The 72089-nt window shown below is 37.6% G+C and overlaps 3 protein-coding genes across 4 annotated transcripts; all 3 read left to right on the forward strand.

The window, feature by feature from the left end:
• Nucleotides 1-2933: 2933 nt before the first annotated feature.
• On the forward strand, nt 2934-5458 carry LOC310738435 (ubiquitin carboxyl-terminal hydrolase 29-like; the record flags this gene model as incomplete). The annotated part of the gene is made up of 8 exons (XM_083563419.1): nt 2934-2987; nt 3200-3331; nt 3641-3773; nt 3905-4047; nt 4133-4229; nt 4324-4406; nt 4673-4803; nt 5307-5458. The coding sequence occupies exons 3-8, from the start codon at nt 3663-3665 to the stop codon at nt 5456-5458; spliced, it is 717 nt and encodes a 238-aa protein (XP_083419545.1). The 5' UTR covers nt 2934-2987; nt 3200-3331; nt 3641-3662.
• A 4843-nt stretch (nt 5459-10301) lies between these two features.
• cfap61 (cilia and flagella associated protein 61) lies at nt 10302-48309 on the forward strand. Of its 2 annotated transcripts, none has more exons than XM_083562451.1 (25): nt 10302-10384; nt 15810-15958; nt 17234-17384; nt 17960-18036; nt 18379-18446; nt 18635-18752; nt 19578-19707; nt 20787-20990; nt 22412-22524; nt 23837-23876; nt 24389-24522; nt 24775-24886; nt 24989-25057; nt 25660-25866; nt 26244-26372; nt 31879-32006; nt 38508-38600; nt 39046-39214; nt 39555-39729; nt 41476-41768; nt 42338-42665; nt 44413-44501; nt 45017-45222; nt 46378-46465; nt 48084-48309. In XM_083562451.1, the coding sequence occupies exons 1-25, from the start codon at nt 10340-10342 to the stop codon at nt 48198-48200; spliced, it is 3432 nt and encodes a 1143-aa protein (XP_083418577.1). In that variant the 5' UTR covers nt 10302-10339; the 3' UTR covers nt 48201-48309. The 2 variants fall into 2 exon arrangements, with proteins under 2 accessions (XP_083418577.1, XP_083418578.1); XM_083562452.1 differs by lacking the exon at nt 10302-10384 and adding an exon at nt 13014-13171.
• A 262-nt stretch (nt 48310-48571) lies between these two features.
• On the forward strand, nt 48572-52542 carry insm1a (insulinoma-associated 1a). Its single transcript, XM_083562533.1, has one exon. The coding sequence runs from the start codon at nt 49458-49460 to the stop codon at nt 50745-50747; it is 1290 nt and encodes a 429-aa protein (XP_083418659.1). The 5' UTR covers nt 48572-49457; the 3' UTR covers nt 50748-52542.
• The last annotated feature ends 19547 nt before the right edge of the window (nt 52543-72089 follow it).

Raw genomic sequence — 72089 nt, forward strand, 5'->3', positions numbered from 1 at the left:
AGCCAACTTGTGGAGCATAGGCACTGATGACATTTATCATCATCCCTTCAACTTCCACCTTCACGATCATCACCCTATCAGAAACTCTCTTCACCTCCACTACACTCTTACTGTACGCTTCCTTCAGAATCACCCCTACACCATTTCTCTTCCCATCCACACCATGATAAAACAGTTTAAACCCACCTCCAATGTTCCTGGCCTTACTCCCTTTCCACTTGGTCTCCTGAACACACAACACATCTACCTTTCTCCTCTCCATCATATCAGCTATCTCTCTTCCTTTACCCGTCATAGTACCAACATTTAAAGTACCAACCCGAACCTCTACTCTCCTACACTGCTCCTTTTCCTGCCGTCTCTGTAGAGGCCTTCCTCCTCTCCTTCTCCTCCTTCGGCCAAAACATTTTTATTGCTTATTTTACATTATTCGTAGTCTCCATGCTACAATAATAATGATAAAAGCAAAATCTTTCACTGTGGGGACACTGTATCTTTATAAGTACAATTTGACTATATTATTTGTGTCCTCTTCAAAAAATTGCTCATGAGAAATTTTATATTTATTGTCCCCCCTACTGTTAAATAAAATTTACGCCCATGCCTATAACAGACATGAGCATGTTGAAAAATTGACATCATACTCGAACAAAACCTTAGATGTAATGGGCAGTGAGTTCAAACAGAGATTGTGTAGGTCCTAAAATGTACATTATATTGTCAAAGGTATTGAGTCACCTGGCCATAAGTATGGTATGTGATTTTTGAGCATTGCCTTCCACATTTAGTCCCAAATTGCTTTTATAATTCCCTCCACACTTCTGGAAAGCTGTTCCACTAGATTCTGGAGTGTGCTTATGAATATTTGTGTTCATCAGCCACAAGGCTATTACGTTAGTACTGAAGTAGGTGAGGAGACCTGGGGTGCAGTCAGAGTTTCAATTCATCCCAAAGGTGTTTATGGGTATGTAGGGATGAGATCAGAGCTCTATAGCAGGCTACTCAAGATCTTCCTCACCAAAGCATCTAAATCATATCTTCAAGGAGCTCACTTTGTGCATGGGGCATTGCCATGCTGGAACAGGTTTGGGTTTCCAAGTTTAAGTAAATGCCAAATTTTATTATAACGCATCTAAAGACGTTTTGTTCAATTGAGTGCCTCCAGGTTTTTGGTAACAGTTTGGAAAAGTACCACATATAGCAGGAAAGGTGACCCAAAACTTTTGGGAGTATAGCGTATGACAAATTCTTATAATAATATAATATATAATAATTCAACACTAAAATTTGACAGTGATCGTGAAGACCAACAAAGAAAAATACTATAGAATTTAAATGAATTCTTTTGTAAAGATTACCAACAAACTGTTTATTCCCTATGCAGCTGGAATTTAAATGAAAGTCGGCAAAGAGTCCCTTTAAAGGTATATTGTGCAAATCTTGGAGAAGGCCTCAACTAGCATCATGCAAAAGCATAGGGAACAGGACAGTGTGAAGCCATGCCCAAATCCACCACAGACAAATTGTAGTAAGATTAAAAATGAGAAAACAAATGATTTTGAACAATTAACAGTGACCAATACAACTCGTGGGAAAGAAAAGAAGCCTGCATCTAGGGAAAGGATGACTGGTTTTATAAAAAAAGAAGTAGGTCAGGTTTACATAAGGCCGACCTCAGCACTCACAAGCACAAAACAGGGCGAGGTCAAAAAGACTCACAATAGAACATATTTACTATGGTCAGCACGGCAAACCCCAATAATCAAGGAAGGGGAAGAAAAGAAGGAGGTGACTCTGCATGGCCAAGAAAGCAAGGTAATGACCTCAACTGGCCTGGTGAACCAAAATGTCAAGCTGAGCAACCACCAGAGGAAGGCGATTATTGTATCACCTGATCTGACTTTATCTAAAAAATCCCAAAAGAGTTTGGTTTCAACTCCATTTGAGAAAACGACGCAGAGTTTATCTCCAACTCAATCTGGGAAAGCTAAAAGGAATTTGACTCTAATTACATCTGGAAAAATGAAACAGAGTTTGACTTCAATTCCATTAAAGGAAATGAAAAAGAGTTTGACTCCATTTCCATTTAAGGAAATTAAACTGAGTTTGGCTCCAAATCATTCTGGAAAAGACAAAAGGAGTTTGACTCCAGTTCCATTTAACAAAACGAGGCAGAGTCTGGCTCCAACTCAAGCTGGGAAAGCTAAAAGCAGTTTGACACCAATTACATCTGGAAAAATGAAACAGAGTTTGACTCCAATTCCATTTAAGGAAATGAAAAAGAGTTTGACTCCAGTTCCATCTGAGAAAATGAAACTAAGTTTGGCTCTAACTCAATCTGGGAAAGACAAAAGGAGTTTGACTCCTGTTCCATTTGAGAAAACAAAGCAAAGTCTGGCTCCAACTCAAGCTGGGAAAGCTAAAAGGAGTTTGACATCAATTACATCTGGAAAAATAAAACAGAGTTTGAATCCAATCACATTTAAGGAAATGAAAAATAGTTTGACTCCAATTCCACCTGAGAAAATAAAACAGAGTTTAACTTCAGTTCCATCTCAGGAATCAAAACAGAGTTTGACTCCAATTCCTTTTAAGGAAACAAAATCCGATTTGATTTCAATTCCATCTGAGGAAACTAAAATATGTTTGAATCCAATCACATCTGAGGAATCAAAACAGAGTTTGACTCCATTTCCATTTAAGGAAATGGAACCGAGTTTGGCTTCAATTCTATCGGAGAAAACTAAAAAACTTTTGGCTTCAGTTCCATCTGAGAAATCGGAACAGCGTTTGACTCCAGTTCCATCTGAGGAAACTAAAAAATGTTTGAATCCAATCCCATCTGAGGAATCAAAACAGAGTTTGACTCCATTTCCATTCAAGGAAACTAAAATTTTTTTGACCCCAATTCCATCTGAGGAATCTGAGGAAACCCAGAAGCATCCAATTTTCTCATGGGTCACAAACCAGCAAACGTTCCAGTGCGGGTATGATGCTTTAATTTGTTTTTGCTTTATTTTAACAAAAAAAATATTTAGTTAAATAATTAGTTTCTGCTTACTGATCATTTGAGTGGAATGCTTCAGAATATAAATGACCCTATATATTTATACAGAAACAGGGAACATTAACAGTAGTTCTGCACTACAGTATTTGTATGGGTTACTTGCCACTAGTGTAACAGGTGAATCTGTTGCAGGTTGCCTAATTTTCAAAACAACTGCTACGTAAATGCGAGTCTGCAGTGTCTGTTTACAGCCGGGACTTTCTGTAGAGATCTCGCCAGTCTGCTGGAAAATTCTAGCCCCAACTTAGGGGACACATTTCTCAGGTACTGAGACTTTACAGAACTATATGTTCTTTTTATTTAAATAGTACAATATGTTTATACTGCATTTTTTAAAGATGTAAACGTACCAATTATAATGTCTAAGTTTCTGATAATAATTAGGAAAAAAGCAGTAGGAAAGAATATAATAGTGTTTTCAAACTTGGTCAAGTATCCGAGGCAATGGATTGTAATTGCAATAATTTATTAAGAAAATGTATATTGAATATATAGTAGGTACAGTATAAGAATTAACTTTGATAATAGGGAATAGAACTACAAATATCTTACATTTTTCTTGCTCCTTTGCAGATGTTTTTTAGAATTGTCAAAGATGAGATGCAGCTCTGAAGTTCAACATGACATTGACACAAATTCTCTCCTCATGACCCTGATTGCATCAGCTGCAAAGGTCAACCAAGAATTCACCATCGGCCAACAGAATGTAAGCTTACAAAATACAGACACACATTAAAACATGCTAAAAGGAAACAGTGTCTGGGTATGATTTCATGATTTCTGCTGTGTGTGTGTGTGTGTGTGTGTGTGTGTGTGTGTGTGTGTGTGTGTGTGTAGGATGCCCATGAATTCCTCTGTTACTGTCTTACCCAACTAGAGCAATCCGTGAAAAAACTGGGTTGCCAGAAGTTTGTGGGACGTAAATGCCCAGTGAAGTCCAATTTCAAGTTCAAGATGAGGAATGTCATAACATGCTCTAGGTATGATGCATAACAAAAAGAGATTTCAGTTTATTCATGATGCAGATGAATCTTAGATGTTTGATGCATGTTGTATGTTTTGCAGCTGTGGATCCCGGCAGAACAAAGTGGAGATGTTTAACCATATCTCTGTCCCCCTGACACATGACAATGTGGCCCAGTGCCTCAACCACATATTTAATGTGAACATTTCTCAGAATAATTTTCTTTTTTGCTTTATATCTATGATGTCATTGTATCTGACCTCCTTGTGTATCAATACTGGGTATATTGCAGAATGTGACAATGTTGAACAGAAAGTGTACGGAATGTGGAGGAAAATCTGCCAGCTCCTTGTGGAGGATCCTCAGGCTGCCCAGGTATGGATGCTAAATACAGACACGCATATACTTCTGGGTTCAACACTAGGAGTAATATTATTGTGTTGTTTTTTTTTTTTTTTTGACATTTATATTACATTTGGTGCATTTTCTTTCTTGGTGCAGTCACGGTAATCATGCTTGCTGACCGAGAAAATGATTTAACTTTGATTGAGGGATTTTTTTATTTATTTCTCCATCTGTCTGTTGTGCATCAGTCAGCTGACATCAGGTTGAACATCACTTTTAATGTATTTTCTTTCCAGGTTTCTGTTTCTGCAACTAAACAGATTTGAAGTGGAGAACCATTACAAAATCATCAAGATAACTACTCAAGTGGACATCAATCCTGAGCTGCAAATAAAAAATTTTCCTCAGCAAAACATGCCCAGAATAGGTATGTTGCAAGCTAGTGAACAGTCTGTTTCTTAAAATCCAAGAGTCCAAGAAAGACATGTTAATAGCAAGTACAAAGCATGTCCGGATTAAGATCAAGACAGGCTAATCTTTTTTCTTTCTCCCTCATATAGAGAACAACAATGCTAAGGCCAACATGACAGACAAAAATAAACAGAGGAGAAACAGTCAGGTAGACACTATAAATGATAAAGTGAGAATGATAGGAATAGGAGTTAGGCAGGAGGTTTAAAAACTGCCTGTACTGTGTGCACTATAGTTTTGTATTTATTTGTTAAATGCATTTTGGTATGTGTGCTGTTTTTAGTGTAGCTCATCCTATCGGCTGATCAGCTGCCTGAGCCATTGTGGGGTATCACCATTTTCTGGTGAGATAAACACACTGAAAATGCACAAATAGACTATATTTTAATTTATAACTTTGGAAAACACTTTTTGTATTGTGATCTACAGTTCCCATTGCTGTGCATATCTCTTTCCCAGGACATTATGTGGCTGATTGTTCCACTCAAAATCCCCATCAATGGATGACCTGTAATGATAGCTTCGTCTCACTGAGCGAAAAGATGGACTTATTAAAGAAGAGGTCGACTAATGCGTACGTGCTCCTCTACGAGAGAGTGGACACATGCTAAAGGTCCCACTCTTCTCTAGCAGGATGTCAATTGCAGCTTGGGGTGTGCCAAATGATGAGCCAAGCAGCATCGAGAATGACGAAGATGGAAAGCAGGGGTTGATGCAGATAAGAATAAAACACTCCAGAGCATTTTAAAGAAAGGAAAGGTGCTTTCTGCTTGTCACATGTACTTTACAATACCGTAAAATTCTTTCTTCGCATATCTCACCTTCTAATCATTAACCCAGAGCCTTAAACACTGAGCTAACACTTTTCAACACATTTTGCTACATCTGTGGTGTGATGATCATAGATCAGCAAAATAAAAATAAATATATATGAAATACAGCTCTTGAAATACACACATAAATATAGTTGTATTTCATATATATTTATTTTTATTTTTAGATTTATTTTGAGTGTGCTTTCATTTTAACCTTATTAAAATACTTGCGCATTTCTGCTGTCAGACTTTAGAGTAGGCATATCACATAGGTACTGATGGTATACTGCACACAATCTCATAAGCCTGCTTTAATAAATCATGGTTACATCTGTAACTAGCATTAGCTTTCATCAAGGTTAAAGCTCTACTATATCACACATAAGACAAAATAACTATACACTTATAGGTCACCTAACTAGGATCACATTCACACCAATTCAGCACAGTGTAGAAACTTCAGTAGATACAGCCCATAAGTGTTAACTAATATTCACACCAGGTTAGGTAATGTGTACATTAATAATGGTCTTGTTTGGGTATCTGAGAAATACCTAAGGTCCTGGGATATTCATGTACAACAGTCTCTAGAGTTTACACAAAAGGTGCAAAAAAAAAAAAAAAAGTTATGTGAGAAAAATCAGATGAGAATGACCTAATGGATCCACTGGTCTTTTTATTTCTTTCCAGGGGAAAATATTCATCTCTATTACAGAACGGAGAGAAAGATGAAAAAAGCACTGCAGAGAGTCAAGTCCAGTCAAGTCCAGTCAAGTCCAGTCAAGTCAAGTCAAGTCAAGTCAAGTCAAGTCAAGTCAAGTCAAGTCAAGTCAAGTCAATTTCTATAGCGCTTTTCACAACAGACATTGTCTCAAAGCAGCTTTACAGAATTTAACAGTCAAGGTGAACGGTGTGCATTTATCCCTGATGAGCAGCTATGGTGACTGTGGCAAGGAGAAACTCCCTTAGATGTAATGAGGAAGAAACCTTGAGAGGAACCAGACTCAAAAGGGGAACCCTTCCTCATTTGGGTGACATCAAGAGTTTGATCATAAATCTTTCAACAATACAGAACACTGGAGAGTGAGAACTAACATGAGTACTGGAGTGTTAGATTATAAGTAATGTTCTTTTTATGCAGTCTTTATGGTTATAAAACTAGGAGCTACTGAGCTCAACATTTGTGATCATCACAGATCCAGCATCAGCTTCTCCATACCAGAGCCTTTAAACACTCCAGGAGGTCCAATGTCAAAACTCCACACATGAAGTGGGATCCAATTGGCACTGGTACGTCTCTAGATGGTTGGGGATGTTAGCGAGTTCGGCATCTACTTCTCTATAACCTTCATGAGGTGGGACGTGACTGGAGCTGGCCAAACCTCAGGATGCCTCGGGATGGGGAGAGAAAGAGAAGCAGTGGAGAGGAATTAGCTTAACTGCTGTTCATGATATTAACAGCACAAGTTGATAATGTGCATGTAATCAGATGTTCTGGAGCACAAGGTTATGATATGTGATGTATGTCATGTGTAGGCTTTGCTAAAAAGATATGTTTTTAATCTACACTTAAACTGGGAGAGTGTGTCTGAGCCCCGAACACTGTCAGGAAGACAGTGTGAGAATGATCTACCGCCTTTAGTGAACTTTGCTATTGTAAGAACTACTAGAAGCCCAGAGTTTTGAGATCTCAGGGAGCGTGACTGATTTTAGTGTGCTAAAAGACTGGAGAGATACAAGGGAGCCAAACCATTTAGTGCTTTATAAGTAAGCAGTATTAGTTTGAAGTCTATTCGAACCTTAACAGGAAGCCAGTGTAGGGACAATAAGATTGGGGTTATATGATCATATTTTCTTGACCTTGTAAGAACTCTTGCTGCCGCATTCTGAACTAACTGAAGCTTGTTTATTAATGATGCAGGACATCCACCTAGTGATGCATTACAATAGTCTATTCTGGAGGTCATGAACGCATGGACGAGCTTCTCTGCATCAGATATAGATAACATGTTTCTTAACTTAAAAATATTTGGTGAAAGAAGGCTGTTTTTGTAACTTGGTTGATATGATTATTAAAAGACAAGTTGCTGTCTAAAATAACTTCCAGGTCTTTTACCGTTGAACTAGTGGTTACAGAACATCCGTCTAAATGCAGGTTGAGATGCTGGAGCTTCTGTATACTGGTTTTTGGGCCGATGAGTAAAATCTCCGTCTTATCAGAATTTAGTAGTAGAAAGTTATGGGTCATCCAATCTCATATTTCTTTAACACACTCAGTTATCTGAGCTAATTGAGCTGTATCCCCTGGTTTTGATGAGATATATAGCTGGGTATCATCAGCATAACAGAGAGCTGCAGAAAGAAATGGAGCTGGCTTTGTGCATGGGGCACTGTCATGTTGGAACAGTTTGTGTCTAATAGTTCCAGTGAAGTTTAATCTAGGGCCTAGATTCTAGGCTAATTCTAGTGTAATGTGAAGCACAGCCAGCAGATGTCGCCGTCTACATATGAAGGATTCCACAGAACTCACCATTTCAGCATTTGTGCTCTAACTGGAAAATAATTTTTTACTTAAAAAGGGGGTAATTAATACGTCAAAAAAATTTCTTTATTAAACACACTTCATATGCAGCAATTCTCATGAACATTTGACCATACATTTGTATGAATTTAACAAATCTACACAGAAGGATCTTTTATAAATGTATATATGTGTATATAATGTGTGTGTGTGTATGTATGTATGTATGTATGTATGTATGTATGTATGTATGTATGTATGTATGTATGTATATATATATATATATATATATATATATATATATATATATATATATATATATATATATATATATATATATATATATATATATTTATTACATGCTGTACATGTGCTACATATTTATCTGCACTATTTGCACGATTGCTACTTTTTGCACTTCTGGTAGATGACAAACTGCATTTCATTGCTGTGTCCTGTACTATACAATGACAATAAGCAACACCCAGGATCTAGTATTGGACCTCTCTCTCCATTGTCACTCATTTCTTCAAAATTTTTTGCACTATTATGACACCTTATCTCTGGACTTTCACAGCACAGTGTCACTTTATATCACACTTTTATCACTATTTTTTAAATCACTTTAATTTGTACTTCTAATATCTGCCATACTCATTCATGTATATACATATATTTTCATATATCTTCTATAGTTTATACTTTTTATTTATCTACTTTATTTTTGATCCTTAAATTCTATTCCCTTTTATTCTTAAATTCTGGACAGTCATACAAAGCATTTCACTGCATGTCGTACTCTGTATGTATGTGTATGTGACAAATAAAATTTGATTTGATTTGATGGTCATATTGCAATCCATAAAATTTATATTTAATAAAGTGTAATTACACAGGAGAAGCAATACACCAAAGCAATGTGGCAGCTGACTTCAGTTCTACTGTACCTCTTTGTACCTCACAGTACAGTGCAATTTAAAGTCAGATGGATTAGGGCATGTTGTTATATTAGGAAAAGGCTTAGCTGCCTCTGAAGGCAAGTATGCAAACATCTAATGATGGGTAAAGGCAAAGAGCTTCCTCAAAACCTTCACAACTAGATGGTTGCACTACATAACACACTGAAACCGAGGGATCTTAAAACTCCTAAGTGCTCCTCTAAGCACCGTAGTGGCCATTATCTGCAGGTGGAAGCAACATCACTCCCTCATCAACCGGCCTTGCACAGGATCTTTATGCAAGGTTTCTGATCAGGGAGTCAGAAAATTAGTCAAGTTAGTATTTCGAAGTAAAGCTGACTGATGGCCATCTTGAATAAGGCCCCATGCTCTTTCTAAGTCTCCCAGGATCTTATACTTTTGCAAACTTGATCCAGGTAGCTTGAGTTTTTGTTCCTTCGCTTCTCAGAGCAGCTGCTCAGCTGTGATCTTCACCTCAACCAGGGCTTTATTCTTCACCTGGTACAGGAAAAAAACATGCTTGTTAACCATCACAGCTATTGATACAACCTTTTTTTTATTTTATTTTTTTTAACAATTACATATACACCAATGTACAAGAGGATGCATGTCAGGATCACCTGTGTGACCTTAAAACTTACAGGGTCTCCAAAACCTTTTGAACCAGAAAGTCAATAAATATATTCCTACATTGCTTTCCTGTGCGTCTATTTAAATATAGTAAAGGGTAAAACGGACCAAAGCTAATTCACAAATGTAAGAATAAATATAAATGTACTATTTAAAATGTTTTTATTACAATAGAATGGTCTAAAATACTGAAGCTGTGCAATAATTTTCACAATTCACTTATTTGTGTTCATTTTTGCCTTTTGTTAGGTCTGGTAATTAATTAAATCAAACACTGCTAATAGTTTGTTCAGCCATGATACAGCGCCCCTGGAGAAAAAGGTTAAGGACCTTGGTGGACCTTCAAAATCAATAACTCAGAGAATTAACTGCTGAGTTACCATTTCCTAATGGTAATATGGACAAGTGCCTGTGTAACAGGAATTAGTGACGCCTATAGGTGATGCGAGAAAAGAAAAAAACGTAAGATGTATCAGCCATTTTCTCGTCAGTTCCGGTGTTGTGCCTCATTCCGACCCCTCTTGCAGAAGTGTACCCCCCCTTCGCGTGACGTCGTGTTTCCTGTAGATGCTATGCTATGGGAGTAACTTCACCAATACAATAAGTATACATGTAATTCGTTTGAATAAAACTATTCTATTTTATTTGATCATAATAAAAAAAAAATATTAGTTTTATTGTAATCACACATTTGTCTTCCACTGTTTCAGTAAACCTTTGTTGTGCAGCACAGTTTGTTTTACACAAAAGGGAAGATTATATTTGTTTGATTGCATTGTTAATGCTTTATGCCTTCATTCAATTTCCAGTGATTCTGATAATAAATTCGAATTAAATCATAAATCTTTATTTATTTATATAGCAAATTTAACAATTGCAGCTTAGCAGATTTAAATAGGTTATAACGTTGGAATGTATAAGTTAAAGTGCCTATAAGTTTGTTCCTTAAATTTATTCATAATGAGTAAGTAAATGGTGACTGTGGTAAGGAAAAAATCTCCCTGTGATGGAAGGAACATTGAGACGAACCAGACTCAAAAGGGAGCTCATCATCATCTGGGTGGCACTGAATATCTATTCATTACAGTCAATCATTGTTGAGGTGTGCTGTTCATTGATAGGTGCTTAAATGTGGAACTGTTAATGCAAACAGCAGGCTGTTCATTTTAATTACAGTCCAAGTCCGGCCTCAAAATAAAGATGAAGGTGCTTTTTACTTGTCACGTGTACATTACAGTACAATGTGATGTTAGTAAGTTGAGGTCAGAGCATGGGGTCAGCCATGATACAGTATATCATGTTGAGTTATCACCAGTGTTGAGTCTTGGAAGTGTTTTGGATCCTTAGTTAAAGTATTCTTTCTGCTTCCTTTGTGTCTTCTCTAGCAATTGCTGTACTGCAGTGGTCACTGTTTAAGGTTTTAACAACTGAGATGTAATCGTAAGTCTAGTTCTCACTCGTCGACCCATCAGCAGTTGAGCTGGTGATGCTCCTATGTCCTCTATGGGGGTGCTTCTCAAATTCAGTAAACAGAGATATGGATCTTTCCTTTCATATTTAGCTTTCTTGAGCATGAGCTCGACAGTCTGTACAGATCTTAGAGCCATTCTATTTGACTGTGCGTGGTGTAGGCTTGAAGTTTTGTGACTAAACTCCCATTTTGTATTTTTTTTGAAAGCTTGAAATTCATTAGAGCTGAACTGCGGAAATTAATAATTTCAGGAATTTCGTGTCTGGCAAATTGGGACTTCAAATGGGTAATGACTTTAGTACTTCTTGTATCTGACCTTAGCCACTCTTCTTCAATGAACTTGGAATAATAATCCACTAAAAGTAAGTACTCCTGCTGGTCAAAAGTGAATGTCAACACCTATCTTCTGCCAGGGGCTTTCAGGAACACTGTGGTTGTAATGGCTTTTTGGTTTGCTGTTTTTGGTATGTGCTGTACACCTTACAGTTGTTTACCATCTCCGTTATACTCTGAGACATCCCAGACCAGAAGAGCACATCTCTTGCTCTCCATCTATAGACTCTCTAATCCTGAGTGACTTTTATGAATTCTCTTTAGCCTTTCTGCTCTAATGGTTGCTGGAACAATGTCGTTCTCCTTTAAAGACAATTCCATCAATGACTGTAATTTCTTCTCTAAAGTTCCAATACATTTGTAATGCTTCCGCAGCTTGTCTCCTCCAATCCAGCCGTCCATTCAATGCTGTCTCTGCAAGTGTTTTCAGCGTTACATCCTTTTAAGTTTCCTTTTAGAATTCCTGTAATTTTGCATTTGACAAACGCAGGTTTGACATCAACATGTGCAGATGGGCTTCTGTTTCTTTATCAAGTAAGCTAGTCTCTGGTAAGTACGCTCTGGATAACGCATCTGCAACAAGCAGTTCTGTACCTGGTTTGTAATGCACTATAACCTGATACTTCTGTAGTCTCATTAACAGTCTCTTTATTTTAGCTGGAGCACTGCTTAAGGGCTTTTTCATAATTGCTTCTAGTGGTTTATGGTCAGACTAGAGTAAGGGTGTTAAGATTAACCAGGCAGATTTGAAGTGAAGAAAAGGACAGTTATAACCCCTGGTATAACCAGTATATAACGTTTGTACAGTTATACATACCTTAACCTTTATATTTATTTTCCGTACATACATGTGTACATTAATATATAATTAATAATATATATTTTTTTTCTTTTATTAATATTATCCATCCATCCATCCATCCATCCATCCAACCAACTAACCCCTGGTATAACTGCATACTATTTCTGTCAAAGAAAATGCATAACTAATACACCATACAGTAACATGTACCTTCATACAAATTACAGTGCAATAAAGCAGGTAACTGCATCAGAGGAAGTATATAATAACTATAACAATAACAATTATAGTTGTATTTATACATAAAATACCTACACATACGCTTAGTTCTCGTGCACGCGCCTGTGCACGCGTCTGTCCACCCTCCCTACGTCACTTTCTGTATTCTCTTCTTTCCCGCCGCGATGGAAGCAATGACTCCAGAATATTATCTTCCCAACAGAAATTACTAGAAAACTAACAGTTGAAAAAAATAAATACATACAAAAATAAACAACGCTTTTCTATGAAAAAAAAAAATCGCCATATTTCTCCCTGGGACATTTCTCCCAACCGTATTGCGTCCACCACATGGCTTTGATTGGATGCTCACAGAAGGTCGTCCAATAGGAATCTCCCGGTATGAAAGTTTAACCAATAATTCAGAGAAAAGCAGAACACGTTACCCGGAAGTTTATGAATACGGGTGGGGAAAAGTATTCAACTGCTGTTGGCGGTTAATAACCATGGCAACGAGACGCTGGGATCTGCTACAGATCAGCAGAGGGGATTGAACACGACAGTTGCAGAAATGGTAGTAATCTGTTTAAATGTATAAATATGATTTTATAAATGTGATTAATCGGGCGATTAATCAATTCATCTGAAATTTGTTATGTTTTGCTTCTTATAACTATATAAAACTTTAATTCATGGTATTTATGTATAAAGTAGTACTTAAAGAGTTAATTATATTTAAAGTTTAACGATCTTTAATTTAGACATTTTAAAGCTTATAGTCGCTGCTTGTTGAGAAGTGCATCCCTTTGAACAAATTCACTCGTGCTTGGTTGTTTCATTAAGCAAGGTGAAGCAATTTGTTTAAATCAACACAGCTATTAGTGTTGCACAAGCCAGTGCACTCTTAGTGCCGGTCCCAAGCCAGGATAACCGGGAAGGGTTGCGTTAGGAAGGGCATCCAGCGTAAAACATGTGCCAAATCTAATATGCGAATTCCAGGCCCAGGTTACCAACGACCGCCACAGGTATTGTTAGCCAACAGGGTGGAAATGGTGGTCTGTAGGATGTCTTTGTAGTTGAAAAAGAAGAGGAGGGTGAGGACTGAAAGAATAAGATGGTGGAAACTGAAGGAGGAAGACTCAGGGAAGAGGTCAGACAGGGGCTCGGTGGCGGTGAAGAGGTGCTGGATGATTGGGCAACTACTGCAGAAGTGATCAGGGAGGCAGCTAGATAGGTACTTGATGTGATATCTGGAAATAGAAAGGAAGACAAAGAGAGGTGGTGGTGGAATGAGGAAGTGCAGAAAAGCATAAGGAGAAAGAGTTTGGCGAAACTGGATTGGGATCGACAGAGATGAGAAAAGTAGGCAGGAGTACAAGGAGATGCTGCAGCAGGTGAAGAGTGATGTGACAATAGCAAGGAAAAGTCATATGAGGAGCTGTATGAGAAGTTGGACACTAAGAAAAACGATAAGGATTTGTACCGATTGGCCAGGCAGAGGGACCGAGCTGGGAAGGATGTGCTACAAGTTAAAGCAATAAAGGATGGAGATGAAAATGTGTTGACTAGTGAGGAGAGTGTGTTGAGAAGATAAAGGGAGAATTTTGAGCAGCTGATGAATGAGGAAAGTGAGAGAGAGAGAAGGTTGGATGATGGTGAAGCAGGACGTGGATAGGATTAGTAAGGAGATTAAGTTTAAGAGATCTTTTAGCAAGATTGTTTAACAAGAATTTGGAAGGCGAGAGGATGCCTGAGGAATGGAGAAGGAGTGTGCTGGTACTGGGTTTTTAAGAATAAGGGAGACCTGCAGTAAGTACAGGGGAATGAAGTTGATCAGTCACACCATGAAGTTATGGGAAAGAGTAGTGGAAGCCAGACTAAAAGAATAGGTGACCATCTGTGAGCAGCAGGATGGTTTCATGTCGAGGAAAAGCATCACAGACGCATTATTTGCTTTGAGAATGTTGATAGAGAAGTATAGAGAAGGTCAGAAGGAGTCGCATTGTGTGTTTGAGGATTTAGAGAAAGCGTACGACAGGGTGCTGAGAGAGGAGTTGTGGTATTGTATGAGGAAGTCAGCAGTGCAAAGTAATTGAGAGTGTGTTAAAGAAGTGAAGAAAAGAGGGTGGAGTGGGTGGAGAAGAGTGGCAGGAGTGATTTGTGATAGAAGAGTATCTGCAAGAGTGAAAGGGAAGGTTTATAGGACTGTGGTGAGACCTGCTGTATGGTTTAGAGACAGTGGCATTGATTAAAAGACAGGAGGTGGAGCTGGAGATAGCAGAGCTGAAGATGCTGAGATTTTCATTGGGAGTGACCACGATGGACAGGATTAGAAATGAGTTTATTAGAGGTCCCGTGCATGTAGGACGTTTTGGAGACAAGGTGAGAGAGGTGTGATTGAGATGGTTTGGACATGTACAGAGGAGAGACATGGGGTATATCGGTAGAAGAATGCTTAGGATGGAGCCAACAGGAAGGAAGATCAAGGAGGAGGTTTATGGATGTGGTGAGGGAAGACATGCAGGTAGTTGGTTTAAAAGAAGCAGATGTAGAGGACAGAGTTGTATGGAGACGGATGATCCGCTGTGGCGACCCCTGATGGGAGCAGCTGGAAGAAGAAGAAGAAGAAGAAGAAGAAGAAGAAGATTTGTATTGTATTTTGCAGATGGACAACCATGCTTAAAAAAACCCTATATAAAATATAATACAACAATGTTTTAAAAAAAAACAAACAAACAAAAAACCCCCTCATATTTTGTTAATTTGTGAAGACATAAGCATCAGTCGTAGCAGACAAATGCTAAAAAAAGAGTAAGGAACGGGGAAATGCAGCAAGCTAACAAGCTTGATAAAAAGAATAGTAAAAATATGCATTGTCAAATTGCTGAAACCACAAAAGTGACTAAAAATATAATTGTTTACTGCTGCTATTATTTGCTGCTTTTAGATTTAGTGTTTGTTCGCACCGGTTTAACTGAATCCATCACGATGTTGTGAGCAAGCAGATTGCGCAACCTGATGCTCACGAGTAACGACAGAACAGATCCAGTGAGACTGTCTCGAAAATTTCATTATCGTTTATTATCAATTTGATCAATTAGTTGTTGCAGCTCAAAATATGATAAAAATAACTTTATCAAAATATTCCGTGATGTTAAACAGTGTAATGAATGATAATGCTGTTTATAAGGTATATGTCTTTCTTTCTCCAGGAGAACCTGACCACCATTACTTCATCCAGTGGGGAAAAAAAACCTGTAACTGTGAGAAGGACGGATTCCTGGGATGCTGAGAAGATCACTGAGCTGATCAGTCCGGCTACTGAAGCAGTGTTCGGCAAAGTGAATGTGATCTTCCTGCTGTGAGTGCATATGTTAACTCATTCATGCAGGGACTGGTTCTGGTGCAGACTATACTACACAACAATCACATATCAGAATGATTTTTCTCTTCAGTATGGATTACAGTACATTACAAATCAACATACATTAATGTACATTAATCAATTAATAACACTACCTAAATGTTGCAATAAGACCTAAAAACAAAACAAATAAAGAAACCTACATTGCCCAAGATTGGGCCTGATTTGTCAATTCAAAATAATTTGACAGTCTCAAGTGCATAAGTGATTGCACTGCGGCTGAAAAAAATAAAAAAAATGTAGGTTATTTTGACCGATAAAATATATTCAATTATTTAGAATAATAATCATACTAAGTTAATGCAAAATCCTCAGTCAGGCATTTGTTTATGGATCATGACCATGTACAGACAGACTGGTATTTATATGGTGCCACTTTTTTGTGTAATCAGACTATTAAGAACGATGAATGTTTCTTTGTTAATGCCTATAATATAAAATGGCTTTTTTTTAAAATATTCAATTCAATTCAAGTTTATTTCTATAGCACTTCTCACAATGGACATTGTCTCAAAGCAACTTTACAGAATGTAAGAATTATAAAAGTATGTGCATTTATCCCTGATGAGCAAACCTAAGCCGACTGTGGCAAGGAAAAACTCTCTTAGATAGTATGAGGAAGAAATCTTGAGAGGAACCACACTCAAAAGTGGAACCCATCCGCTCTTGGGTGACACCAAGAGTATGATTATAAATAATTTAAAACATTACAAACACCTACAAAATATCCGCAGTGACAGTCCCTTATTAAACTGACATAAGTTTCACACTCTGGAGAATGGTGTCTTCTTATTGCTACAAATTTTATAAAATAATGTAATTTAACCTGGACACCATTCCAGATCTGTTTTCTCAGTTAGTCTTTCTACACACTCAAGAGAAATAAGGTAAAAAGGTATGGGATTTTTTATTACAGGGACAAAAGTACAGTTATAAAAAAACATCTTATTAATTTTTATCACCACACTATCATGGTAAAGCTGCTTTCAGACAATGGTGATTGTTAAAAAAAGGATATTTACAAGTATTTGTACACATTTTAGTACAAATTCTTATCGGAATGGTTTGTTAATACAGGCTGTGACAGTTCTCTCAAGTTCAGCGACATCAATGTGATTTGCATCGTATTAGTACATTATTCAGTTAGTTGGAATTATTCCCGCACTTATATTTTCTTTTGTTTTTTTCTTTTTCTTTTTGCTTTATTCGTAGAGAAAAGGCGAATCTGGCATTTACTATAAGCACAGCAACAAATGAAGTCCTGGCCCATGCTGCATTTATGGACTATCCCATTGGTGACCTGGTGGATCAGGCTTCATGGGAGCAGCTACTTCAAACCCATTTTAATGCCACACAGCTCACAGTACGGAACACAATGTACACTATATAAACAAATGTTTGTGGACACCAGACCATTAGATTTATTTGTGCTTTTTGAACATTGCATTCGCAGTTGGTCCTTATTTACTGTTATAATAACCTCCAATCTTCTGGGAAGATATTCCACGAGATTTTAGAGTGTGGTTATGGAGATGGTATTAGAGGTTAGAGTTGGTATTAGAGGTTAGAGTTGAAAAGCTTGAGTGGCCTACTATAGAGCTCAACCATTTTGACACCTTTAAGATGAGCTCTATAGTAGGCCACTCAAGATCTATATATGTTCATGGAGCTGGCTTTATGCACAAGAGCATTGCCATGCTATGACAGGTTTGGATCTCCTAGTTCAAGTGAAGGGAAAATTTCATGCTACTGCATCCAAAGATATCCTATACAGTTGTCTGCCTCAAGGTTTGTGGTAACAGTTTGGGGAACAACCACACAATGTCCGGTGTCCCAATACGTTTTCCGTGTACATAATCTTGTATGATTTACTATGAAAAATAGCTTTTTTTCCGTAATCTGAATCAGAGGTTTGTGTATTTTTATTTATCTCCTCAGCCTTTAAACACAATTTTCCTGCATCTATTTGTGGCCCAGCTTGACTTTTCCATTTCCAGCGCTAAAGAGATTATCAGGTAAAAAAAAAAAAAAGAAAATGTAATACATAATAATATTTTAGACTTTTACGTTTCTGAAAAAGCCACAGCATTATTTTGATTTGTTTTGCATGTCATGCTTTTATGTATTTAGACTTGAATAAGCCAGACTTCTCTATAGTCATCCAGTTAAGGCTGGTCGAAATCTTGTTTGGGGCAGCGAAAATTACATTTCCACCATGGCAATGTCTTCCTGTTTCCTTTGCATTGAATTCTGCAATCAGATAAAGTTAGATTTTACATCATGAGCTTGAAATGGTTTAAACAAAAAATGAAGGCAGACACAATGCGTGCTGTTTCTGTCTTCTTTATCACAAACAGAACTGTGTTCAATGCCATCACAGAGCTGGAATACATCTGCATCCTCACCCCATACAGCAGCAGCCTTGGTATGAAAACTACTCAACTTCAAGACATTCTCTACATTACATTACTTTTATCTCTAAATGTTTGCATAGACCAGATTTGGCCAGATGTGATCAAAAGTGCTTACACAGTTGACTAAACCAAACCAACAATTTGATAGAACACTTAGCTGCACTGTTTATTTATTTATTTGTTTGTCTGTTTGTTTTAGAGCCTGGTCTGATGGACATTTTTGAGCACATGCCCTGCATTACAAACGAAGTCCAGTGTGGTGTGTTTGTGTGCAGCAGACACAACTATTTTCCAAGACTGTATGTGCGGAGAGCCAGGTGCTTACACCTTTTTTTTCTCTCTCTCACACACACACACACACACACACACACGCACACACACACACACACACACACACACACACACACACACACACACACACACACACACACACACACAAACCTTCAAACCTAACAGATTTTCTCCTGTTAGAAAACTTAGCTATAGTGCAGTTTTCAGAGGTTGCTAAAGTGGGAAAATGTATCAGTATTCACAAACAACTACATAGAGAGCAATGCAGCAGGTGGTTGGACACACATACATGGCCATTTCTAATGATCTACACTGGCACATCTCACACTTGTTAGTGTTGGTCAAGCTTCACGTCCTAAAGACTTCCTGCAGCAGTAAAAAAAATTCGCTCAATAAGGTAAAATAAAATGTCTACTCTGTATGCAACTGTGGCTTCATTTTACTATGACTGTAATGGTTATAAAGCAGCACATTGATTTTGAACTCATCAGCACTTGCTGTGCGTTTAACAGTTTGAACACACCTTCCAGACCATGGTATAATTAAGCAATGTCACACAAACAGCACTGTTGGAGAACGTTACTGAACGTCAATCATATCTATGGTTCAGCTGTAGTCATGTTGCCAGAGGCATTCTAGCCCATTCAACACTGCATAATTGGTTTCACGTGTCTTATATCATTAACACGTTGATGCAATGTTATATTTTCTTTTTTTCCTGTCTATACAATAAGCTCTTTTTTTTAACCTGAACATACTTCTAAACTTTACCGTTTGTGTTTGAAAGCACCCGAGCTGATTTCCAATGCTAGTTTACTAGATAGTGTGTGATGTGATGTAATGTGATACAGGGTAGAAGATCTTCTTGACCTCACATATGTAGAGGAGATGACAACTCTGAGCGATTCCTGGCCTGAAACGGAAACCCTGGCTAAGATAATCGAGGCTGAAGATGAAATGAACCATGTGGCAGTATTTGAGGTTAGTCTTGCTAATATCCACAATATATAATCATTCATTGAGCTACTGTCTGAGCTGGGTTTTTTTTTGTTTTGTTTTTTTTACTTGTGAAAACAGTGCTAAAGCAAAAACTATTACTTAATGAACTTTTCAATTATTACTTAAACAATGTAATCAGATGGCCTTTGTAGAAATGGAATTATAACGCTTGTGGGAGTATAACTGGCACAGCAATAGGTGCACTCGAAGCTTCAGATGCTTCTGCTTGAAATGTAGATAAATGTGTGTGTGTTTGTGCGTGGGTGTGTATGGCGGTGGATATGGGGGCAGTTCTAGTGTTCTGGGGTGCTCTCTTCCCTCAGGGACACAACAATGCCCCCCTCCTTTCACACTGACATGTGTTCATAGCAGCATATGGCAGATGAGAGCGAACGGCCAGCCAAGACATGCTCGCACTCAGCACGTTTAGGCCAGACATCTGTAGCATTTCTGTAGTTTTGTGTTTGCGTGTCGTTGCTCTCTCTCTCTCTCTCTCTCTCTCTCTCTCTCTCTCTCTCTCTCTCTCTCTCTCTCTCTCTCTCTCTCTCTCTTTCTCTCTTTCTATCTCTTTATCTCTCTGCACACACCAATCTGCTCCACGTCGCCTAGCACGGTTATGAAAGTGACACTCCAGAGAATGTCATAAATTATTCACAGGGCTTTTTGTTCTTTTTCCTCACTAAGGCATTTTAAATATTTTATTTCATACCATCTGCACCGAACATATTGTTCCTTTTTTTTTTTTAAACGAGAGGATCAGTATGAAAAGTATAAAGGAACTTTAATGTTTTTTAACAAATCTACTGTGTGTGAACATATTAAGAAAAAAGGGAAAATAGTGGTCCACATAAATTTGTGACGTGAACAAACAAAGAAATAAATATTGAAATAAATTATGGAATGAAAGAAGGAATAAAGAAAGAAATGAATGAATGAATGAAGAAAGGAGGTGTAAAGCTTAACAGACAGAATGTGAAAAACATGTCAGAACAAAGTGTTAGAACAAACTCAAGGAGGGATATAAACTAAAGGAAATCTTCTTGTGTGTTTGTGTTATTCAGAATAAAGGCCGTGCCATTGGCTTCATCATTGTCTCTGGTACATTTAACCTGCCGCTACTGAACAGTGAATTCGAGCTTGGGCCCTTTAATGGATTGAAGAAAGCAGAGAAGCAAAGTGAGGATTCAGACCAATCACAGCAGATTGAGTCCACAGATGACATCACTGGTCCTCAAAAGCCAAATACAGAGTGTGAGGTCAAGGAGGTGAGTCACGCTGGAGTCCCAGTTCAACTCAGATTCTTAATGGCTTTATTCAGAGCTTAGAATTCAGTTAGTGATTTATTATTGAATTACATTATCCAGTTCATTTCATCACTAACCATCTTAGAGTACCCTAACATAGATTATAGTACACTTCTTAACGTGGCCATGACAGAGGTTAATATTTACATTTATATTTTATCCACAGTCACGTTTAGCTCAGCAGCTAATCCATGGCCCTTTAGCGATTTTAATTCACAACCTGTCAATCCTTACCCCACAAGCATCTATTCACTAACCTTCACTGTGTAACCTTCGAAAAATATATTCTAGAATCTTTTATTTTTCTTTTGCTTTGACTGATTAAAGATTTTCATTGATCTCAGTGTTCCCAACCAACACACATACCTATTAAACCTGTATTTAAAATCATTCCAACATGGCATATCTGTACAGAACCACTTTATAATGAATCCACCCACCTGGAAACAAAGCTACTTATGCCAGATGTAGCAAGAACAAAAAATGAAATCATGAATGTTTAGGTTAATTTCATGTTTTCTAGCTTACATATTTTAAACCCCCTCCTTGAACTAGGAGGCCTAAAATATCATGATTGGCCTGTTATAGAGCTCTGACCTCAAGCCTATTGAACACCTTTGGGATGAATTGGACTGATGACTGCACCCCAGGCCTCCTCACCTTAACTACATCAGTACCTGACTTTACTTACATCTTTGTAGCTGAATAAGCGAAAATCTCTACAAGCACACTCCAAAATCTAGTCTACCATCTTCCCAGAATAGTGGAGGATATTATAATATTAAATAGGGCCTCTATGTGGAATGGGATGTTCAAAAAGCACATGTAAATCTTATAATCAGGTGTTCACAAGCCTTTATTTATATAGTGTATTATTTTCTCCCTTTTTACTTTTAGAGGAAATCAGAGATTTAACTTTTAAACATTTCCCCTTGTGAAGGGCTGCAATGCTAATAATATTGGTGTAACAACCATAAAAAAGCAAAACAAATTAGATTTTATGCTACAAAACCCTATTATAGAGTGGAATTGTTTTAATTATTATTATAATAAGCTAAAACCTGTACAGTGTTAAAACACATGTCTATTTTCACCTCGGACAAAAATCAATCCTGACCTGAAAGGCATGAATTCAGGATAATTGGCCGTCTTATAACCTGGCTCTGTGACAGGAAGTTTCCCTGGATAGGAAGTACAGTATATGAAAAAAATTAACTGAACACAAGATCATTCTAAATCACTCTAAATGATTATGGGGCATAGAAGAGTGTCCTTCATGTGTTAGAAGAAGTATCATGTAAAGTTGTCAGTTTCTATGCAGCCATACATATGCGAGTAAGGCTTATATTTTAATGTACTGCCATTTTGTGTTGTTAAATCAGACCGAGCCCATTAAAGCTCATATAACAGAGAGCAGAGAAGGCGGCATGGCCACAGAAGCAGAAGATAATGCTTTCTTGATCCGAATCCAAATTGATAAGAGGTTTGAAACAAGGTAAGTTCGACTGCACATTACTTCTCTCTCTCTACCAAGCTAAACTTTAAGTTGTTGGAGTTTTTGCCTTGTGTCAGGTTGTGATTGTTTTTTAACACAATGCCACATTCTGTTTAAGTAAACCTTTTGGATTCATTTTAAACAAAGACATTTTCTACAAATTCTGCATATGAAACATTAATTTTTATCACTGCATTGGTGAATTTGTTACAGTATAACAATTGGTGAGAAAATATTGGCACGGTCCTGAATGGAATGCATTGGTTCAAATCTGTCATTTTCTATAGTAACACCAAATATACAGGGACTCGTATAACAGACAATTAAACTGATCTAAACATAATAAGAATGAGATTAACAAGAAAACTGCTTGTTAATATGTTGATTTTTTTTTTTTTACTTTGCTGTAACATGACAAGCTGCATGTTTTCTCCTTAATAAGTGGGGTTGGGTGATTGAGTGGTCAAGAAATACTTGTTATTATACGGTCCTGATATCAAGACCTTAGACTTCCACTCGAGTGTTCTGCTATAGAATAGGGATTAAAAAACATTGTGATGAGCTGTATGGAAACACAGTTCACACTGGGCCTCATTGCACCACTTGTCTTTAAATGTTATTTTCCCATAAGCATGTTTAATGTTTTATTCATTACTTCATACCATTATAAAGTATTTACCCCTATTTTCTTAGTAGCATCAACAATTTTAATAAAAACTGAAGGACCCTGGCACACAATTGTTCGATCTTATAACCATGAGGGTCAATATGACCTGAACATCATGAACAAAATAAGCATGCAAAGCATGTAAAAGTTAATGCTGGCCAAAAAAATTATTTTAGTATTATTATAAAATAAAGTAGGTCAGTGTGACCTCAACAGAAGGAAGCAGAAGGGTTGGTGAGTGTTTCCCCTGATGATGTAGTGTATATGGATGGAAACTTTGCTCCCTTTGGCTCCACTCCAGTGGCTTTTGCTTAAGATCTGTTGTGGTGTAAATGGGGAGAGTCTGATTGCTCGTTGGCTCCCGCTGGGCACAGCTTTCTGCCGCTTTACTCCCCAGCTGTTGCAGAATATGGAGTCCGCTTGCTCCCCACTGAGAGTGAGCATGTAATTAATGAGCCGAATGCTTAAAGTGACAGCGAGACGAGAGGAGTGGGGTTGAGCGCACAGATTGGCTGGCCACGGACGCCGTACTTAGCGTCCAACATGGCAACTTTTCACCCTGCACTCCACAAAGAGATGCTGTGAATACAAGTTTACAGCTCTTTTCCTTTCCCCCTAATGCTTTTATTATTCATCCCTTCACAGGGCTGTGGATTGCTTGCCTTATGCTTTTCAACTTTTCCCGGTGAGTACAAAATAACATGCAGTAAAACAGGTTCCTACTTAATGTAAAAGACAGATATGGAGCAGCCAGGATTTATTTTTGTAGAAAAACATACAAAAGCAGCATCAATATTCATGATTGGAGACTAGGGATGATTTCTTTTAACCCATACTACAGATTCATGCAACATATCAATGACAGTCCTGTCAGGTGATTACACAGACTGAAGCCTCCTCCCCCAGATTTGTTCACTGTCTAACACATGATAATATCTAAATGATATGATTGACATGAAACACTGTCAGGAACGTAACAAACCACATACACACACAAATTGAACTAAGTCAGCATAATTAGTTTAAATTGCTTTTCTACTATTGTATAAATGCTGTTGTTGAAAACCGTAACCTTGAATAATTTTCCTTAAGTCACTTAAGTTTCACGTACCTTAAATATTTATTTAATTATATGTGTAGTTATGAATAATTATATAGCTGCTTAAAAGAATGTTTTTGTTTGGTCTGGGGATTTAGGAGCGGGAATTCTGCATTTTATTGGTGCATACGGTGGATCCGGATTCCCCTCTATTCCATACCTTTAACAGAGCTGTGCCACGTGACTGCAGACAGCACGAGCTTTACATCTTCCACCGTGAAGGCCTTCTAAAGTAAACACCCACAATTAGTCTTTTGAATTTTATTGTTAATTTCATGCTCTTATGGACAATTAATGTGCGTGTAATGTGCAAAGAAATTCACACTAGCACTTTGTTCTAACTTGCTGTCTATGATGTAATGCTTGTGATCAGAATAGCACCATTAGTCACAAAACTTTTTGATACCCCCTTGTATACATTTACATACTAAACACACCTCTAATCAAATGCAAATTCAAAACTAACAAAATGTGGATTTGCTAGGACAATAGAGGTGCGTGTTGCTGTTCCTGAAGATAAACCTGCAATTCAGAGACTGGTTCCTCAGCACCAAGCCCTGATGGAGGATTTGGATCTATTCTTCCACCTAGACCCAGTCAGTCTAGACACACATTTCTGTGCATGTTATGAAAAAAATGTGATGTACTATATATTGCAAAAACAACATTAATGATATATTTCTTTTTTACTTTCACAGGATGTTCAGGCATTTGTAGCACAGGTCGAAGGACAAATAATTGGTGTGCTGGTCATTAAAAATGAGCAGGTAATTATAGTTACAATGGAAAATGTACTTCATAGGCAGTTTGTTGTACTGATCAGTTATTGGGATTACTGTTCAATGTTTAATGGGAATGAGTCTATAGCTCATTATAGCCTCTCTGGTGAAGCATTAAAAGTCTGCTTCTTGTCTTGTTTAATTTAGCGATTATTCAGCATAGAGTTTGAACTTATCTGGGAATTAATACATGATACTTTTAGGCTCCCAAGTGGCACATCTAAAAGTTTTCAGGAGGATTAAATTACCAATATTGCCACATTTAACTGCAGTCTTTAGTCAATCACACTAATATTAACCAATCGTGGGTGTACTTCTTAGCCTTTACTTTCCCAATTCGGCAGTAATCATTTGATGGAGAGGAAGAAATGCTGGTTGGTGCGAACTAACAAATTACCAAATGGGGTAAAAAATGTTAAAACAACTGTTGCATTATAAATATATGTAAAATGGTATATTAACCCTCTCTCTAATATGAAGAAACTTAAAAAATAAACAGACTTTCAGAAAATGTCACATTTCTTTCTGACTTTGGTCAAGGTGCCCTGTAAAGGCATTCACCATCTTCTCCCTTTTTCTCTTTCCTACAGGACATCAAGTACATCCGAGCCAATTATGACATTGAGAAGTTTGTGTACTTCATTCATCATCAGGATGAGGAACACGGTCGACTGTGCCACTTTGTCCTGAACCCCATTTTCCAGCATTATGCCAAGCACTTGTTCAAGGAGGCACTGCGTCTTGCTCACAAGTCATGCCTGTACTACCGTGTTTATCCGTCATACCCCAGTGACAAGGTTGGTGCAGTGCTGTTTTCCTTAAGCAGCTGTTGCTCTCCATATCTCTGTCTTATTTCACTTACCAACTTGCTGATCAAAAATCAGGTGTTGATGGTGCTCTCCTCCTATGCAATACTTAGTTCCAGAAGTCTTCACTCTCACTTCTTTTTCATAATTAGTCCAGACACACAAGCCAGATGGATGATGAGGTGTAAATAGAATTATATTAAACTATTGGAAAAAGGGAGAAAGTGAAAAGGGATGAAGAGTGCCAGGTCCAGGTGATACTGGATTTAACTGGGCATGAATAAATTCCAACACTGTTCCACTACAGTATGCTTAAACTACTGTTTCACTGACAGCAGGGTACCTTTTTCTTTTTTTTGTGTTTGCAGAGTGTCAGTGCCCACTCCCTGAAAGCAGTGCTGAGCAGTATGGTGCCAGTGCATCCACGACGCCAGGTCATCTATCCATTGGAGGAGTTGGGCATCAATGCACCGTCCACTCTCATCACCAGGGAACAGGTCAGATACAGCTGCAGCACAGTTAGAAGATAGATATCATAACAGTGATGCCTGGTGGAGGTCAGGCAGGAAGAGTTTACATAGAGGACTGTGCTTTTCACAGCCTAGTTTAGGGTTTGACAAACAGACAGACAGACAGACAGACAGACAGACAGACAGACAGACAGACAGACAGACAGATAGATAGATAGATAGATAGATAGATAGATAGATAGATAGATAGATAGATAGATAGATAGATAGATAGATAGATAGATAATTTATAATTTGAGGTATGACACAATTCAAAACAAGTGATTTTAGCTTTTCCTTGACAGCAGAGGGCGCTGTGGAGCAACCTGATGTTTGATAGTGTTTGGACAGTTTCTCAAATAACACACCACTTAGATAGGAAAGCCCATGTGTTTATTTCCTATATGTCTGACAAGTTGGTCAGTTTCCACTTTAATTTGCTTATTGGACTTTGGTTAGATGCTAATAGTTAAAACCTGAGTATTTATGAGTAATAACTGAATAATTGCAAACCCCATGTTGTCACTGTTGCAATCACACCTAATTTGTAAATTAGTAATTAATTAATTTGTAAACAGATACCATGGTCATTCAGGGCTGCACAAATTTGATCCTGTTATAATTAACATTTTACCAGAAATAATTAAGTACGATTGACTTTAATGCGAATTCAAAACATGTGTTCTTCATTCAAATATGATCAGGGACAGCAAAGTGTGGAGTTAATGGTTACCACAATGACAAGAAATAGGTTGATGGGCTGAAAACGGTGCGCAGTGAGAAGCAAAAATATTGATCATGTCACCAAATAGATTCAATCTAAAGTACCTTGTTTTGAAAATGTAAGAAGTAGAAAGTACAGATATTTGTGTAAAAATGTAAAGTGAAAGTAAAATCTGTTGGAAAAATAAATAGTGAAGTAAAGTACTGATACCAGAAAAATCTACTTAAGAACAGTAACAAAGTATTTGTACAAATACACAAAGTGTTTGTTACTGCTGCTAAGGAAAACTAATCAACCTCTTTTTAAAGCGATCAGTGCTTTAACTGTCTGACCAATCACAGCACACACTGACCGCTTACTATTATCTGCTTCACACATGAATTTCTTCTATTAATATACTTACAGCAAAGACTTATATTTAAGAACAAACTATTCCGATATTAAACAAATGTATTTATTTATAAAGCGTTTTATAGCGTTCTGTTTTTTTACTTTCTTTTTTTTACAAATACAATTCAATTCAGATATAAACAATATAGAAAAGTGTGGAAACAAGTGTTTTGTATTATTAAGACATAATCTGACTAAAAATTTACAGTTAGATTAAATTTGATATTTTTTGTTTCTTCATTTAAAAAAGTGAGCAGTTAATGAACAGTAATTAGTAACTGTAATAATATAGTTAATATATGGTACATTGCATAGCTTTGATGATAAAAGAAAAAGTCAAAAATCTATTTATAATAAGATACACATAAATATATTACAAAACTGAAATATCATTTCTACATAAGTATTCAGACCATTTACTCAGTGCTAAGTTGAAGCACTTTTAGCCACAATTACAGCCTTGAGTCTTTTTAAGTATGGCAAAACAAGCTTTACACACCTGGATTTGGGGATTTCAATAGCTATTAATTTACTGAAAACTGTAATTGTAATGTCATACTTGAAAAAACACTAAAAACAGGAATGTTGTTGTACAGTTATTATGCTATGAAATATTCATACTGTTTCATGCGTGCTTATAACTGTAATCAAGAAGCCGTTTTGCCAGGGGTTATTTAATGGCACAGGTTAATGGAGCAGATGGCTGCAGTGACAGATGGAAGCGGTAAATGTTTACTGCTGGTGTTTAACAGGTAAAGCAGTGTTCTTATCCATGCTGCATCAGTTGCCCCACCTGCGCATGTTTACCTGCCTGACCCAACTGCAATCTGCCATGCATATATATATATATATATATATATATATATATATATATATATATATATATATATATATATATATATAAAACATAAATATAAATACACATATATACATGTAAATATATAAAAATATAAATACACATATATACATGTAAATAAATAAATAAATAAATATATATATATATATATATATATATATATATATATATATATATATATATATATATATATATATATATAAAATGGATATAAAAACAAATCTACAAAGCCCTGTTAAAATAAAACCAAGATAAATCATGTCAGAATATTGTTCACTCTTTATTTAAAATTACAACATCACAAATTGAAAAAACATTCCAAAAATTTGAAAAAAGTATAAGAACAATTACAGTAGCCTAGTTTTAATTCTGCATCCACTTGGTTAAATCTGCACTTATAAAGCCATTGCACACAAAAAGCTTACAAAGCAAACATAGTATTTAAATTTTTGTATCAATTAGAAAAAGGGTATAAAAGCAAAACATTAGATGTTCCATGGAACTATAAAATGCCATCAGTAACAATTAGAGAAAATGGAGCACTACAGTGACATCAGCCTAAACAGGACATCACTCCAAAATTTATAAAAGGAGAGGAAAAAAAAACTTACAAGGGAGGCGGCCAACAACAATAAAGGTCTGCAGGAATATTTGATAAGTACTGATTATTCTCTGCATGAGACCGCAATCTCTCATATTCTCACATGACTGTTCTGTGGGGCAGTGTGGCAGAACACAAGCCTTTTTTATTTACATTCAAGCTTAAGCACCCTTAACCATGTTTTAAAATTTGTTGTATGATGTGCCAAAAAGAACTGAGTGATGTAATAAAATGTTTATGTCGCTAACATTAGTTTAGGGTGTACATATTAACACTAGTAGTTTTTAATTTTCCTTTTCTCCCTAAATATACGATTGATTTGAACTTAATTATTAGACATTTTAGAGTAAAAAAAACTATTGTCATTATCTTTGGTCATTATCTTGGTAATTATTTTATTTTTTATGTCAAAAAGCTGCTTTTTAATGGGTGTGTCCATCAGTCAGGACAAGTTTGTCTTGTTTAGTTATGCATGAGTTACAGGACTAGAGTTGCTAGCAAGAAAAAAAGTTTGTAGCCATCAGCTGAGTTTGGTTTTACTCTGCAGTTCTCAGGTGGAATGGCACATTAGCGAGAATGTTCTCTGTTTCTTTTTTGTTTTTTTTGGAACGAAATGTTTTTATAGAGGGCAGTTTTTCCAACATGTGCATAAATTCCAAAGTACAGTTATATAAGAGCTCAGAGACAGGTTATGACCAGGTGTGATCTCCCTGCTTGTATGTTTGTGTGTGTGTGTGCAATGGCACGGTGCATTAGCAGCTCCAAACAAGCTGCCGCTGCTCTTCCACACTCTATCTCCATTAGAAAGCTCCATTTGGTAGCGCAGCAACCGTGGTGTCCAGGCAGCGGCCGAGATAAGAGCACGCCTGCTGGCTTAGCGTTCGGTAAAGCCCTGCATCCCGCACGCACGCGGATTAATCAGGTTTAAAACACCTGTTCACTTTCTTTGTCAACAGCAGATCGTGTTACGGTTTGCCATTATGCCTCAGGCTGCTCCTGCATGTCCATGAGGGGACGAAGGGCAGACTGCTGCACCTGCTTCTCACTGTACCTGTAGAACACGTACAGTTTGATGTCATTTGGGTTAACTTCAGATGAATGACCTTTAAGGGATTTTGAAATCGAAATCATTATAATTGTAAGCAGTAAATAATCCAACAGTAGATTCTGAAAGAATGAGAAAAGGCAGATTTCTATTGCATTACAGCCATAACCACAGATGTGATATGGTTGATAATGATTTTTATAGGCCTGCATGTAGATTTTTTTTTTTTTATGCCACAATGATTTTCAATTGATAAAGGTTTTTTTTTCATGTACTAATGACATATACTGTTTTAACCATTTTAAAGATATTATAAGTAGTTGTTTCTTCACCGACTGCTTCTCTCGTAGATCTTCTCAGAGATTCTTTTTGAAATTTATTGAACAAAACATTTTTGAAAAAGTTTTTAGTATTACATGCAAGTTTAAAAGTAACTTCTTCACTTCACAGAACTTTTACTATCCAAAAAAAGAAGAGCTACTTGCACACAAGCTGCTTGCACCCATCTTGTAAATTGACTTCAAGAGCACATTTTATTTCAGTTCTTTAGTTGGGGTGGGCTTCCTTTTAACACTGGTATAGGTTACTCCAGGCAAGTATTTTTACTTTTGCTATAATGCAAATGAACCAGTGCACCGTTCTTCATTGTGTAATGACATATATGTTCAAATAAGCCAGTTATGCGCAGATGCTGTGCTATTAGGCTGCAGTGGTTGAGTATTTGCACTAGATCTGCATAGGTTTGGCTTTCATGACCTTTCCCAGCAAAGTGAGTGAATGACCCAGATTACACATGTACGTATGTGTTCACATATGAACACATATGGTTCAATGTATTCAACCTGAAAATATTATTAGCATGATACAATATAATAGCAGGCCCTTTACTGGATATAAGGCTAAATATAATGACCATTTTCTCAATAAAAAAAAAAATTATAAATAAACAAAAAACACAAAAATGCCAAAGGTGAAATGTTTGCAGGAGAAAATATATTGATGTACTGTATATAACGTGGACAATGAGTCTGTCTGCAACCTTCAGATTTCTAGCAGATGATAAGGAAGTTGTCTCTAAAGCAAAACTAACCTTGTGGGTTTTTTTTTTTTTCAGTTCTCTTTCAGGCTTTTAGGCTCCACAAGTAACTTCAATTAGGCCATTCTAAAAGCCCTCGAAACCCAGCCATTGATTAGGGGATTTTTCTCAGGAATAAGAGGGTCAAATACTGACGAGTGCACAATCAGTTACGTTGCCTTATGTTGTGATGATAAATTGCGTTGCCTCTTTTAGTTCTCTTCTCGCTTTTCTCTGCACCCTTGCTCAATCAGACAAGGTGTACTGCAGGAGCCCTCCACCAAATTATCCTTTCTTAAGGACCAATTAGAGATAAGGGATGGAAATGATTGGGAGGATTTGATGGTTTTGAACGGATTCAAATGCCACGTGCATACTCTACATGTTAAACCTTTACAAATGTTACAAGAAAAGCAGAAAGCGTGAGAAGCGAGTACATCAGGAAACGCTGAACAGTTTTTGCTCCATTTTTATTACCGTGTGGACCTTTAAAACATTACAATATATTACATTTGACAGCTTCTTTCTCTTTTTTTGGCATGAAAGTGCTTTGTAAAATGCACAGTATGGGCCGGTTCATTCCATTAGACTATTATCATTAGGGACTGGGAGACTCTTACAAAATGTGTGCAGGTAATCAGTATGGCTTTTAAGAATGCAGTAATTTCCGTTAGCTGGAGTTTGTCGGTTAAGTGAAAGATGGTCCTTCGCAGCAATTTTGCCAGCCTTGTTATGCATATGTGCCTTAATAGAGCTGTCACACATGTAGACTCATTTTTTCTCCCCTTGTTTGTCTTTCCTAGGTCCCTTACGCACTGAATCACATTAACCGGAAGCTAACGATGGAGTCCAAAATTAACATCAATGCCAGGATTGTTGTGGTAGGAGCTTCAGACACTGGTTTGGCCTTTTTGGAAGCTCTTGTATTCTGGTAAGGATAATACATAGTGAATCAGACCAAGCATATTTGATAGTTGGGGCTTTTCAGATTAGTATATAGTTGTAGGTTTCACATCATGCAAAGCTCCTAAATCTAAACCATTTAGAATATCTTAAAAGACACAACAAAACTATACAGAGATTTGTAACCTTTTCAGGTTTCTGAAAGAGTAATTATTTGAAATGGTTTGCTTTTTTAAACATAAAATGTTACCAGGTCTGCTTGACATGGTGAACAGCTCAAATAAGGTGCTTTAAGCAAAGTCTGCATTGCATGCTGCTAAACCTGTACATGTTAGCAACGCTAACGTTATCACTCTAGGTGTCAGATATACATCATACATTTAAATCAGGCTTTTTACTATTTGTGCTTTTGGCTAAACTGTCACTTTAAGCAGACGTCCCACTTCAATCAAAAGCAACAAATAATGCTAAAGCCCTCAAGAGCATTCATTATTTTCATCAGAAAGACTAACAGCAAGGTTTTTGTTTTGCGAGAGGAGAGAAAACAGCATAGCATGTCATCTTTGGGGTGATTATAATTAGTGGAAGTGACTCCAGGGATTTGGGACAGACATTGATTGCCTGAAATATTAGCTTCGAGGCTTATACGCTAAAACTCATCTCAACGTGGCTTTTTCACCAAGGCAATTAGTGCCTCTGTCATGCACCGCGATTGAGTTGTATTTGTACTTCAAAGCCTGTGATTGTACGCTTCAAGCCTGTGATTCATTTTTTTTCTTTGACTGTTCATATTGCACAGCACTGATAATGTATGCTGTTTATTGTGTACTTATTGGAAGATTCCAATCTAGGGAAATTTTTATAGCAGACTCATATAAATGCTTCGTGTTTGCACACAACGTTCAGCCAAACAAAAGGTGCATTTTATAGATGTTATCATATCCCCAAAAGCAGATAACTACCTGGCAACCAGAGGTCAGATTGAATGTGTATGTGTCTCTGTTTTTCTATGTGTGAGTGTGTGTGGGTCTACGTTAACTCTTGCGGCATTGGCCGGCTCAGTGGGCATGCAGCTGCTTGAGGTTGGCAGCTTTCGCACAGGCGCTAGCCCTTTAATTAGCCTCTCTACTGTTCTCCTGTCAGGCGATCGGTGTTTGCTGTCACTAATGACTTGACTAATGAGGCAGTTAGTGTCCACTAAAAGTGATGGCGGCTCGGAGCGAGTAAGCGACGGGGCAGCCTGCGCTCTTATCTCCTAAACCCAAAGCTCCATCCCCCACGCTCTCCCCTTGTCCCCTCCTCTCCATCAGTCACTACAAAGGGGTCATGAGCAGTAGCAGCAGGGACAGATAAAGATTCATGGGTTTCCCTGCTTGTCTTCTGAGCCCTGGAGGTCTGAGCTCGGCCACAGTAGTGGCCTGTGTGTCACTGATAAGATGGAAAAAAGCCACAGGATGGCATTGTGCTGAGGAGCGGTAACTGTAATGCCTCTGCCCTTCAGCTTTACAGCCAGAACGGAGATTATCACAGCAAAGCCATTGCTCATTTTTGGAACTTTTGGTGTTTTTTTTTTCCATTGAAGATAAAATAACACATTAATTAGATGCAATAATAACAATAATTATAATAATAAAACTGCTCAGTATTAATTAAGGTTTTCAGACACTTTAGTCATTTTTAAAAATCAAGGTGAATTTTTTTTTTATACTCCATACCTTCCACTACCTGTATTGGATTCAGACTCAAATTGGGCACAATGGGGAATACACCACATAATGTGCAACCTTTTATTTCAGTGCACTAAATAACAAATATTCATACACCCATTTCCACCTGGAGAAAGTTGTCGAAATGTTTTTGGACACTTCAAGGAAACCCACCCAGACCTGTAAATTACATGGTCAGGGTCAAACCCAGGACCCTTTATTATATTTTGTACATTTTTTTTTTTTTTTTATAAAACATGGATTTATTTTGTAACCTACAAAAAATGGGGGGGGGGGGGGGTCTGTACAGTTTCATCTAAAACATGGCTTTCATTTCTCTTTATTAGTGATAGTTTAATTGTATCTATTATTTGTTTAGGTTTAAGACAATATTGTAAAGTTCTCAAGACTCAAGTGAAGACTGTATTGACCTAAACTTACTATTGGCATTTGTTCTTGGACTTGTCTTTGGCATTGATTGGGCTAAACATGATCTTAAACAAGTTTTTGTTGTTTTGAATTTTTAAAAAACAGTTTACTACACAAAAACTGGTAGGTCAATGGTCAATGTTCTGGGTTTCTGATCGGAAAGTCAGGAGTTTTAGTGTCATTATTGCCAAGATGCTGTTCTTGGGCCCTTAAGCAAGGCCTTTAATTCTCTGTTCTCTGGGGGCGCTGTATCATGGCTGACCCTGCACTTTGACCCCAGCTTCCTAACACTGCTGGGATATGTGTGTACATGTGACAAGTATGAAGCACCTTTATCTAATCGCTGGCTCAATACATGAATGACAACAATTTAAGTAATTAATTGCTAGGCTGATGCTTTTGATTTTGATTTTGATCTTGAAACTCCATCTTACTTTCATTTGGTCTCAATTTTGACTTGTCATTGACCCCCTTAAGGAGCACTCTTGTTTTAATCTCAGCTGACCTTTGACATGACTTGGATTTGACAGTGTCTTGACTACATCCCTACATTTCCTAACAAGCCTATCAGCATGTAGCATTTAACAGTTTGCTGGGAGGAGTAAGTCTACTGCATGAGTCTCTACTCTTATCCCCAAAGGACTGGAGTATGTGGACATTTCTTTATTTATCCAAGCAGGAGCCACACGATAGTCCATTTAAAATCAAGACCAATTGATTAAACAGGTGGAAGCAGATGTGACTCCTACTTGGTTGGAGTGGAAACCACCCACACTGGTCCTTTGCAAATAAGATTGGATACCTCAGTCGACTGTGATGAAAGATGAACCCTGACCTAGTAAAAATCACAGAGACTCACAAATAAGATTAAGATATGAGTAACAGAGAATACTAAGTAATCTGATTCACTGAGCAGTTAATGCTGCACTCTGTAAATTACATATTAATAAAATAGGATTCACTCACATCAAAAATGTAATCTATAAGCAGCTAATCTGATTAAATGCTTTTCAATTTGTCCTTCTCAGATTACAAATACATGGATTTAATTATATAATCTAGATTACATGTAGCCTGTGGCTGCTAGGCACAGCTGGTATATTACCAAATAAGTGGTTTCTCTACTGTTCTAGTTCCAGTTAATTTTTTACCTAGAAACAAGTGAACACAAAAGAAAGAAACTAGTAAATTGAGTGTAAACCGACAGTGAAATGTTTAGTGAAATTATACAGTGTCAGGCATGTAGAATAGAATAAAATATGCAGGACATAAAAGGAAATCAAGAGAAAATGATAGTTTATGTAGTCTTTTCTGTACACTGTGGGCAAATATGCAGCTTTAATTCTATTCTTTTTTTTTTCATTTTGCCCTTGACTATTAGTAATTCCTTAAGGTAATTAGGATCTTGTGCATAAATGATTAAGGAGCATGTCTTGGAAACAGACACAGCAACATGCTTTCACGACTCAACCTGTGCTATAAAAATATGATATAGTGGAAGCAATCAAAAAAGGTTTTTAAGCTTGTTAGAAATATGAACAACTGTAGTTTCTGGAGCATATGAACAATTTGTACATTTATGTAAACTATTTACATGAAGATTCACAGATTATGTTTACTATACCTTCTCTGATCTGATCTGATTAGTAAAACAATATCATTGTTTAGTGTATAAAAAAGCAAACAATGAAAACAATGCTTTAAAATACCACAATAATAAGGAAAATAGAGAATTTGATAAAGCACAAACGTACAAACAAAATACATGCAAATGAATACAAAGGACGGAGATACCATCAGAAAGCCATAGAAAGCAAAAATAACAACAACCATGGAAGACAAACATGAGACTATAAGTGTTATGAAGAGTAAAGGGCTCTAGTAGTTGACACTGGAACAGGTGTGGGTTATCAGTAGAATGTGACAAAAAAGGAATTACACTGTTGGGTAACGTAGTCCCTAGACTACTACAATATTAACCAAAAGTGAATGGACAATCCAAAACATATGTATCATCTGTTCACAGCACTTTTAATTGCTGCTCAGCAATAAAAGTAACTTGATGTTATTCAGTTTGTGTAACTGGTTCCTTAGGGACTTTAGTTAAATACTGTTGGTCTAAGCCAGTCAGGTGTCTTTAGACCTAGTCTGCAGGAAAGTGGAGAAAAGTGCTGCTTTTGTGTAGTGGTGCCAAGAGTTCCACTAACTAGTGCAGGCAAAAAAGGTCCTTTATACAAAAAAGTGTTCATTTTCTGTTTTACAATGATCAGACATAATTGTGTGTCCGTGTGTGTGTGTTTGGGAGAGTGGTTTTATTCTTCTGAAGGAAACAGAAAACATGGCTACTACTGGACACTAAACAGAACTGTTTGGGTTTGGTTTGACTTTGAAGCACAGAGTACAAAACTTAATAATAAACGTGATCAGACATCTTAGTGGCATGATGTATTGCCAGACACAACTGTATGTTTTGATGGACGTTGCCCCACCATACATCAAATAACACTACAGTACTGGTGGCTTGTCTTCTTGTCTGTCTCAATCGTTTAGAAAGCCTCTAATCCAGAGCAGAGGTCTGAGAGCAGTGTGTTCCTGCGTCCAGTTTTTGTGCTTCAGATCAGTACTGACGATCTCCAGGGCTGCAGAGCTGCACACACGCTGCGATAATGTCACTCTTGCACACACACACAGACACACAGACACACACAACAACCCATTTACATGACAAGGGACCTTTTTACACTCCTGAGGGTAAACGCGGCCTCAGGGAGGGGGACTAAACACGCAGCGGAGGGTAAAAAAGAGAGAGAAAACAAAGGAAGGGCTTTTACCGTGATGCTTGGTAAAGAAAGCGTTTTAATGTATGCCAATGCAGCAGGCGAAATAGAGGGATGTCAGTAGTGGACTGCATCTGCCACTCCTGCATTCACAGAATAACCCCACACACCCCACAGCCTTTTGTTCCACCTCTAATGGTGTGCGGTTATCACTGCTGTCCTCACGCTCATGTCCCTGCTTTCAGTGGCATTCTTCTTGCAGGGAAAAAAAAGGCTGATTATCGTAAATGGGAAAAATCCACTTTACAAATACATCTTCATTTAGGAGGCATCTATATGAAAGCATTATACTGAACAAAGCCCAGCGCAGGGTCAGGCCTTCCTTTTTATTCTTTCATAGTGAAAACAGATGGTATTTTAGACACAAAAATAGAGCTGTGCTGGTTTGAAAACGCAAACAAAAGTTATAAAGGTAATGCTTTACATTACAGGTCACATATTCAATAGATTATTTTGTTAGGCTGTTAGTAAATCACTGATTAAGTATAATTAATGTTATCTCAATAAACCTAAAAGACAGCACATGTGATCATTTCCCTTTAGAGTTTACAGTAAATTACTGTCAAATTTTGCAAATTACAAGCCGGGATCAGAATTGTTAAAGGAATTCAAAACAGATTCATTTTAATTAAATTTAATAATCAGGAAGATGTGCAAAATAGGTCTAAATGGTTTGAAACTGAAAATGTCATTTTTAAAAGTAAGAATTTTCTCTCTTTTTTCACATTTCTGTGTTATTTTAAGTACCTTCTAATATGACTAGTAACTAGCTAACCTGTGACTGTAAGCTTTTTTCTAACTAATCTGAACTCTAACTAATAGTCTCTTTATACATTGTAAATTAATAGTAATAATCTCAAATTACAAATTACAATATTCACAAATATTCCTGTGAAACAACATTCAGTTTTTTAGTGACTTACTGGTTTACTTACCAGACTTACTGGTTTAAGATACAGTGTGACTTTCTACACTGCTATGCTATCTAGAAATATGAAGTGAAGTTGAATAATGTTATCCTTGGCTTCGGAAATTCAGTGGTATTTTTTATTTTTTAAATAAAATTTCAAATTTAATACAATGCTACAATTGTCCCCACTTCCCAAAGTTTACTAGTTTAGTTGTACTTTAGTAATACTCCTGAAAATTAAGTTTACAAATCCTTATAAGGGGCAATATCATGAAGCATTGAACAATTCATTAACAGCTTAGCATCGACCCCCCAGCTTCTAGGCTGCTTTTTTTATTTCTTTTTTTTATTTAGCATATTCTGCTTGTATCCTTGAGTGCTTCCTCTGGGTTTTCTATGTTCATCCTGGAATATATTTTCCAGAGGTGGTGTCCCATCCAGGGTGTATTACCACTTTATACAGTGATGCTGTGAAGATTAATGTACTTATTGTAGATGAATAAATGAGATTATGATAATTATATATGTCTGATGCAAATTTATGAACATTTACACAGAAGGCATTGTCACACATTTATCTAGGTATTAGCAGCTTGAATGTTTTTCCTGAAAATGTTTAGAAAGTCTATTCCTATTCCTGTTTGCAGCCCGCACCTTCAGTTCAACAACCTGACTCTCATCTCACCTCTTGGCTTTCCTGAACACCACAGTACTGAAAACATCAGCTTTCTATCTACAAGGTAAGCAAGATCAGAATTACATATGACATTTATCAAAAATATCTGGGATGAGATTTATATTATCTTATTTTAGAATGTAATAATTTTGTTAGAGCTAAATGCAAGTCTTGCATAGGCAGGTAGAGATATGATGTTTAGACCTGCAGCATAGACAATCAAGAAAGATTGTGTCTCATTTTAAGGCCACAAGGGACAGTCATCAGTTGGCCATGTTCAAAGACCTAAACTAAATTGTTTAGTCTGTATTGCACATTACCAATAGTGCTACATTTGATGATTCCCTGATCCTTATAAATAGACCTTTGCATTCCTGCCATTTTGTGTTTTTTAACCTGTGCTTTTGGATGTGATTATAGTTTCACCTTGTTTGCCTGACTTATAAATCAGACTGTCTATACATAAATAGGCAGACTCTTTGCAAGGCTCACTTTCACCTTCTGTGCAGTCATTGCTACACCGAGCGGGATCACGGTCAGCTCTCACTTCGCTCCTGGGTCAATGTGGTGATGGGAAAGATGACAGCCATAGACAGGAGAGCAAAACGTGTACAAGTAAACGGACATCACTACATTCATTACGATCAACTCATCCTCTGCACTGGTCAGCAATACGAGGTGAGAGAGACAAATAATTACTATTCTAATTAAGACAAATGACAGATTTTGTCAAGTTATTCGGAGATAAAACCGCAATCAACAAATTTGCTTGAATGAGATGTTTAGGATTTACACATTAGTGGTTTAATACTGTATAAACCCTATCCTTCTGTTAATGTTAGAACTACTACTTAAACAGCAGTTTAGGAAAATAAATAATAAGTATAATTCAACTTAAATCAGTGATTGGTAGTTTGATTTGGATTAGTAATACCTGAACTGTATAAAACCACAATTAGGTTCATATTACACAAATTTCTCATACAAATAATTGTGGAATTCTGTATATTTTTCTCAGATGGTTTGTCCTACTGGAGTAGAAATCAGTACATGGTCCTTGACCAGCTCAGTGCCAGAGCAACATGAATTCAGATACACTAGTCACATTCCCTCCAACCTTTTCACTCTGAATGACCAGCAGAAATGCACTCAGGCCTACTACTGGCTTATGGAGAACTTTGTCAAGCAGAAAGGTTAGTGTAGAGTCTGTGGATCTAATCTACAGACCTTATGTGTGTGTGTCAATGAGTTTTTTCATTCTGAAAATATACTCTAAGCCCTGTGTCGATGAAGATGATTCAAGTTCATTAAAAGACAAAGCGAGTTGTGTCTCTAATTTTCCATAAGCTTTATTACACCTACATGGACTCCTCTTCCAACTGCCAGCTTGTAATGATGAGCTAATTAGTCAGAGTGAAATCTTTCATCTGTCAGATGCGAGTCGGTCTCCTTCATCTATTTAGGGGATGATATTAATATCAGGAGGGCTTTAGAATTAATCTTGCTCTCTGAAGGGAGCGAGGAGAGAGCCAGTGATACAAACAGTGTCTGATTAGGCCTATTATATTTACTAATTACAGGCTCCTCTAATAATCTGGGAAGTAGCACAATTATGAGTGAGTGCAAATTGTGCCGTCCAAATGCATACGATATCAGCTTTGGCATGATGAAAATTTGCATTTGTGCTGATGGACATGGCCTTGAAATTATTTGTTCCAATTACTTGTTATGTACATGTAGTGGTTTAATTTCATCCCAGAGAAATAGAATGGGTTTAATGTAAGTGATTCAATAGTGGGAAAAAACAATAGACCTTTCTTGGGTCCATTAGTGGGTGTGTTATATTCTAGTCAAAGAATTGGGCTATAGTTCATAAGATATACAGTATAAATATACTGTATACAAAAAGATGTTATGTATATTATTTTAACAAGGTGCTTTCCTGCATTCACACGTCATATTTTGCCCAGGCCACTTCCAAACAAAACACAATCAGCTTTTCTAAGTCTTAATGCAAACAAATTATCAAAACCTGTGATTCTACAATAGGAAGTGATAATGTAGTGATAATGTAGTGAATCTCCTCTGATCAAATTCTTATCGACTTTAATTACAATCTGATCCAGGCTTATTGTGTTAATTTGTGAATGATGATGACACAGTGGAGGTCTGGTTAAAAATGTTAACCTGATTTACATACGTTTAACTTACAAATAATTATTTTATATGCCAGATTTAAAACTTTTATAATTTTTTTTACATAATAAATAATAATTTATAAATAAACAAATATTATTACTTTATTATCAGTTATCATCAACCTGAATCTATTCATGATTATTTTTTAATTTCAGTCTTTGTCTTTTTAATCTTTACATCAATATAAATTGCTTGAATGTTACACCACTACCGCAAGACTGTTTCAGCACCCTGGACAGTGATTCCACTACCTTATGGTCCAAAGTCCACTCTGCAGTATAATCCAGTAGAGAGTTGTGCTTATTTTAACAGATGCTTAACCATAACTTATAAACTTTTATTTAGCTGATAATTAAACCAGTTTGAAGGATCCCTAATAGTGCATTCAGAAAACCATTCATCTTATCATCTGGAACGGTTGGCTGGCTTTATGTCTTGTATGAAGCATGTGTCTGTCCTCTAATTGCCTGTCCTTTTTGTAGCTGCTGTATTATAGGGTAGAACTGGAATTGTTGAAAGGGAAGGGAAAGGGAAAATGCAGAGAGAAAAAAAGTTAATCAAACCTATGTTTTTTTCCTGTTGAAAATATCTAAACCATATAATATTTATTTGAAGTTTATTTATTTGCTAAGAAGTAGATTCAGATAGTAATAAACAATTACTAATTGTGGTATATTTTTTACTGATGCTGTTGAATCATTATAAAGAAATTGTTAACTTTGTATATTCTCATTCTGCAGGTAACGCTGTGGTTTATGGGGATACTATAGATGTCTACACCTGTGTGGAGACACTGCTGCAAATGGGTGTATCTGGGTCCCGAATCCATGTGGTCCACCAGGCTGCAGATGGGTCCCCATCCTGTTTCCAGAACCTCATTGTGTATCAGGCAGTGATGAAGGCTCTTTTTGATCAGAACATTCATGTCCATCACAAATGCTTCCTGGCTCAGATTAATGATGGACAACACCACGAGCCACTCACATCTGTCTCATTTTCCACAGATGGCACACCTTTTAGACTGGAATGTGATGTGAGTAATGGGTTTTCTCTTTTATTTTTCTATCTATCTATCTATCTATCTATCTATCTATCTATCTATCTATCTATCTATCTGTCTGTCTGTCTGTCTGTCTGTCTGTCTGTCTGTCTGTCTGTCTGTCTGTCTGTCTGTCTGTCTGTCTGTCTGTGGTTGGGTTGTTCTGTAGTCGTGTCAGTATTAACACAGGAAAAGTTTTTTTAATACATCATTCAGAATATGTAAATCATCTGGGTGTAGTTCACATCCCTCAGAGATATGCCAGAGTTTTCTAGAGTAAAAGAAACTCAAAGATAAACATGCATTTCACTTCAATTAAAAATCTCTAGGGATTGAAAATGTGGACAGAGAGGTTCAACTCAATATCTTTCACAGAAATCTTAACACCTACAAAGTAACAGACAGGACAAATTGGCATACAGTTCTCGATATTAATCACACTGACACTAGCCATTATTCGGTTACTATAGCTCATGAATGTAGAAGAGGGTAGAAGCAGCATATATTGAAGATTGTAATTTTCCCTCTTTAATGTTTCTAATATAAAAACTTTATCTTTTAAGGTTTTCTTTAACTTCTCCAAAAAACACGTGGACTATGACTGCTTCAATGCCATAAACAATGCTAGTGTGGTGTTTGATGGCCGTCTGGTTATTGACTCCAACTACCACACAAATGACAGCAACATCCATGCTGCTGGACCTTTAACAAAGTTATCTCGTCGCTACTATGCTGATCAGTGGTCCCATTTTTACTTTAACTCCAAGGAGGTGGGTCAGGCACTGGCAGCCATGCTCCTAAACTTATTTGACCCAACACTGGGGCCAAAATCTAAACCTGCACCAAACGCTGATGGTATACCACCCATCTACAGACAGCCTAAGATTACAGGTAAGTCCCTTTAGGAACTAGTATAATGCATTTTGGAAATGTAAAATAAATTGAGTGTGAACATACTGTAGAACAATCTACAGAAAAGTAATAAAATTCTCTGTAACAACAGTAACTTGAGCCACATCACACCACTTTACTGTTAATTGTTTTCTTAAAACAGCATGCTGCAAAGGGTTTTGGCTCTTACTTAATACCCTTTTTCCCCTGACTTAATCCATTAAACATAAACAGTGTGTTAATACTAGCAAGCTAACATAGTTAGTTAACATTTACAAACAAAACTGGCTAGCCAAGTCACCTCATGATTTTCTCTACGTAGGGCCAGACACTACATGCATATTAGCTTGTTTTGTACAGATGCTGTATTGCCCACTTCTATGTAAAATTTCTCATCACAACACTAAAATTGTAATCATCTATCCAGGATGCAAATAAGGATGTTCATAAGCAGAATATTTATTTTAATTCAGTTTACCAAAGCCAGACATTGTTTAGTCTCCATTTCAAAGCTGTACCAATATACTCTCAGCCCGAGCGTAAACAAGTGGACTCACTGTCTATTTGTTTCTTTTCTCCTCCTCCCTGTGGTGGAATCTGAGAGATATTCAGCCGTTCATGTCTTTACAGAGTTCAGCTGCATTGTCCTGTGGTGTGTTTGCTAAGTCCGGCAGCAAACGAGGTCATTCTGAAAGGATTACTGACAAAGAAAGCACTTGCATTTGCCTTGCATCAATAGGTGTAGTTACCTTGAGTTATTCAGGCTGGGTTGCTAAACGTATCAAATTTAATTTACAGCAAGAGGCCACGTGTTTAGTGTGGTGAACATAAACATGGCCTGGCATTGAATCCGTGAATTATTTTAATATGATCTAGGGTACATTTATTTATGAAATTTCTTCATTTGAATGTACTTCATGTATTCATTTTTAACTACTATTGATGTCCTACATGTTAATACATTTGTATCACCACCATGTGATGTTATCGAAACACATGTGGCCTGACACAAAATGTAAAAAAAAAACGTTGCAGTTGATTATTTTCTAATCCATCTCAAAGAATATGATTACCTTTTAAACCATAGCATTTTATGACTTCCAACAATTCCTCCTAATTAACCAATGACACAATATACATGATCTGATTTCAATTCAGTTTTATTGTGGCGCTCTTTTAATAATGGACATTGTCCCAATGCATCTTTACAGAGATTAATATGTTATAAAATAAGAATTTATATGTCAGTGCCTATAAGTTAATCCGTAATGAGCAAGCCAGTGCTGACAGTGGAAAAACAAGGAAAAACTCTGTGAGATGGGTTAAGGAAAAAAAACCTTAAAAGGATCCAGACTGAAAAGGGAACCCATCCTAATCTATTGGTATCACCGAATGCGGTTCCGTATACAGTTTCATAATTGTTAAGATGTGCTGTTCAGTGATAGGTGCTGAAATGCAAAACTGTTCATACAAACTGAAGTCTAAAGCCATTGTAGCAGACTGTTCATATATAATTACGATCCAAATACATCCTCATAGTTCTTCAGTTGCTTCTCCAGCAGCTTCATGGATCTTTAGGCTGTTAGTGTGGAACCATTCTCAGATGCACAAAGTGGACTCAAATTGAAGAGAAAAAACATACTGAAGACATAAGTCCATGCATGCCTGAGAAGCTGTCATAGAACTTTAAAACGTGTCAATAAATGAAATATGATTCAGCTTCTGTCATTGTCCTTCGAATTTATAGGTGGAAAGCTACCAGGTGGATACCATTATCTACATGTTGCCAAACCATCAGGCTACACCGACACATCTCCACCAGTTAGTAGCACACGGGTATGTTTTAACAGGGAAATTTTCCTCATCCTTCATCTTGTATCTATGATGCATTCATTAAGAGATCATACTGTATCAGAAAGAACAAGCTGAATTTACAGTTATAATTATCATTTGCAGTTATCTTTTTACAAAATTTTTCAGCATATTGAGCACTGCCCATTTCACACTTAAGATTTGTGCTTTTCAAGATCTATGCAACATGAGTTTTTTCCAAAACATGTAAATTCTCCATATTATCAGTACCCTAAAGAATTTATAGCCTATAGCCATCTATATTAAAATACTTACATTATCATTTTGTGTTATCGTGACATTAATGCCAGTTTGAGAAGTTGATTCTTGGTAAAAAAATAATTATACACTATATGGACTAAAGTTTGTTTACACCTGACCATCCAAAGGCATCCTGTACATGGAATGTACATAGAATTGGGAAAATTGAGATGAGTGGGAATGTTTGTTTATGCTTTAATGAAGTTTGGCTTCTGTTTGTTCTTATGTGTGTCCTGCAGGGCCGGAGCATTGTGACAGGGAGTGTAGAGACAGGAAACTACTTCCGGCTGCAGTTCAATCAGCATAGCATAGTGGAAAGCATCACCTGCTTGTCCTTGAATCCAGTTCCTGTCTCCAACTATCTCTGTCTGTTTGGCAAACACCAGCTGCTGCTTAACCATCTGTATGCACGCTTCGAAGAAGATCTTATCCACGATCTCTACAGGTTCGATACATACTGGCATCACACGTTCAATACAATCTTCACATTACAGCAATAGCGGTTCTATACACACACACACGCACACACAAACACACACACACACACACACACACACACACACACACACACACACACACACACACACACACACACACTTCACCAACATCATGAGTTCAATACACACTTAACATTACATTACAGCGTTACGGGTACATACTACAAACATACCCACACACACACACACACACACACATACACACACACAAACACACACACAAACACTTTACAAGCATTACAGGTATTATATACATATACTATACTATACTATATACACATTTTACAAACATTATATGTTCCATACATATGCAGACACACACACACACACACACACACACACACACACACACACTTCACAGGATCATTATCACATCATTGCACACACGTACATGTACAGTTGTAGTGAAATCCATGCACCTTCTTCATATGATTAAGAGCAATGGCTAAAATGAATTCTTATTTAATCCCACATTAAAATTAGGCCTGTGTGATATTTGCCTTACATTTACTGAATTCTTTTTTAATTTTGATTATTTATAGACTTTATTATCTAGAAGGTAAACCTCCTTCTAAGAATCATTGATCACTGTCTATATGTGCTCAGTTTAACTAAATTGCATCTAGTTTCATGTAAGCTATTGTTAGAATTATATGAGTAAAGGGTTTTTTTTGGAGTTCAGAGACCGAATGCAATTTTTTTGGAGCTGAGCGTCTAAAATTATATTATTGTTGTCCCTGTGAAGAGCGGCCGTGTGGTGCCAGTGTGACCTCTGTTCTAATATTTTAACACCGCTGACCCTGGAGCATCAGTGCTATTGTTTCTCAGCCCTAATCTGTTTATGCAGGTGTCCAATCTACTTTGCCGCATGGCCACGAGACAAAGGCTGATCATCCAGCCAGCCATGCTCATCAGCCGCTTGGCCACTTATTAAAGCTTGACCCTTCCCTCGCCTGAAAAGAAGCTGGCCTAAATGTCATGACTAAAACTCTGGAGGTCGCACCTCCAGGAGTGTTGCGATAATTGATTGATCATGTTGTTACACAGACACTATTAGATGCACAAAGATCTTGATATTATTTTTTTTTGTGCTTGTTCTTCAGCTATTTCAGAGAGAGTTGGTGCATGGCTGTATTCCACGATCGCTTTACCGATTTCCTGAAGGACGCTCGGCAGCTCATGACAGCCGAGGTGAGCAAAATTCTAATTAAATCAATGAAGTCAATAAAATTAATGGAAAAAATCACCTTTAAAGCACTGAGAATTATGATACACTATATGGACAAATTTATTGAGACACCTGCTTTTTCCAGCCATATGCGGTTCTTCCACAAACCGTTACCACAAAGTTGGAGGTACGCAACTGTATGCCTTTGAATGCAGTAACATTAAATTTCCCCTTCACTTGAACTACAAGACCCAAACCTGCTCCAGCATGACAATGTGTCTGTGCACATGATATGCTGTACATAGGATGGAGTGGAAGATCTCCTGCTATAGAGCTCTGACCTCAACACTTTTGGGATTAATGTGAACGCTGACTGCCTACATTAGTAGCTGACTTTACTAATGCCCTTGTGGCTGAATGAATTTCACACAAATCTCCACAAGCAAACTCCAAAATCTAGTGGAACATCATCCTAGAAGAGTGGGGGTTATTATAACAGCAAATGGGGACTAAATTAGCTGTTCAAAAAGCACATATGAATCTTATGGTCAGGTGTATACAAACATTTGTCCATATAATGTATAATATATATTATAAATAATATTATATTGATGGAACTATAGAGCGTAAAGACAGATAGCTCAGTGAAAGATTTTTCCATCTTAAAGAAAAACTCCCCCTTAATAGCTTGCATATTACTTTACTGGCGTTTAAGTTTTAAGTGTAAACCTTTACCTCATCTGTACACTGTGCTCAAACCGATCAGCTTCCAAAGCTTCAGCTTTCACGTCAGCACCTTAGAATTTGTCATCATGTAGAGCTGTATGAGCTGATTCTCAATCAAATTCAATCTTATTTTGGACAGTCTCATAGCAGCATTAAAGAATGGAAGAACAAAACTCACTTTGTTTATTTATCCCTGATGAGCAATCCTGGGTCAACTTTGGTAAGGAAAAACTCCCTTAGATGGTACGAGAAGGAAACCTTGAGAGGAGACAGATTAAAAAAGGGGAACCCATCATCATTTGGGAGACACCAAGAGTTTGATTATAAATTATTACAAACACCAAAGAGTGAGAAATATCATTAACAATGGAGTGTGTGATTATGAATAATGTCCTTGCTCAGCAGAAATCCGTCTCAATAGTGTTATATAGCTCAGATCGGAAAGTCGTGAATGCAAGTCCTAGCACCACCAAGCTGCTACTGCTGGGCTCTGAGCAAGGATTTAAAGCCTTACCTGCTCAGGTGTAAAAATGTAAAAAAATTGTAAGTCACTCTTGATAAAGATGTCTGCTAAATGCTGTAAATGTAAATATTATTTAAATAGCAACATATTTCATGTGAGTGTGTGATTTCAAGAAGTTGTTCTTTATGTACCTCATTGCTACCAAAAGACAATTAGAGCAAACAGATTGTACTTTCACAAACACCTTTTGAGTCAGCGGTGGACTGATAATTGACACTGGTATTATTATTAAATCAAAGGGGAAACTCTACAGTTTATTACAAATATTTATATAGTTCTGTTGCCATAAATACTATCCTAAATGTAAGTCTTGGTCAAAGTTTTTTAGTCTTTGAAAGTTGAAGACCAGTTTTAAAGCTAAAACTGATTTGATGCATTTGTTTTGTTCTCAGCTTGGGGTTTCAAGTGGACAAAGAAAAGCGCTGGCCAATGTGAAGGAAAGCTTTCTAAAGTACCTACTCTTCAATCAGTACCATTTACCCATGTACGCACAGCCTAAACAGCTGTAACTGGAAGAAGTTCATGTTTAATTATAGTTAAGTATCACAATAAATGATAAGCACATCTTCAATGCAAGAATGAAACTCTTTTCATTAGTGGGAATATTCAATTTAACGTCATCTGATATATATATATTTATTTATTTATTTTTCATTGATTTATTTGATCATTTTTTACAGTATCTGAAAATGACTGATGTAAATATTGTCATAATTACTTAATACAGGCTAATTAATAAAGGAAAGGCAAAACGAATTCTCAATCAGTTGCATCTCTTTGGCTTTATTTTTGCTGAGCCATTAGTTACAGTAGAGTTATTTAAGGTAGGGCTGAAAAGCGCCCATGATCACATGACCACAAAAGGACACACACACACACACACACACACACACACACACATACACACACACAGACTCAGAGGCACACGTGCGTGTCTGCATTCATGTGATCAATCACTTCACACATAACAGCAAACAGTTTTTCTGTCATGCAACTGAGTGAGGAGACACCTCATTACAGCATCTCTTCCTATATGAATGTTAACATCTTAAACACAAACAGCATCAATTCCGTACTCTATGAAAGATAAAATGATAGACATGATGTAGAAAGAAAGAAAGAAAGAAAGAAAGAAAGAAAGAAAGAAAGAAAGAAAGAAAGAAAGAAAGAAAGAAAGAAAGAAAGAAAGACTTTCAGTGTTTAGGTGTGCTATTTGATGAGGATGTCTTTAAGTCCTTAAGACACAAGAACACCCTCAGCCTCGGCCCCGTGCATTCCTCCAGCATCTCAACAAGACCGGATGTGCTTTGCTGATATTTGGACCCCCCCCTCCTTCTTGCCTATAGCGCGCGTGCGTGTGTCCATAGAAAGCCATCAGACCGCGAGGAGAAAAAAACCCGAAGCATCCTCTTATAATGAAAAGCTCTCGGGTACATCTGCGTGGCAATCTGCAGCCTCTGTCTCTCGCTGTCTCTCTGTCTCTCTTTCCTCCCCTCCCACTTACCGATCCGCAGGGATCTCGTGCTCCATCTGATTGGCTGGGAGGGGGACGTCGCTTTCATCGTTTCGGCTTAAAAACAGTGCAGCTATGCCTCGGTGATGAAAGAGGCAGCTCACGAAAATAAAGGCGGAGGGTGGGGACCGCTCAGTGGAGCACGGAAACGCCTAAAACAAAACGCATTCCGCGCGCACTGAGACGAGTTCAGTGCCATTTGACCATCTAAAAAAAACAAAAAAAAACAAAGTGCCTTTCTTCAGTGTTCAAGATGCCCAGAGGATTTTTGGTCAAGAGGAACAGGAAAGCGACGCCCGTGTCGTACCGGATCCGCGCGGAGTACGAGGGAGAGCACGACCGCGAGCGCATCAGCCAGTGCCACGCGCATCAGCCAGCATCCGCGTCGTCGGCGCCGTTGACCGAGTCTTTGGCGGCGGCGGCGGCGCCGCGCGCGCACAGCCTCAGCCACGCTTCCAACCCGGTGCGTTTCGGAAACCCGGAGACGGTGTGCCAGTCTATGTACAGCCCCACACGCCCTGTGAGCCGCGAGCACGAGCGCGCGGCCCTCGAGCGCCGTTTCGACCTCGGCTCGCCCGTCTCGGCGGAGTCGTTCCCGACGCTCAGCGGCTTCGACGCGCAGCAGCACCTCGCGTGCGCGCCCGTGGACCTTAAGATCGGCACGAGCGACAGCAACCGGATCGCGAGCAAACGCGCGGCGCCTGAGCCCGAGCGCAAGAGCAAACCGGCACCCAAGAAAACCAAAGCGATCAGAAAGCTGCAGTTCGAGGACGAGGTCACGACCTCGCCGGTTCTCGGCCTGAGGATCAAGGAGGGTCCCGTGGAGCAGAAGCCGAGCGCGCGCTCTGGTGTGGACAAACCGCTTGGCGAGTTCGTGTGCCGCCTGTGCGGCGAGGCGTACGCAGATCCGTTTGCTCTCGCGCAGCACAGATGCTCGCGCATCGTGCGCGTAGAGTACAGGTGCCCCGAGTGCGACAAATCGTTCAGCTGCCCCGCCAACCTCGCCTCGCACCGGCGCTGGCACAAACCCAAGCCGCCGGCGAGCACGACGGCGAACGACGGCGCCGACAAGAAAGCGCGCGCGCCGGACGACGCGAACAGGGAGGTGCAAGGTGAGCTCGAGCGCGAGCGCGACACCCCCAGCCCCGGAGCCTCTGAGTCGGGCTCGGGCTCCGACTCGGACGGCGTGTACGAGTGCCCGCGCTGCTCAAGGAAGTTCAAGCGCCAGGCTTATTTGAAGAAGCACGTCCTGACGCACCACGCCCCAAAGAGCGAGAGTCACGCGACGTCGCGCGACACGCACGCGCCGGCGCAGGCGCCGCTGGACCTGAGCGCGTGTCCCGTGTGCGGAGAGACCTTCCCGAGTCGCGTGGCGCAGGAGAGGCACGTGCGCGTGCAGCACGCCTCTCACGTGTACCCGTGCAAGCACTGTCCAGCCGCGTTCTACAGCTCGCCGGCGCTCACGCGCCACATCAACAAGTGCCACCCGTCAGAAAACCGGCAGGTGATCCTGCTGCAGGTGCCCGTGCGGCCCGCCTGCTGAAGAGCCCGCGTGCCTTTAAACACTAACGGGACAGAGAGAAAAAAAAAACCTCATACAGGGGGGAGAAAAAGAGACACAGAGAGCCATGCTCTTAAAATCTACATGATCCTAGTTTATCAGAACGAAGTGCACAGCAAAAATTATTAGGTGTTCATGAACACAGGCTGAAGTACAGTGCAGAATGAACGCACACACACACGCACACACACACACACACACACACACACACACACACACACACACACACACACACACACACACACAGAGGGAGCATCTGAGGACATGATCTAACTGGCAGTTGACCACGCATGGTAATTCAAAAGAAAAAGTTTTCTAGGTTTTTTTTTTTTTTTTTTTACTTGAATTGCATTTAATTATATAAGAAATCGCACTGATTTATTACCTTTTCTTACCCACTGTGCATGAGAACACACTCTGATTAATGCATTAGTATTAATACAGCTCATCTCGGTGCACTAATTAATGGAACACTGTAGGTGGTCATGTTCTGGGAGATGGATGAGGCCCCAATCCTTGTTATAGGCAAAAATGAATTTAAACTTATTTATTTATGTATTTATTTTGTATTTACTCGATTCATTTACTTAAAACCGATCAGAAGTTAATTTTTATGTGTAAAACCAACAAAATGTGACAACAGGAATCCAGTTAAAAAAAGAAGTATATGATCGCTACAACTTAAAACTAGTTCCTAAAAAACAGTAGCGTAATCGTAATGAAACATGAAATGTTTCTGGTATGCGAATTATGACTTGCATTTACTACATTCTTATCTCAGATTGGGCTTGTAATCAACACAACTGATCACACCATACAATTACCATACAATTACCATACAATTACAGATGTCAGATTTCTCAACAGAGAGAGGTCAGTTGTATAGGTGTAAACACGGGCTCTGAAATTCCTCCTTTCTGACCTCACAGCCGCCAATGGTCAGCTTCAGTGTTGATTCGACACAATGGTTTTCGCTGTGTGCTCTTAGACTGTTAAATTATTTTTCTAGAACCTCTGCACAAGTTCTGTACTGTGTTAGCTCATCTAGACCTAAGAAACTGATAATCCTGGCTGTGCCGTTACTGAAAATGCCTTCGAATTCACAGGAATGGAAAATCTACCTATAAGAATTTAGCTTTAATCTAGCTTGTGGCTCTGTGGACTTTGGACTTTAGCTTTTGTTCTCAGACCTTAATATTGATGATAATAATGATAATAATAATAATAATAATAATAATAATAATAATAATAATACAGAAAAATAATGTTTTTAGCCTTTTAGTGTAGCCAGAAATGCCTTGAAATAGTTCACACACATTCTGCTGTAAAACTGCCTTAATCGTGTAAATGTGGGGTGACTGAATGTCTTATTTATCCTTTAAATGGTACGCTTCTTATTTTTATATCATTCCAACGTGTGTATATGTTCACATGGGCTTTATTTATCTATGTATTTATTTATTGCAAATGTTTTATTTAAATTATTAAAATTGCAATGTCTGAAATTAGGCTAGACTCTTGGAAACGGCCAAATGTTTAATTCAAATTTAATTGACTCAATTAATGCAATGATGAGAAGGCAAAAAAATGTAGCCAGGGGTCGCAAAGACCGTTTTCCCACCATTGTTAGGTAGCCTTACGATAATTAGCCTATTCCCTATAGGCTGATTAGTTATTGAGGAATCATTCCGTCAGTGCTTGTGTGTTTCTGCAGTATTGCTATGTGTCCAAATAACAATGATGACAATAAAACCATCCAAAAAATTCAGAAACAGAATACGTTTGTGTTATGGCTGAGGTGTGTGTGTGTGTGTGTGTGTGTGTGTGTGTGTGTGTGTGTGTGTGTGTGTGTGTGTGTGTGTGTGTTTGTGTGTGTGTGTGTGTGTGTGTGTGTGTGTGTGTGTTTGTGTGTGTGTGTGTGTGTGTGTGTGTGTGTGTGTGTGTGTGTGTGTGTGTGTGTGTGTGTGTGTGTGAGTGTGAAAATGGGATCTTAATATTAACTTTGGGAAAAGGGTTAATTTTTCACAGATAACGGTTTGATCCTCTGAAGATCCCTTTAATTATTCCTTTTTTATTTATTTTATTCTTTTTGATTGTGCCACAAGAAGCATCCACTTCATAATAATCTATTGAACAATGCCTGTATCTTCTCAGTCATAAAGTACAATTCATTCATTCATTCATTCATTCATTCATTCATTCATAATAAATTGCAATATTCATGAAATTGTTGTTCTACAAGAGGAATAACATGTTTTAGCATGTGATGTTATAGGAAATAATCAATTTTAACCACCACATAAAAAAAAATCCAAAAGGAGTAAGGGGCTAGGAATTTTATATACCGCCTCTTAATCTGAACATGAATTAAAAAATAATAATAAAGGGATAAAAAAAACTGGGTAAACAGTAAACAGAAAAGATCAATTTGATGCTAAAGCCACAGATTTTTTTTTTTTTTACTTTTAATTTGTTTACTGCATACACTGCATATGGCTTGCTAGTTTTCTGACCAACAAAGAAAAATAAGCTCACAAGCTTTACATCTTGACAGCCTTCTTTAGACTGCTTAAGTGCAAATATAGAGATATATAATACTCTTCTTTGATGTGAATAAAATGCTTATTCACAGCTAAATCGAATCTTTCAGTCCGATATTGGTGACAGGGAAATGATGCACTTCTGCTACTTGTGTAAAATGTAATTGGTTTCAATTCTGCCCTGCTTTCAAGTCCTTGTAAATGGAATGAGCATCAATACAAATATATAGTTTTGCTGCTGCAGAAAAAAAGTGCATCTTTGAAGGTAAAATGCATTGAATAGAATCAAATTTATCAAGCATCCTATTAGAGTAGCATCTTTAAATATTCGAACTAATGACCTGTTGATCAGCAGTCCAACAATTTAAAACATCACCACTTTTAAAGCTTGATCTGTGTACTTGATAACTTAATGATATAATTATAAATGTTATATGCACTTTGCTTGTATTCCAGATATATTTACTTGGTAAGAAATCGAAATATACTTGCGAATGTATCCGAAACGCACGCTCTACCTTAAATCACGTCATCTAGAACGTGATCTTGAGTGAATGAATGTATGTGTGCATGGCTGTAAGTTGTTTGCAAATGCTCTCAGCAAGTCACACACCTGGGTAGCACCTGCTTCACCCTGGCAACCAAATCCCATGACAGAGAAGCTGCAGGAGCTTCACAACACCCCAACAACATCTCTGTGGTGTTTAAGCAAACCAAAAGATCTCTGCTACACAATAATACACAAAACTATGAAAACTAAATCTGATGTGTAGAGACAGAGACAATGTTTTAATTGTTAGCAAAGCATAAGATGGACAAGTTCTATTTTTATTTATTTTTTTTTTTGTAGCGAGTTTGTGTGGGTAGATTTACGGGGCATAGTTTACAGTTAAACCTTTCCTTTATTAAGACTTTACTCATGAAATTCACATCACCTGCATTTTTCATGAGCTCAGACTGCACAGACACACACTGAGAGTGAGAGAGAGAAAGAGAGGGAGAGGGAGAGAAAGAAAGAGGAATCACACCGATCAAAGCTTTCTGAATGATAAGGGCACTCTGACATTAAACATCATCAGCTGTTTAATAGTTGATGTACCTTACAGGGTATTCCCTGGCTTATTTTAGACCTTGAGGGAGGGCTCAGCGTTCCTGTAGACTGTTTTTGGAGGGTGGATGCAGTAGGGAAACAGTGCACATTTAAACAATATTAATTATTAAATGACCATTTAACAAAATACTGCATATAAACCAAACCTGGCTGCTATAAAGACAAAATACTTTTGGTAAATAATAAAGAAACAAAAACACTTTGTGACATGAAAAAAAATCAGTGGTCCGGTAATGTGATTCAGCATGATACGAAGCACTGCGAGGTTGCTCAGATCTGTATCCTAAGCATTTAAAATGAATAAGAGTTACCTCTGTCTTTTAGAAAAGCTGTAACACTGAAGACTCCTTTAAAAATAAAATGTGCCTTTGATAGAAACATCGTTATATCAACAAATATGTTAAATAACTGCACATTGTTAAAGTCTACTTGTTGTTAGTTATAGATGATATGCAGTGTTGGCCATACAATAAACAGTAATATAGACAGGTGGTGGGAAAAGGATGGAAAACATAAATGAAAATCAAGAGTGGGAAAAAGGAAATTCCAATTAATAAAGTTTAAAATAGATGGTTTTAAAGTAGGAAATTAAAATCGATATTAAGTCAAGTTATTTATATAGAACTTCTACAGGTTATGTATGTAACCATGGTTCCCTGATGAAACGAGATGCTCCTTCAACAACGCTTCGGAAAACGCTTCCATATTGTTCCACTAAATCATGTGTGTAATCCATCCAATGGAAAGCGGCGGGGTGACATCACGACCAGGAAGCTATAAAAGTGCATGGAGTAAAGCTTCTGAAAAGGGAAGGAAGCAACATCTTGTTCCCTTTAGGGAACCATGGATGTCATGGAGGCAAACGCCAGAGGACCAAGCCTTAGAGGTTGCCACACTGCGGGTTAAGTGCGCTCTGACCCCGAAAAGCGCGGGGCACCAGAGGACTTGTAGGAGGATGTGATTGCATCCACAATCCATCTGCTGAGCGTCTGCTTGTTTGCAGGGAAGGCTCTTCTTGGAGGGCCATAGCAGATGAACAGTTGTTTCGGCTTCCTCCAGTGCTTGCACCGGACACAGACAGTTTATCTTTTCCTGGTCTGGGGTCTGAAAAGGAGAAGGATAGAATGCCTGGAGCATAACAGGTTGTGGGATGACCGAGGGCACCTTAGTGACATACCCTGTTCTAGGGTACAGGAAGGCACTGGCCATGCCTGGAGTAAACTCCAGAAATGAGGGGGGCCCCACATTTCTTTGCTCTGCGCTGGGTTGGGTATTAGGCTGTGCCCACAGTAGCCTGACCTGCTGAGGCGTAAGCCTTGCCCACCAGCACCAAAGTATTTCGAAGGGGCTTGGTGGGCAGTATCGGGGTGCTACACCAGGCAGGTGAGCAAGGAGAAAGTGACAAGGTCTCGAAACTCACGTGTCCAGCAACGTGATAAAGTTGTGAAAAGTATAATCAAGTGGAGTGATCACCAAAATGAGACAAGACAGTAGTGCATACTTGAATTGTTTACACAATTTATCAGACAACCTTATCAGCTTGATATACAACAATCAGTCAGAGTTATACAACTGAACATCTGAGACCTAAGGGCCTTGCTCAAAAGCCCAGCAGTGGCAAATTGGTGGTGCTGGGATTTGAACTCACAACCACCTCATCCAAACCGCAGTGCCTTAATCATTGCCTACTGCACCTCCTAATCCATCTCCTGATTTGCAGAATGCTAATTGTGCCCTTCACTGAAAAAAATTACTATGGCAACTATTAGTAAGAATGCCTAATAATCTTTTTATAGTGAAATACTAAAAATATGTGAACAGAGAGGGTACCATCAGTTAAATTAGCAGATCACAATTGTTGATCACTGGATGCAATGCAATGAAGTAAAATTACTCAATTAAAGCATTACATTTCAATAAAGTGTTAATATGTCGGAATAGTAATCAAGTACAGTTACATAAATATTTGAATGCGCCTTTAAATAAAAATATCACATACATAACCTTGTTTGATATCAAACCCAAATGTGCTTGATATCAAACCATTTGACTTGTCTTATATGGTTTAATTACACATGTTTATATAATGCATATTTTATTATTGTGATGTTCCTAATGTCTTTATGTGTATGTATTACAAAAAAAAAAAAAATATTTCAAACTTGTGTTGAATGCATTTTGTATTAATACTAAAAACCATTTTCAGTTTGCCTAAAGAAAATGTGGAATCTGATTGGAAGAATTGTTTAAGTCTCCATAGCATAAAATGGAAGATGCATAAAATGCCTCAATAGCATAAAATGCACCCATGTTGTCTCAAAGCAACAGACATAAAGCAATAATAATTTATTTAGAAGTTTGTATTAAAATAATGTTTAGTCCCAATTGCGTGAACCAGTGGCAACTGTGGCAAGACAAAACTCCCTGAGATGGCATGAGGAAGAAACCTTGAGAGAAACCAGACTCAAGAGGGAACCCATCCTTATCTGAGTGGCACCTAATGTCCAAAAACTAAACCGGGCTGCAATTGAATGCATCTACAGTAACCTTAATAATGATAGAATAAAGTAATTCTACAATAAGGAATGGTTACAGTAGCTACATTTTACCAGATTTTATTATCTGTGCTGGCACATATTGTCCCAACAACTTACTAAGGCACTTTATTTGCAAGATTTTCCTTACATTTTTCTCCTGTGTGACTTTGATACACATGATGTCCTGTACACATGAGTATCAGATATCAACTTCATCCATTCATCAGCTACATCTAAGACATCCATTAGATCCAGAGCACAGCTGGGACAGATGCAGTGGTACATTTAGCCTTAATGATGCAGGGTACATTTATTGTCTGGGGATATGTTGCATTCAGTTTATCACACATTCCTTTAGTGCACTTTTTTACTAACAGTATAAAACAACCCCCACCCACAAACAGGTAAACACAGAGACTAAGCCCACATGCATATACACACACCGCTCCCTGTTTGACTGACAGGTGGAGTGCAGCTGCAAGGCGAGCAGGAGATAACAGCAACCTACACACATCAACTCTCTCCCTACAGTAATCAATCTAATTCACTTTGTAAGTTTGATAGATAGATAGAGAGATAGAGAGAGAGGTTTTCTTTGTATCCCAGCTTTTGTGTGTGTGTGTGTTTGTGTGTGTGTGTGTGTGTGTGTGTGTGTGTGTGTGTGTGTGTGTGTGTGTGTGTGTGTGTGTTTAATGAATACCAGAAATGCCAGTGTTCCATGAATTTGCTTTGTTAACAAAACAAGCCCAGACTTATAACGTGTCAAATTTCACACTTACACACACACACACACACACACACACACACACACACACACACATATACACACACACACACACACACACACACACACACACACACACACACACACACACACACACACACACACACACACACACCTGCCCTCTGTTTACACTAACCATTACGGTGTTTGGTGATGTGGTTGGATGCATATATATATATATATATATATATATATATATATATATATATATATATATATATATATATATATATATATATATATATATATACATTTTCTTTATATGTTAAGAACATAATCTAGAGACCCACACTATCACTTTCAGGAAACCTGACTTTTCCAGCTATACTGTGTTATTCCTCCTCAAACTGTTGCCAGCTTTCAGAGACACACAATCGTATACTATGTTTTTGGATGTGGCAGCATTAAACCACTTGAACTAGGAGAGTTTAATTCATCTTTAATATCTTGATTAGACTGCTTGTTAAACCTGACCTTATTAAACACCTTTGGGATGAATTGGAACACTGACTGCACCCCTACAACAACAGTACCCGACTTTACTAAAACCTTTGTTGCTGAATAACACAAACACATCTTCCCAGAAGAGTGAAAGTTATTATAACAGCAAATTGGAACTAAATGATGAATGCCAGGTATAAGTCTATAAATCAGAATGTGTAAAAGAGCAAAAAAGCAGAGTGTAAAAATTGAAAGAAAGTGAGACACAAAGAGGGTTTAGAGATAGACTGCATTATGAGGAAAAGTAAAAAAAAAAAAAAGTGTGTAACAGCAAGTAAAAAAAAAAATATATAAAAACAGAGACAGAGAAATAGACAGAGAGACAGAGAGACAGACAGACAGACAGACAGACAGACAGAGGGGGTGAGTGCATGGCTGCAAAGGGACAGAGAGAGAGAGAGAGAGAGAGAGAGAGAGCGAGCGAGAGAGAGAGATAAAGAGACAGAACAGTGACAGAGAGAGAAAGCAGGCGAGTAAACAGCAGCTCTTTCAGACACAACGTTGCCCACGGCACGACAAACACAAACACACCTCATTTTCCAGTACGCCAGGTGTTACTGGCAGGAGCTATCACACACACACACACACACACACACACACACACACACACACACACACACACACACACACACACACACACTGAAAAAGTAAAGAGGAAAAGGTGTGCGGTTGAATAAACATAGGCCTACTGTAGATTCACACACAACACAGAAAGAGACGGTTAAATTTAAATTTAAATTTAAATTTAATTTAATGTAGAAATAGATTTATAGATTAGTGAAATCAACAGATTTGTAAAAGTAATGTAAAAGAACAGAAACTATTGATTTTAGGAGATTATATTTTCATATTCTTTTATATCATTTTCCCAAAATCAATAGTTTCTATTCTTTTAAATTCCCTGAAGATTTCCAGTATATTTAATTGAATATAATCTTTAATTCTTTAATTCTCATCTACCCTGGAGTAAAAAAAAAAAAAAAAAAAATATATATATATATATATATATATATATATATATATATATATATATATATATATATATATATATATATATATATATATATGGGGAAATGTGCGTTTGGTCCTTGCCCACTGCTAGCTGTAACATTTACAAAAAAAAGAGAAAAGGTCTGTCTGAGGTCTGAGAAAAGAACTAAACACGATCCAGAATTATAAAGATTAGAAGATTTTTAACAGAGTAAACATCTGTCCTGGTAAAATAGCTGTAATTTTGACTTTTATTAAATTAGTGTAATTTCTGTTCTTTACAAGTTTCAGGGTTTAGAAGGAAAAAACTATACAAAACAAAAAGGATAAAAGCATAAGTGTTCAATTTAAATCGAAACAAGTCTGCATTGCAAATTCCACTTAAGTAAAGGAATGACAAGTGTTATTTACACTAAACACAAATGTTTATACCCGATGTCAACACTGTGTTCAACACAGCACGTCGTCACACTGCAGGAAAGTAGTGAATAAGAATTATACAGAAGCGACATTTAGATATGGTATAAACATAACATATAAAGTTACATATAGTATATAAAGTTTAGAAAATGTATTTCATTACTAGGCTTAAAAACTATTTCCGGGGTTTTTCAGTCCATCTAAAAAAAATTTTAAAAAGTATTACTTGACCATATACTTTTCCCATTTTTAAAACATTTTTAAATTGGTTGGCTACTAAGAAAATTGTGCATAAAATAAAAGGAACCATAAATATAAAATAAAATGTATTATATAAAGATAATGTGGTAGTTAAAAATAGTACACATATGTGCAAAAAGGTAAGTACAAATGGTATATAATGTAAAGTAATGTATATGTTTATGTGAAAAATATGACAAATGATTTTGAATATAAATATATTGAAGCAAAGAATAAATCTATATGTAACGTATAACACGCAGAGAAAATCACTTTAAAGAAACCAGTTTATATAAAATGTGTGCTGTTGCTTGGCACATATTCGTTTATACTTGTAGACTTTTTATCTGAAACAAAGTTGAACAGAATTCAAACCAAATGCTCATTAGTCCAACAGTAGCTTTGTGCTTGAAATTACAAGCTTCAGATCCTCGAACTGTGATATCACGCTTTTTTATTACATTTTATAAGAATTTTGAAATATGGCTAATAGTCTAAAGCTTAATAAGCTATAATACATATATTATATAGATTAATAGGATTGTTTAACTTAATGTGTAGGCAAAAGAGGCATGACTATCAAAAGGAAATATAAGTTTGAATAAAAATGGTGTTTTCTGTCTACAACATTTAATGACAAATCCTGTTTATTACATCTACTGAAAACCGATTTAATCTAAATAAGCTTTATTTATACATTCTTTTCTGCCAACAAATATGGTAAAGCAGGTCTAAAAAAAAAGGTCTAAAGATGCTTCAGACCTTGCCCTCAAATGTCTGTGATTCTTTTTTGACATTCTTTAACTGCCAATTTCCTTATCTGGGGGTTTTTCCAAACCATGGCACATATTGTAAATGTTCAGATGCAAAACCATAGAAGCGTGTTAGGTAAAGTTCAGAAGGATAGCATTTTCACATAAAAAGAGTGTCAATTACCTTAAATTGTGCAGAACCAGTGATATATTAAGCAGGATGTGTGTGTGTGTGTGTGTGTGTGTGTGTGTGTGTGTGTGTGTGCGTGCGTGCGTGCGTGCGTGCGTGCGTGTGTGTGTGTGTCTGCATTGTTTGCACTTGCTGCTTTTGAGTGACAGTGTCTTAAAGCTGGCACACGTCCATTGTTCAAGCCCGGGGCCCCACACCATATTTCACTGTGGCTAGCAGACGGCTTTCTTTGAGTGTGTGTGTGTGTGTGTGTGTGTGTGTGTGTGTGTGTGTGTGTGTGTGTGTGTGTGTGTGTGTGTGTGTGTGTGTGTGTGGTTTAGGGGGGTCCACAGATGAGGGGGGTCGTAGGACAGCTGATTGTGCAAGCGGCCAGGACAAAAGGGCCGGACCTCCTCCACACACGCCTCATACAATGGGCCGACTCTAATGCTTGTAAATCTATTCAACAATTCCGAGGGCCAAGATAATAACAAGCTGTTCAAAATGAATTCCTAATGTGAGACAGAGAGAGAAAGAAAGAAAAAAGAGAAAAAACATAAAGAAAGAGAAAGAGAGAGCAGACAGAGATTAAAGAGAGACTGAGAGAGATATAGATAGAATGAAAGAGAGTGCTTAAATAAGCTGAAAGTACTAAGATCTTTTTTGTTTTTTTATACATACAGGTTAAACACAATAAAAGTTAAACTCCATCACACACACACACACACACACGCACGCATGCACGCACGCACGCACGCACGCACACACACAAACACACACACACACACACACACACACACACACGCACACACACACATGCACGAGTTATGGAGTGGTTAATTGCATGCAGTGCACTCTGCGGTTGCCTGCCATTGGTTGCGCCTAAAGGTCGGAGGAGTTCGCCGTGGTGATCATCAATGGCACCCCAGGAAAAGGGGCATAATTATGCAAATGAGCTGTTCAAGCCCGCCTCCTGCAGCTTGCAAAAATCCGCAAGCACACAAACACACACACGTACACACACACACACACACACACACACTGACATATGGGCATACATGCACATACATCCAAACACATAGTTACAGGCACAAATGTAGACGCATAAGCAGAGATCGAAGCAAAGTGTGTGTGTGTGTGTGTGTGTGTGTGTGTGTGTATGTGTGTGTGTGTGTGCGTGTGTGTGTGTGTGTGTGTGTGCATGCGGGCATGTGTACGGGTAAATATAAACCGTATGCTGTGGAATCCACTATGCTGCTGGTAAAATGACAAGGGAGCGTGGACAAAAAGTAAGATAGCCACACAAACTTACCAATTAATGAGGTCTTATTGGTGGAGGATGGGATTTGGAGGCACTGTGTTGTAGCCATGCCAAATGAACAGTTGGAGAATGCAAAATCTTTTTCATCATAACTCTTGTTCGCTTTATTTAACTCTTGTTCTTACATTATCTACATTTCCAACTCATATTTATCACATCTACCTTATATTTATTGTAGCTTATCTCTGTTATGCTCAATGTTTATACTATTATGTTTATTCTTAATTTACCTTAAATATTTACTCTTGCTGTTTCACAGTCTATTCACCTTGATTCTTTAGTAACAGCATTTCCTTCTTTTGTATATTGTGTATGGGAAAGAATGAAAATCTTGAGTTGAGTTGAGATCAGTAAAAGTGCATTGGGACAGATTTTTTTTTAAAGATTATTGGTTTGACATATGATTGTTTTTGTTTTTTTACTCTTTAAGCCCATGGTTCTATGGTTGAAACTCTAAAACCGAGCATTCTAGACCAGAAATTAACCAAAAAGAGGGTTTACTTGCTGTTTTAATTAAGCTTTTTCTTTAAAATCACCTATTGCACCTTTAATGTACCATTTCATAAACAAGCGCTGATCTGAAGAATTTGCCAATCGATTTAATGCTTTGCATTACAAGTTTGTATAGGGGAAAATTTAATAATAACTTTTTGCATCTCTTGCACCTACCTCTGGAATCACAGCTCATGAACTAGGACAGGAAATGATCTGACTATCAATTTGTTCATACATGTGTGAACTCTGCCTCTGCCTTGTTGATTAGTTGCTAATCCTAGGATGATTAATTGGCAATTATATTTGACTTATTACCAGCATTTATGTCTGCTTCTACTTTAACAACAGTACTAACTGGAATGTTTACTGCGAAGCAAAGTTAAATTGTAAGCTGGATCTCATCTCGAAAACAAATTGCATTGATAGAGTAAGTGTACATATTTTACCCTGCTGAACTCCTGATGACTCCAGCTAATGAATAGCCTACAGCACTACGAGGAGGGGTGTGTGTGTGTGTGTGTGTGTGTCCTGTGGGGCTCCTGCATGCCCTTCGGGCCCGTGTGTGCATTCTGGCTAAGGCTTGGTGTGATGTGGTGCATTGTGGGTCTGCAGCGAGGCGTGGTACAGAGGGTGTCTGGCACATAGAAAGTTAACGCTGGGCGCTAAGTGCTAAGCTGGCATGTGTAGGGGCATCAGGAGCGGCAGAGGCGTGACCAATCAGTGAAAGAGTCCATCTGAGGAGAGCAACAGCTCACAGCTGAGCCTAAAGAGAGGACTAACACACACACACACACACACATACACAGAGTTGTCTCACAATGCTTGTGAAGACTTTCCACTTAAATAATAATTGATAAATTTTAATCAAATGCTACAACTAAATGAGTATTTCTATCTTTGAATAAGATTTGGTCCTCACAAATATATAAAAATATGACCCATTCCACATTCTCAGTTCTGCATTTCAGTTCCTATCACTGTACACCACAACAATAAAGGAACTTAAATAAATGGACATTTGGTGCCACCCAGATGAGGATGGGTTTCCTTTTTTTCCACGGTTTCTTTCTAATACCATCTCAGGGAGATTTTCTTTTCCACCGACACCACAGGCTCACTCATTAGGGATAAACTTACAATTATATGGAACAAACTTATAGGCACTAAAGTTATACATTCTTTTATACACATTCATAACTGCTTAATTTCTGTAAAGCTGATTTGTTAAAAGTGCTATACAAATAAAAACATTTATTGAATTGTATTCTCCACAAACATGTGGGTATGTGGAACAATAAATGTTTTCCACACAAACAGATTTGTTTTGAGATCATTTGAATATACACCCAATGTCTACGTTATCAAGAGCACATTACACACATGTATCATACTCCTGTTTTATACACCTGTATTATACATCTGTATATACCTGCACATTCATGCAGTTATCCGAACAGCCAATCATGTGATGGCAGTAAAAAGTCATGCAGGATATAGGTCAAGAGCTTCAGTTAATCTTTACATCAAACATCACAAACAAGAAAAAACTGTAACCTCAGTGACTGTGGCATTATTGTTTGAGTAGTATTGATAAGCGGTCAAAAGAAAATGGACAGACTGGTTCAATCTTCCATGTGGGATATAGTAACTCATATAAGCAGCGTAAGCTGGGTGGGCTACAATAGTCTACTTCCTCTCACAATGACCTCTCTTATCAACCAATTGTTTCCATGTAAAAAACTGTCACTCACTTACTGTTGTTTTTTTCACCATTCTGTGTAAACTATAATGACTGCAGTGTGTGAAAATGTCAGATCACTGGTTTCTGAAATACTAAATTTCCATTTTAAATGAGCCCTGGCCAGGAGAAAACGCCTGTGCTTCTGGATCATGTGTAAATATGGCTTCTTTTTGACCTATATAGTTTTAACCGGCGACTGCGAATGGCACGGTGGATTGTGTTCACCAACAATGTTTTCTGGAAGTATTCCTGATCCCATGTTGTGATTTCCATTACAGTAGCATTCCTGTATGTGATGCAGTGCCATCTAAGGGCCCGAAGATCACGGGCATCCAGTATGGTTTTCAGGCCTTGACCCTTATGCACAGAGATTGTTCCAGATTCTCTGAGCCTTTGGATGATATTATGCACTGTAGATGATAATAACTTTAAACTCTTTGCAATTTTTCTCTGAGGAACTCCTTTCTGATATTGCTCCACTATTTTTTGCCGCAGCATTGGGGGAATTGGTGATCCTCTGCCCATCTTGACTTCTGAGAGACACTGCCACTCTGAGAGGTTTTTTTTTTTATACCCAATCGTGTTGCCAATTGACCTAATAAGTTGCAAATTGGTCCTTCAGCTGTATCTTATATGTACATTTAACTTTTCCGGCCTCTTATTGCTACCAGTCCCAACTTTTTTGGAATGTGTAGCTCTCATGAAATCCAAAATGAGCCAATATTTGGCATGACATTTCAAAATGTCTCCCTATTCAATTGCAAATAGTATAAGAGGAATTTAAATGTTTAGGATATAATGGTAAAGAAATATGAATTCACATGTGGAGCTGAATCATCCTGTCATAGATTATTTGCCTATAGTTTCCATCCCCACTCATGGTTTACTTCTTAATTAGGTGAGCTAATGTGATTTGATAACTTTACACCCTCAGCCTTTGCTAAAGTGCTATTTTTCTTACTGTTTTAGTGCTGGGTTCTTTGAAACATCATATAAAACCACCAGAAATAAACTGTATAGTATCATAGAATGTTCTGTTATTACAATAGGAGCATCTCTACACAGTTGGCCTCATTAAACTTGTATGTTTATTGTATAAATGAGATCCTGTGCTTACTCAAACCCACCTGAGGAAAAGGTCAAAGATCAGACTTTTTGTCGCTCCAAAACAAGAGACACGCTAACGCCTTGCCCACGCACAGCTGCAATGTTTGTACATTTGGAGAGAGTTTTCAAGTGCTGCAGAATAACCACACTTTCACCAAACACTTTCACACAAAGCTGAGGTGGAGGACGGACCTCCTACCTGAGGTAACTCCATTAAAAGCGCAGCGTACGCCATTACGACTAAGAGCGAGAGGGCCGCCATGCGAGCTGCCATAGCAACACAGCGTTTCACAGCACGGGTCACTTCCTCAATACGCTGCATTCATTCCAAATTACACTTTGTGCTCGAATGAAAGGCTCTCAGCCTCACAAAGAAGCCAATTAGTGTTTCATTTGTTAATTTATTTGCTTGATTTGGGGAGCTACATTTTTGCAGGCTGCAGTGTCATGCTAAAAAAAAGAAAGCTGACTTAGATATTTGAGAGGAATGCAACACATGTATGTGGAGTCATTTGTCATATAACAGTGTTCATGTATGTGTTTACTGTTATGTGTGGAATAATCAATGTGATACACATTATCTCTGTTATGGGAATTGCCTCCCATCATGGCTGTTACTGATCGCTTTCCTTTAGGAGTATTACAAACAGATCAATAAAACATATATCTCCAACTGTGGCTCTCTAAGCCATGGGAACCTACCAGTCACTCACACACTTGAACCATTAGTTTATAGTTTGCGAAAAAATATTTTCTTCAGTAAATAAATAAAAAGAAATCTATTTGTACAAATAACAGTGAATCTATGTTTTTATTTCCTCACTGTTGTTTGTTTGAGCAGAGATGAGTTGTGTGAAGAAATTACTTTGAGGCTCAGGTTTGCGTGGTATGACTGATATCACCTCATTTGATAAGACAACGAACGATGGTGCTGGTGCTAAATATTGGAATGAGATCTCATTGTAAACTTTTAATTCTCTCATGTATCACTTGCTGTTTTTTTTATTATTATTAGAGGTATGCACGTTTGACGTGCAAAGTGAGAAAAATCATTCAATCACGCTTCCATGTAACATGTTTTCACATGATTAAAGTGAAGACAGACACGAGTGCAAGCTATTTTATGAAGTGCAAATAAAAAAACAATAAAACCATAAACAAAACAGTATTACACAAGAGCTGAGATACAACCAAATACATATGAATTCAAAACATCAACAAAATCTTGACAAAACCTTTACAGATGCTGTAATTAGGGGTAACAATGGACAGGGTGAGTAATCAGTGGCACATTAGCATATGAAATGCAAAGACTGATGGGTAGTAATGCTATAGTGCTGAATTTGGCATAACTTCATTCAGTGTATCTTAATCACACTTTTACCATTACAGATCTGATTGGATTATGGTTCTGCTCTACTATAGTGAACTTTTAACAATTCATGGAATTTTTTCAACTGAAATTGCAGCACAGCAACAGCAAGGGACACCAGCATATAGTGTGAAACAAGCTAGCCAGCTGACATTGGTGAGCAGTGTTGGAAACAAGCTATTATCGGTGATAACTCTAATGGTGATGATTACCTTCTTAAAACCGCAATGAGTATCAGGGGTCATACTAAAGCTAATACTGATATTAAGTGGTTTAAACATAGAGAACAGGAACTTTAAACAATTCACAGTGCAAGCAGCCATTTTAATTTGACATCAACTAACAAGGAAGGCACTGGTAGTTGAGAAAACTTAAACCCTAAATTGCATTAGAAAAATTGTATATAATTATTTTTTTAATGGAGAGAACTCCATCCAGAGTTGAAGACTGGATTTGGGGAAATAAACTTCCTTTACTTGTTATCCTCATCATTCTCATAGATCCAATACAATATGTAGGAACAAATATCAGACATCAAACATATCTTGTCTGAATTGGGTGCGTTGTAATGGGATATTGTAATGGGGTATTGTTTGTTGATTAAATTTTTCCTTTACACTGTGATGTTGTCCCAGAAATTAGTAACAGTAATGGAAGTAAACATTTGTGCTTTATGGAAATTCTGAAATGTGACAAATGCCTGAATAAACAGACTCTGACTGAACAGCTCCACATGTGTGCTTAATGCTTATCATGACAGCGGTTAACAGCAGGTTTCTTGGATATTTGAGCACGGCAAGTAGTAGTACAGTAGCTTCCTGTGATCCGAGGTCAGGTAATTAACCTCCGCAGAACGAGCTGCCCTCCCAGTGAGATTAGTGACCAGGACGAGTTCAGCTCATGAACGTAATTTGCTTCATCACGAGGCCAGGGCGTACGGCAGCTGCTCACAGTCGCTCGGCGCATGCTTGCAGCAGAAAACTCGCTCTTCTGAGTCATTACACCGCAGCTAAAACATCCAATTAACCTCATCAGCTCCTGTGTCTTAACGAGGAGCTAAAAGCATGAGGAGAAGTGCATCAGGCTTCTCATGGCAACCCGGGATCAGACAGAGAGCATAATCCAATTTCAGCTCCATTACTGAAAATAAGTGTTCTGATTAAATTTTCAGATGCATCTCAGGACCTTGTAAATGAGAGCGCCGTTATCGCCCTGATGCTGCTTGATTACGGTGCAAATGATTCTGCTGGACAGAATCCACAGCACACTGGTGCGGTGAAGCTTTTGCATCGTACAAATACCAATAAAGTATGCTTACTCACTAACACTTCGATTAGACATGATTATATTAGGACTCTGTGTTCTGAACTAACAACATGCAAATACTCCTGGTTAGAGAGGACCCGCTAAACTCAGCCCGTAAGTGAAGACTTAACATTATACTTTTATGGGTATTATGAGTATATGTCATAAAATCTTCCATCCAAAAACTAGCATTTCACCCAATGATTATAGCCATTTATTTGCGATTAAGTCCTTTTACCACATAGGTCACTTTAAAGGTATATATACTTTTTGTAGCCCTTTTGTAACTTCGCAATGTGTATTGTGTAAATGCTATGCTACCCCATCCATCGCTGGAACAGGAGGCACCATTGACCAGAACAAAGTCCACCAACCAAACTAACCCAGCCAACAATGGAGCTGTCATTAGAAATGTACACGTCATTAGTCATCAGGGTAGAGGATGAGTAGTTTCAGACTGAGATGCTCCAATCCATTATACACAGCATCTGCAAATTGCTTCAAGCATCAGAAACTTGGAGGATCCAATTTACTCAGCTCTCTCATTATATACACTTCCAAGAAAAAAAAAATCTTTATTTGTAAAGCACTTTTCACAAAAACAAAAGAATGAATAATATACTGTATAAATATATTTCTCTGCCCATATTGTGCTTAATATCTACATCTGTAATGCACAGTATGGTAAACAGAGTATACCTATTAACCAGTATTACATACTAACATTGGAAAAAGCTATACATCCTATGTAGCACATGTATTTTACATCTGCAGTGAAAGTTTAAAAGGCTCCCATTAGAAAAAAAAAACCCAATCCACAGAAAATCCTGTAGTAATAATCTGCCTTGTACATGTCATTAACAATATTACAGATAGTTTGTAATTCTTTTTACTTTGCATAAGAATCAATTTCCATCCATCTTTATATGTGATGTATAGGCTGATGATTTAAGCATGTATTTGAATAGTTAGAAGCTAATAGATTGGACCACAAGCTCACAAGAACAAGAAAAAGTGTGAAAACTGTGATCAGCATAGTGAATCAGTCTTTTTGGTCTATATCTGTGAATCTTTCTGATCACTTTATTTTTTTTTACTTTTAGCAGTAGCTTCTGTAATAAATTTACGATTGAGGATTAAATTTTTTTCAACTGAAAGATTTACGTGATATGTTTCTGTCTTTTTCTTATTCTTTTTGAATGAATGCGTGTGACTTTATGTGTTATTGCATATGCTTTGCACAAAGAAAGGTTTAATTTCAAAGTACAATAATAATGGCTTTGAAAAGGTAAAATTTTGCCTAATTTGTCCCAGTTTCTTTACTGCCAATCATTCTGTTACATCCACACTTTTCATGTGTGGTGTGCAGATTTAATATGTAAATATATATGTAAAATAATAGTTTTGTGAATTAAAACTGCAAAAAATATTTGTACTGACTGGTGCGTTCCCAATGGTGTATAGGCATCACACACTTTCTATATTTACATGGGCCCTCCAGTGATACACCCACTCATTTTAATTCTCATTAATCGTCTCTCCATCCAACAGCCCTGATAAGTGCAGTTCGACATGTCAGTGTTTGGAGAGCTCAATATAAAGCATCATCACTGACAAATACTCAGAGAAGGCAGAAAACAGCCAGGTCGTCATTACCGGTTTGGAGAAAACAGCAGCAGCGATGTCCACAGTCTCACAGCAACAGCCTCACCCCTCATCCAATTAACACAGGGAGAGGTCCCGCAACAACAGGGCTAATTGAGCCTATGGGGTATTCACTAACAGTAAGGATTTATTTCACTTCCTGGAACCATAATAAAGCATCGTTTGTCTCCCACTAGTCACAGCTTCACTCTGAAACAATGACGTTAACTAGTCATGTGCATGTCATATTTCAAGGCATGAAATTAATAAGAAAAACAGAAATACGTTGATCTGTCCTCAGTAACAGCTTTATCCTGGTCATGTTGGCAGTAAATCCAGAGCATGTCTTAAAAGGTTCCAAAAAAGAAAAAATAATGTCATGTAAAGATGAAAGGAATGACAGGTACTTGTTTAAAATAAAAAAAGAAAGAAAAGAAAAAAAAGGTAACAAAAAGGCAGAGGGCCAATTTTTTGAAGGTAAAAGCAAAGTAATAGAACAAAAAGTTATAGAGCAGTATGCAAACAGAAAGAGAGCAGAACAATAGAGGAAGGAAATAAAAAATCTTTATGACAAATAGTAATAAGTACAAAAGTGAAATCTAAAATGAGAAACATTTCTAGAAAAGACAAAATGAAAAGAAGAAAATAAATCAAATGATGAGGGTGAAAAAATGCATTTAACAGGTTTAGATAAGAAAAAGACATGGGGGAACTCACTGATCGTGCCCAAAATAAAAGAGTGCAGAGACTGTGTTGATGGGAAAGTGAAGGAAATGAAGGAAAGGGACACGAAGAGCGTGTTAAAAATAAAATAGAAGAATGTAAAGAGCATGTCAAGAGCACAGAAAAGAAGAGAAGAGCACAATGACCTTTTCAGACAGAAGGGAAGAGTACAAATAGCTACATTTAATTTTTAAGAGAAAAGGAGAAGAGATTGAACCCCATGTTAAAGCAGAGGAAAAGTGAAAGATCATGTTTAGAGGACAAGCTATAAAATAAAAAAAGGAGGAAAAAAAGAAAAGATTGTTATGGAAGCGCATTGCTATGAAGCGCATTGCATTCACAAAGAGAAAAAAAAATCACAGAAAGGATCTCATAATTATGACTTAGTATCTCATAATTACGACTTATAATCTCATAATTATGACTTAATATCTCATAATTATGAGATCCTGATCTATTACTAACTCATAATTATGACTTAGTATCTCATAATTATGACTTAGTATCTCATAATTATGAGATAAGTGGGGGCAGTCTGTTTCAGGGGAGCATTTTAGCGCATAACACCGGATCAGACGTTACTGCATTCTTTGCTCGGAAGCGCCTCATTGCGCAACAATGGAGATCATGGCAAGTAGCATCGGTGTGGAAGGGAAATCATGTTGTTTCCAGCAAGAAACTCGTGTAAGGAGACTTCAGTGAGTGTGTGAGTGCGTGAGTGTGTGAGTGTGTGAGTGTGTGTGTGAGTGTGCAAGAGGTCAGAAAAGCAGACTTGGTAATGCACGTGGTCAAAATAGCACTAGTTGCACAGCTCCTGATGTACAGAGTACATTACAGTACAGTACATGTATTTGGCACACTGACTTATGAAGGTCGGTGCTCCCTGTGACTGTGCGTGCAGTCTTATGCTGCCTTTTGTTGGCATGTTACAAAACCCAAAACTTTATGATGTGTTAGGACAATGTTCATAGTTAAGAGTGCTATACAAATAAAATTAAATTGAATTGAACCAAGTTTAAAGTACAGGTTACAGGTTTTACAGTACAGAATGGGTTCCCCTTTTGAGTCTGGTTCCACTCAAGGTTTCTTTCTCATAACATCTAAGGGAGTTTTTTCTTGCCACAGTCACCATGGCTGCTCATCAGGGATAAATGAACAACATTCAACATAACTCTTAGAATTCTGTAAAGCTGCTTTGAGACAGTGTCTGTTGTGAAAAGCACTATAGAAATAAACTTGACTTGACTTAATTTGACATATAGACCATTTAATAGAACTTACTGTATGCATACTGAAAAAGTATGCATAAATACTTTGTTACTGTAAAAATGGATAAAATTTTTTGTAACTCTGTTTCATTTGTCTACATAGAATATTAGACCTTAATTTGAAGGATTAAGAAAAAATAAATAAATAAAGACAAAACATTTTCTTTTTGTCTGTCTTGGGTAGAGCAAAGGATAATTTTTTGGTGACAGATATAGAAGGTAATGAATTTATTTTATTTAGGACACAAGAATTGAAGGATTATGAGAGTTGCATTTTGCATGCTGGAGTTTTGCTTACAATGAA

Source organism: Silurus aristotelis (assembly GCF_946808225.1).
Source record: "Silurus aristotelis genome assembly, chromosome: 15".
In the NCBI taxonomy this organism is placed as follows: domain Eukaryota; kingdom Metazoa; phylum Chordata; class Actinopteri; order Siluriformes; family Siluridae; genus Silurus; species Silurus aristotelis.

Excerpts from the sequence above, each read along its gene's own strand:
- insm1a (XM_083562533.1), top strand. The coding sequence starts at position 49,458 with ATGCCCAGAGGATTTTTGGTCAAGAGGAACAGGAAAGCGACGCCCGTG.
- cfap61 (XM_083562451.1), top strand. The coding sequence starts at position 10,340 with ATGCTATGCTATGGGAGTAACTTCACCAATACAATAAGTATACAT. Across the intron at positions 24,887-24,988 it reads TATTCTTCCACCTAGACCCA|GATGTTCAGGCATTTGTAGC; the intron begins GTCAGTCTAGAC and ends TTACTTTCACAG. Across the intron at positions 44,502-45,016 it reads CACCAGTTAGTAGCACACGG|GGCCGGAGCATTGTGACAGG; the intron begins GTATGTTTTAAC and ends TGTGTCCTGCAG.